Below are 50,983 nucleotides of genomic sequence, written 5' to 3' on the forward strand. Positions count from 1 at the left end.
ACCCATAAATTCTACTCTAACATCAAAAGAACTATATAAATCTAATAATTAAAGACATTTGTTCCTGATTGGAGGAATCAGATGCTTCATCAGCAATTATAGAAAAAAAAATGATTTTCCTTTATAACGGAAATTAAAATATTCTGGATATATTTATTAACAGTAGGATGATGTTAGGAATTGTCACGATGACCTCTAATAGCTATATTGAAATGGCCTAAGAAAATGATTGAGTCAACAATTGAACGCAATTTGTCCCGATTTAAAGCAACCTCCTTTTCATATTCTTTATTAATTAAAATATCAATATTTTGAATACTTTCAATTCATTGTATTTAAAACTGTTGAAAATGTCTGTAAACATAGTAATTATCTGTAAACATAGTAATTGTCAATTGTTTAGCACAATTACTAACTTTTTTACATAAAAATTTACGCTTCAAGCATTTCTTATCTGAAACGAAAACTAGAGATACATAATGATTGTGTTTATATGGAAGTGGATTTGATCCTTCAAAACAAAACAATAAATTCAGAACATCTGATGATGCAGATAAATTACGAGATTCAATTTTAAGATTAAACATAAGTTTATATTTTAGGAGAGAACCAATTGTTCTGTAGTAACACTGAACTTGTTTAAAACACACAGTTAAAAGAGCAAGAGCGCAAAGACAACCAGACCATACAAATTCTTAACATATATGTAATGCTTCTTTTTTAACAAGATCATCTTTTAATTTTCCTGAGTCTACAGAATGTGTGGACATAGACTCTGCTAACAAATTATCTATTGATGAAAATTCATTTGATACTTTAAGCGATGGATGATTACTGTAAAATGAGGGGTTTAAATATAAATCAATTGCTGTCAGAATTCTTAAATCCATTACCAAACTACTATCACCACTAAGGCAAATAGAAAACAAACTAAATAGACAATTACCTATAGATTCAGATCTGTAAAAAAAAAATGAATAAAGTTTTTTAATACACAATAAAAAAGATCCAACACCAAGCTTAATGTAAAATAAAATTTTATTCAAGTATTTATATGTTTGATAAAAAAAAAAGCAAATCAATTAGATCAAAGCAAAAGATAAAAAAATGGTTTGCTAACTTTCTTAAAGCAATTTTAAGTCAAATTTATTATTATTATTTCTTTAATGTTAATAACAATAATAACAATAATGATAATAATAATAATTATTATTATTAATACTGTTATTATTATTATTGTTATTGTTATTAATGTTATTGTTATTATTATTTTTACTACTGTTTTTATTACAATGGTTATTACTGTATTATTACACAGGTCAACGAAAAAAAATTTTTTTTTATGGTGCCGAGCAAACAGTTTGTTTTTTGTATAGCATTTCTCAATTTTGATTTCATGTAACTTATTTTTCACCATCACGTCAAGTTGTAAAGATAGTTGTAAATATTTATAACATTTGCACTTTCAATTAAAGTGCAAAAGCGAATTTAAAAAATCGCGAAAAAAACCATATAGCTGGGCCGGTAATGGTACCAACTGTTAGCCAACTGGTTTATTACTGTTGCGCCATTAATGGTACCAACAGTTTATAAAATAATTGGCTAAGTGTTGGTAAAAGCATTACGTTTTTTTCACGGTACCAACTAAATAGCCGACTGATGGCCCAACTGTAGCTAATAGTTGGTTACTAGGATCGGGCCAACTACTTATCAGCTGTTCAATGTTCACTGGGCAGTATTTTGGTCACTTTCCGAAGAAAATTTCAAACAAAAGTGTCAAGAAAGTTTCAACATATTCCTAAAATGACGGCCCGTACCGTGAAGGGGGAGGGGGGAGTTGTTGATTGCGATCGACCCCCCCCCCCTCTCTCTCTTTTATTGCAAAGTGCCTTTTCTAATTTGACGCCAAATATTATTTCTAGACTCTTTTCGATGTCAAAATATTTGATCAAAATTTTTATGATAATTATTTGATTTTTATGAATCATTCTAATGAAACAATTTTTACTTAATTGTTTCATAAACGTAAGGCGTCATTACAATTCATTACATAATGAAATTTTTTGTAAACGAAAAATCAAAAACAGTCTCTCCAGAGTTTATACTGTAATTACAATTCTCCACTAATACTAATTCACTTTTAAAAGCAAACGATAGTTAACATGCCTAACCAAATTAGGAAACAAGCAGCTGATAGAAAAGAGCTTCAAAATGCTGCAAAGAAATGCAAATCGTTAGCTGGATATTTGAAGTAAAAAAGTTATTTTGATCTTCTTTTTATAATAATTAGTTTGATTAGTTTAATATTAACTAGATATAGATATTACCTAGATATAGATATTATCTATACGTTAAATTTTTTTATGATAGTACTTTTGTTATTACTTATTTTTTATTGTAATGTTTACGCGAGTTTTTTTAATTTTGGTATAGTTTAAGATCTGAAAGTTTATTATTAATTAATTACGTTTCAAGTGGTTTTTATTATCGACAGTTCTCAAAATGTAACCGATAAAACATTACCCGAAGTAGAAGAAAAAGAGGAAGTCTTAAAGATGATAATAATGTTAACAAAAGCTTGTCATGCGAAGTAGACCAAACAAATTTAAAAGAATGTGATTTAAAAAAAGAAGAAAAACGATATGATATTGACGAACTCTTGCGCGGAAATAAAGAATTATTACCACATGAAATATACAAAATGTTTACGAATAACTTAAAACAGAAGATACATTTTCAATTCCCAAAACATTAAAACATGGTTGCAAACGCGCTTGTCAGGAAGAAATTTACAAAATGGATTTGTCTACAGTAAAAGTGAAGACGCATTCTACTGCATATACTGCACTTTATTTCTAAAGCAGGATAAAAAAAAATCTTTGGGAGCTTTTGTTAACCGTGAATATAAGGAATGGCACAATGTTTTAGAGAAACAAAAACTACATATAGGCAATAGATAACATAAAGAAGCTATCGAACAAGCTAATGGCATTTGTTGTCGTTTTGAAGATCCGAGACAAACTATTCCATTACAAAGCAATAGCACTTTAAAAAACCAACAACAAATGTACATTTGTTGTTGGTTTTTTAAATACATTGTTGAAACAGGTAGAATAGTGCATTTGATGGGGAAACAAGGACTTGCATTTCGTGGAACTTATGAAAAGCGCATAAAAAACTCAGACCAAAAAGGTAATCCTGAAAACTTTCTTGCAATTGTGCAAGAAATAGCTCGCCATAACGCTGAACTTTATGCACATATACAAACACCATTACGCAAAGATGTCACCATTACCCCAAGAGTCAAAATGAATTAATTGATATAATTGGAAAGAAATGTATACAAGAGCGGCTAGTTAATGAAATCAAAGCTGCAAATTACCATTCAATTTTAGCAGACAAAGTAACAACTGCAAACCAACAAATTCTATCAGTATGTATGAGATACATAAACGGAGAAAAAGAAGTATTTCTTGAATTTTTGAATCTTGACAGGATAACAGGCAAACATATTGGGGAAAGCTTGATGAAATTTTATAGCGAAAGTGGAATTGATCTTAGTTCTTGTAAAGGCCAGTGTTACGATGGCGCACCAAACATGCAGTTTGTAAAAAAAGGTGTTGCGAGCTATATTTTAAAAGGATCACCAAAAGCAATTGTAACACATTGTAGCTCACATAATTTGAATTTATCAATTGCTGCAACATCAAAAATACCAATCATTGATAACATTTTGGAGGTATACAGAAATATATATCCATTTATTTCAATACCTCTCCGAAAAAAGAGCGCTTGCTGGAGCATGTTGCAGAGATCCGTTGTAAATCAACTGAAAGAAAAAATATTTTGATAGGGATGTGCAAAACAAGATGGTCAGAAAGAGATGCCGCATATGAACACTTTTATTTAGCTATACCATTAATGGCAGAGGCATTAGAGATTATTTTAGGAATACACTCTAATATAGAACAGTTCAATATAGAGTTTAGTATGGATTGGGACGCACAAGGAAAAAGAGAGGCCAACTCACTCCTCAATGCACTCACTAAGTTCAAATTCATAATTGGTATTATAACGTACCGCTTACTTCACCCGTTGTTGTATATAACAGAGAGGTTACAAGGGCGCACAACTGATATTGTGTTTGCATACAGTAACATTCAAGAAACAATCGACGGTTTGAACCATCTACGGAAAAATGTTAAAAAAGAAACTTACGCAATTTACCAACAAGCTACTCGTATTGCAAGTAAATTATTTGTAAAACCAACGATTCCCAGAATCACTATGAGACAGGCCTACAGAAATAACGTACCTGCAGAGAGTCCCCATGAGTATTATAAACGGGCCTTGATTATACCTTTTCTCGACACCATCATTTCAGAAATCAAAATACGATTCCCTCCATAATTTGCAGTGAGTAGATAACTGCTTTCCATGAGTTAGCTGAAATGTATAAAAGTGATCTTCCAAACTCAGAAGCTGTAGATCAAGAATTCATGTTTTGGAAAAGAAAATGGTTTGTTATTAAACCTGAAGATAGGTCTAATACTCTAGCTAAAGCCATTAAAATCTGCAATAAAAATTAATATCCTAATCTCTTTGAGCTTCTATAGATCGGATGTACACTACCCGTAACGTCCGCAGAATGTAAACGCAGCTTTTCTGCAATGCGAAGATTAAGTACATGGTTGAGAGCCAGTATGACTACTTTTTTACTTTACATCCTAGAAAATTGTATGAAAAAAGTTTAGTTTTTGAATAAAAATTTAAACTATTTATCAAAGTATTATTAATCTTTGTATCGATACCCATATTCTGACAAGGAGCTTGTTTAAACGCCTATGCTGCATAAAAATAGAAAAAATATTCGGAGAACAATAAATTCGTTTATGTAAACATTATTTACACAAATATAGTTATGTTTCACGAAAACTTTATTAAGTAAATTTAGTTTATTAAGATATTTGTTTGATGTTTTAAAACTGCCTTTTTTTTTCAAAAACAACCCTTCCCTAAAAAATTTCACGGTACGGCCGTAAAATGTGTGAAAATTTATTGTAATTAAGACATTTATGACTTACTATAGTTTGATTTTTGGTATAAATTGAAGTCTTATTAATTTTCTCATTTATTTCTGATGAGTTTTTATGGAAAACACACACACACACACAAACACACACACACACACACACAGACACTCTCTCTCACACACACACACACACACACACACACATACACACCCACACACACACACACACACACACACATATATATATATATATATATATATATATATATATATATATATATATATATATATATATATAAACTAAATATATATATATATATATATATATATATATATATATATATATAATATATAATATATATATTTGAATCTATTAATACTTGAAATCTCTCCAATAGTACCCCCAACTGAGTATTTAAGTCTACAATTAACACAATGTTTAACTATAGCAGAAGAAACCTTTTCAGTAATTATTTTAAAACCGCCACTTTTGCAAACTAAACATTTCTTCAAATAATCTTCTGTCTTCCCATAAAGAATAAAGACATTCTAGTAAAGCATCAAATTATCCTTTAGCCGTAACGCTTTCAAGTTCCATTAAAACCAAAAATAAATTGATTGGTGAATTCATTACACTTCCTTTTACACAGCACCGAATGTACAATCAGAGTTGATTTTTAGCTAGAAGTGGTTGTTTGTTGGACTCATCATTGACTCATCAACTATTAACGAAGTCTTACTCTCTTTGACTTTATGACTTGTTCAATAATTGTTTTCCTCATTTCGTTCTCTATATGGTTGACAATGTTAACTCATACATTTGTATTTGAAAGTATTTATCCATTTCAACTCCGTTAAATTCTTGAACTTTTACATTACCTTTCCATTTCAAAGTTATTAAAGGACTGGTTTCCTTTTGCATATTTGTATACAGTTCAAAAATGTTTGCTGTTACAATTTTCTAACGCTTAAAGTCTTTAAAATATTATTTGAAAGCGTCTCTTTTTTAGCTTTTTTTGATTATTTTTCTAAATTAAGTGCCCCAAGAATACCTTACGGTCTTATCACAGAGCACCCCGGATGAGCATTTGAAAGGAAGTTCAACCCTCCTTCTTTACTCATGTTATAAAACTTGTCCAGAGATGGCGTTGAACCACGGATCTTTAGCTTCTGAGGCAAACATGCTAAGCACTGCGCGACGGCTGCTCAAAGGTTTCAGAAATAGGATTAGATTCACGGAGCTTTCCATCAGAAAATCTGCAAGCTAACCACACGGCCACACAGACATAAAAATAATCTAACAATATTAAAATCAACATTTCTTATTAGGTGCTTTTGCTTTACTTGTTGCATAGATTAAACATTACTTTTGTTAACCTCGTTGCAAAGATAATATTCTCTTTGTATAGATTAAAACTTCTTCTACCATCTTTAATGCAGCTTGATGTCCAGCAGATTCTTTGTAATCAAATACTTTATTACATAGCTAACTATATTGGTATTTTTATATCTCTTTTTAAATATATCAATTAAGTAAAAACTTTGAATTTAAAACGTTGCTAATATGAAATTCTATAACGGTATAATAAAAATTACTGTCGCAAATAGCGTAAATTTGATTTTCTAAAAATAGCTCTTTAATAAGTAGCGTATGCATTATAAGATTGGTATTTGGACCAGGGCCGTGCCTGACCGGCTTTATTGCGTGCACCGCACTCTGGCGGCCGAATTAATAGGCGGCCAAAAAACTATAAGAATACATCACATATACTCCACATTCAGTGCCGTAAAATGTAAAAATTTAGTATAAATAAAATAAAAATTCATATTATTATAAATTTTGTTGTATTTTTCTTCATATGCAGGAATGTTTTTTTATGCGTTACGTATAATATCAGTATCACTTTCTTGCTGATATTAATTTTTTTTCTTTGCTGATATAAATTTTTTTAAATTAAACTGTTTATTTTGTTTTTGCGCACATGCCACTAAGAATGCTGCCGGCGCGGCGCCGACTCCTATCTATGGAAGCCAGTAGCAGCGAATGTGTTACACACACTAATACCATTGAATTTATATGTGTAAATTCAATGCTAATATTATACTATTTCTTTAATTTTACTTAACATGCTCATTTCTGTATATTTTGTGTGTAGTGTGCATCATTAAAAAGTAAGTAATAATAATCAACGATATTTATTTGTTAAATTCTTTATGTTTTAGTAAAAACAATTATTTTTGATGTACAATTTATTTATATTTAATCTGAAATAAACCAAAAAATTAATAAAATATGTAAATTTTTTACTAATTATAAGTTTTTTGAAAAAATATTTTTATTTTTTTGTTTATATAATTATACAGTACAATCTTTCTAATTGGAATTTTATGGGCAAAAATAAAAGTTCGAATTAGAGAGATTTTCGAATTTCAGAAAGTTGACTTTTTTTCAAATATTCTTTTAAGGGTTTCTTAAGCACATTTCACGGTGACTTTGCATTTAATCAAATTATGGAGGTTTTCGAATTAAGGAGATTCGAATTAGAGAGATTGTACCGTATTATTATTTTTAAACATTTTAGTCAAAATCCTTAGAATATCTGAAAGAAAAACGAAAATATCCGGAGCACAGTATAAAAGAAAGCGAGAAGAAAAACAAAATGAAACTAAAAAAATCTTTGGTTCACTAACAAAATATTTGGAAAAAGATGATGAGAGACGAAAAATGATTGTAGTAGCCAAACAAATTTAAGTAGTGAAGTTTCTTCTGATAAAAATGAAAATGAATTATTAGCAGAAAATACAAATGACTATATTATTAGTAACGATAAAATAGGAGATAATACAGTTACAAATATCGACGATATCACGGGAAAAAAATCACTACTTGGATTTGCTTGCAGTAGCCTAGCAAATCCAAGCAGTGATTTTTTTTCCGAAAAAACAAATGCTAGTGACAATATTGCAGTTGCAAATATCGACGATGTCATTAAAATTAATGAAGCATATTCTGCTATGTGTATGGAACTAAATGATCTAGCTTGTTGGCCTTTAACGCTTACCAATAAAATGGTGGATATTTTAATCGAAAAAGATCCTATTCAAAATATACAATCTACATATCCAGAAAATAAATTGGGAAGATCTTTTTCAAAAGTTTATTTCTGAAAAAATGCCAAATGGTGAAAAATTTCAATGTAAGGGGTTAATCTATTCTCCGAAAAATAATGCCATATTTTGTTTCTGTTGTAAGTTATTTGACAAACAAGAAATAAAATTAGTTAATGAAGGCTTCAACGATTGGCACATCTGAAAACTTATCTCGTCACGAAAAATCATCGATGCACATCGAAAACTGCACTCATTTGAAAGAATTAGAATTAAATTTAAAAAGGAAAACCACATTCGATAATAATATGCAACGGTATTATGATGCCGAGAAAAAACTATGGTGTCAAATTGTCACACACATGATATCTGTGGTCCAATTTCTAGCAGGACAGTGTTTAGCTTTTAGAGGTTCTTCCAGCAAATTGTACAAAAAAAATACAGGAAATTTTTTAAAAGCAATTGAAATGATAGGAAAATTTGATGATATTATGGCAGAACACGTAAAACACGTACAAAAATCAATCGCTTTAAAGAACCACATGCCACATTACCTGGGAAATCGCTTTCAAAATGAAATAATCAATATCCTTGCAAATCAAATTCAAAAATATATATTAACATCAATAAAAGAAGCAAAACATTTTTCAGTCATTTTGGACTGTACGCCGGATGCTGGATATGTCGAGCAAATTACAATGATTTTCAGATATGTACATACTAAAAATAATAAAATTGAAGTAAGAGAAAATTTTATTGGTTTTTATCAAAATTAAAAAAGTAATGGAGAATCTTTTTACGATTTCTTAATTCAAAAATTAAACTAAATAATAACTACATAAGGGGCCAGGGATACGGCAATGGGTCTAATATGTCCAGAAAACATATTGGATTGCAAAAACGAATTTTGGACAATTATCCATGAGCTTTGTTTATGCCATGCAACGCGCATACATTAAATTTGGCGATTAATGGTGCAGCTAAAGTTTTGTTTCCAACGGTGGATTTTTTTAGTACTATATCAACAATATAAAATTTCTTCAGTGGTTCACCATTTAGATGGCAAGTTTTAATGAAAATTGTAATACCTTTAACATTGAAGCACGTTAGTAAAACTCGGTGGGAACCAAGAATTAAAGCAATTAGACCACTGCGATATGAGTTAGGTAAAATTTACGATAGCCTTATAGAAATAGCTGAAGAATGTTCAACGCCAACAGTTCGACATTAGACTGAATGTTTGGCAATAAAAATTAAACCTTATAAATTTATTTGTTCAATAATAATACGGTACGAAATCTTGAAAAAGGTAGATGTCATTAGTAAAATGATGCAGAAAGTTTCTTGGAATATCAGTTCATGTGCTGAATCAATTATGGAAGTTTCGAAGTTTTTCAAAAGTATTAGAAATGATAAATGTTTCAAAAATTATTTGAATATTTCTAATGAAATTTGTAAAGCATTTGAAACAGAATTGGATTTTCCTGCTGAAATTATTGTACGTCTTCGACGTCACCGAAAGCAATTTAGCTATGAAGGAGAAGAAGATATTCAATTTACTTCAAAAGAAAATTTTCAAATTAATTTTTATTATGTAATACAGCTTTTTAATATGTAACACAGCTATTTCATCTCTTAACACCCGTTTTGAAACTTTGTCAAATTTCGAACAATGATTTGGATTTCTCTACAAGTTTATTGATATGGAAGATGAAGAAAAAAAAAAAGTTGTTTCGATCTTTAGAATAAATTTAAAGATGGTGAATCCTGTGATATCAATGGCGCGGAATTGTATGAAGAAATAATTTCTTTGAAAATAATCGTAAAAGACAAAAAGCACCTCCTAAATTCCTAAATACAACTTGGAGACGTCTTTTCGAAATGTCGCCACAAGTTTAAAACTTTTTCTAACAATTCCAGTTTTTGTTGAAAACTAGAGCGAAGTTTCTCAAAACTGAAAATAATTAAAAATTACCTGAGGACATCCATGACACAAGAACGACTCAGTAATGTTTCAATTATTGCAATAGAAAGTGACATTGCCAAGCCAACATTGACATACGGGTACCGTACGGGGCCCATAGGGGTTGTCAACTGGGTCCCGCATGGGAAGACCAACGGTATCCCGCCGGATCTTGGCCGCGGTTTCCATATGGGTATTCCGTATGGGTCCCAGTCAAATCCCGTACTTTAAAACGGTAAGGAGCCCATTTGGGTATGCAACTGGAACCCATATGGGAAACCCATCGGGAACCCGCCGTATCTTGGCCGCGGTTTTTTTCTGGGCCCCATATGGGTATGCCCGCCGGGTATCCCGTAAGGGTCCCACGAGGTTTACCCATTGCAAATCTTGAAAAACTACGTTTAAATGTTTAAAATTAACAAAAAAAGCAAATTTATATATAACTTGGTTGGTTTATTTCAAAAAAAAGAATTAAAGTTACAGACGAAATTAGGCAAACTTTTAAACGATTCTTTAATCGTGTATCAAATGCTTTCACGGTTATCTCGCGAATTGGAAGCTTTTCCATTGTTGTTTAAATGACTTCTTTGAAAACCTCTTTACACAATATCTCGTTTCGATATGATCTGTAAGAAAATTAAAGTTAACTGTTAGTCTTAAATTTTATAGGCAACAAATTATTTTTAATATGTTATAAAACTCTTACGATTTCTCTTAAAACTCTTCAGATAAAAAATGCAATTTTCACCATCGAAGGTAGAAAAATATAATCTTAAATTTTATAATCGACATTTATTTGAACGTTTTAAAATGTACTTGTAATAAATAAGCACTGATAAATAAATTATATAAAATTATTACATAAATATAATTTTATATTTATATTAAATATAATTTGATATATACTGTTTATAACTTTATATATATATATACATATTGTATATAACTTTATATATATATATACAGTATTGGACAAAACATTTGCAACCAACATCGAACAATGCTAAAAAGTGTTCCTAATTTTACATGTCTTAAAAACGAAACGAACTATACTACCACAGCAAACAGTGCAGGAGTCTGGAGTCATAGCATACCATGACATGAGCAATCAGTTGACAGGTGACAGCACACAGGCAGAATTTCGTTGACAAGTGCCATTTTGCAGCGGACAAAACAAGTGCAACTTTTTTGGTTTGTTTCATTTTCTTAAGTCTAATCCGTGTCAACGTCACGGAAGTTTTTTAATAATTAAAGGAAGTATCCAGAAGTTTCCAGAAGCATGCAGAAGCTTACAGAAGTTTCCAGAAGAAGCATCTGGAAGCATCCAGTAGCATCCAGAAATATTCAGAAACGTTCAGAAGCATCCAGATGCATCCAGAAGCTTACAGAACCATCGAAAAGAAGCATCTAGAATCTTCCAGAACAGGTTTACACAGGTTCATTTTACTATATAAGAGACATGTAAATCGACATGTAATTCAGTCAGTATATGGAAGTCAATCAGTCAGTATTATCAAGACAGTTTATCGAAGTGAGTTTTATCAAAGTGTTTTATCGAAGAACATCAATACAAGAAGTGAAATACAACAAGTGTTTCATTACATCAATACAGTCCACATCCAACCAAGACGTTGTGTTCCACAGAGCATTATTGTATCATCACAAGGTAAATGTAACATGGTAAGCTTTGAGAAGTGTATTTATTTTTATGACTTCAAGTGCAAAAATGGCTCCCGACAGTCTTGGATTGGAACTAAGAAAGAAAATTATTGGCGATTACGTAAGTGGAATGTCACAAAAAAGTATTTGTGATAAATATCGTGTGAAAAAATGGACCTTATCAAAACTATGTTCCAAATATCGTTCTACGGGGAAGTTGGCAGCAAATAACAAAGTTGGAAGACCGCGTTCCACCACTTCTAGAGAGGATTCTATGATCGTCAGATCCGTCAAGAAGGATCCCTGGATATCATCAGTCGAGATACAAAAGCAATTAAAGCTGCCTGTATCGAACAATCAGACAACGTGCTGTTGAAGCCGGATTGTTTTCTCGACACCCTGCAAAGAAACCACTGATTTAACTATAAAACCAGAAAAAAAGACTCCTGTTTGCTACATCTCATATTGACTGGAATGTGCAGAAATGGCGAACTGTTCTGTTCAGTGATGAATCGAAGTTCAACATCATTGGGAGCGATGGCATTTGCCGTGTACATTTACCGGCCAGAAAACGCCTTGATTTACGTTACTGCCATAAGACCGTGAAGCATGGTGGAGGCAATGTAATGGTCTGGGGTGTTTTTCTGCTAACGGTCTAGGTCCAATACATCGAAACGATGGAATAATGGACCGTTTCATGTATAAAAATATCCCGAAAGATGTTATGTTATCTCATGCTGAATGGAATATGCCAATAAAATGGGTTTTTCAGCGAGAGAACGATCCGAAACACACTGCAAAAGTAGTCAAGCAGTGGTTTCAAGACAACCACCTATCGGTGATGGATTGGCCGCCTCAATCTCCGGATGTCAACCCTATCGAGAACCTGTTGGAGATCGTCAACTCCAGAATTAATCGTGAAGGTGTTCGTAATAAGGATCAACTGTTTGAACAAATCCAAAAGGCCTGGGCAGCGATTCCACAAAGTTTCATTTATCACCTGATCGAATTTAGGCCTCGAAGATGCAAGGCTGTGATCGACAACAAAGGATTCGCCACGAAATATTGATAGCGAAATACAGCTTGGTCAACATTTTGTCGAGTTGCACTTGTTTTGTCCAGAAAGAAATCAACTTTTTTAAATACTTTTGATTAATTTATTAATTTTCGTGTACAAATAATGAACTTTGTGATGAATAAAACTTGAAGAACTTTGTCTCTAAACAGTTACATAGTTATTTCTCTAAATTGAAAAAATGCAGCACTTTTATATAAAGAAACTAAATTAGCATTATTTGGTTGCACTCATTTTGTCCGATATATATATATATATATATATATATATATATATATATATATATATATATATATATATATATATATATACATATATATATATATCAGGCCTTGTTACGAGATTTCGCTGCGTAGCGAAAACGCGCAACGCATTCCTAAGTAACTCAACTCATCAAATATATTTTGCATTGTTAGAAGGTATATTGCGTCACTCGCGCCTTTTCAAGTACCGCATCGTAATTAAAGTTATTTTATTAACGCGTTAAAAATCATACAAACAGTTTGTTTTTTTCTCACTATAACAAAAGTTACAGTTAATAGAATCTAAGTTCTTATTTTAAAAATCATTTTTATTATTTTTTTCAAATATGAACTAAATTTTATTTTGAAAAAAATATTTTTTTCATGAAACGTAAAATAATGTTTGTTTATTTTCTTATAATTTTACAGTTGGTTTTTGGTTATTTTATTAACTGTTATTAAACTTTTTCTTATTTAATATGTGAACTCATTTTAATGTTTTTAAACAAGAAAGAGTTTTTTTTGTTGTTTATCAGTTACCGATAACATATTCGTGATCATAATTTATTTTCATAAATTAAACGAACGTCATTAAATCTTTACGTTATTGAATTAACAATAAACAAAATATCTTATTAATAAAATATTTACATCAAAATAAATCGTACATTTTTTAAACTATTATGACTAAAAATAAGTTTTATATTTAAAAGAAACTTATATATTTTATTCCTTAAGATAAAACTTAAAACACTTAATTTTTTTAAACTAATTTTTAACAACAACAAAAAAATTATTTAACAAACTGTTTCTTTAACAAAAAATCTATTAGTTCACAATTGCGGTTAAATGCTTTTACTTACGACTTTATTTCTTCTGAATAAACGTCAAGTTAACGACAATCAAAAGACAACTTAAATATTCTAAAAGATATAAGTTTTTGCGTAGCGCAAAACTGCTGAACGCGTAGGCAAATCGCCTTTTCGCAAGCAAAATGCGAGCTGCGTAACGCTTCTTAACAAGGCCTGATATATATACACATATATATCTTTTACTGCTGATTTAGGTGAGCAGTATATATATAGAACCCTCGGAATTAGGAAAAATGAGGTCGGCAATAATTTGCCGACCTCAATCTTTTTGAGGTCGGCAAAAATTATTTGATACAAAGGTTTAACCATAAAACATAGAAACGAGGTCGGCAAATTTTTGCCGACCTCAAATACTTTCAGGTCGGCAGTTTGGTCGACATTGTTGTATATATATATATATATATATATATATATATATATATATATATATATATATATATATATATATATATCAGGGTGTAAACTAGCCCTGTGAGTCCCATCAAATGTGGTATTCCCAAATGCTCATAAAATAAAATAAAAAGTCCTTTAGAAAAAAAGTGGTGGTGTTGTCGGCCCTGCTTATTAAATCTTACTGCAAAGTCTATTTCAAGTAGTTCATGTGCTTTGTCAAATAAGTTTTTTCAAAATATTGAGAAGCCCTTTGCGTCAGGATACTTACAAAATTTTGATCAATGTGAGTAATAGGGTAAGTCTATTAGTTATTGTTTTTCTTTTTTTGTTTGGTAGTTTATATCAACTGAATTAGGTGATCACATCAACTATTATCTTTTTTTACTTATCAGCATCGACTAAAATCTTTTTATACCTATCTACTATTTTTTTTAAAAAATGCTGCTGAAATATAAGTGAAATACAAAAAATGTCTTATGATTATAACAAACAGGTACTTGAAATTTATTTAACAAAGAAAATAGATTCTTTTACTTTACTGCTCACTTGTATTAAAAGAGATGCATGTACATGAATGCCCACCAATGAAAAAGAAATATATATTTATGAGAATACTCTTAAAATAAAAACGGCAATGATATATAAGAGTTAAAATAAAATCAAATATATAATTCTTAATGATAATTAATATATACTGATTAAAATAATATAAAAGTATATAATTCTTAATAATCAAAGTTTAATTTGCTGTGTCATTGTGAAGCCAATTTAATTTTGCGTTGATTTTATATTCATCTTAGATAAATATTACAGTATTTTTTATTCGGAGTAGAAAGGAAAGAAGAAAATAAAAAGACCCCACAAACACACTTTAATCATAGCTGGGGTTGGGAAAGGGTGGGGGAGGAGGGAGTGGTCTGTTGACCAGCTTCGCACCCCTATTTCATCTATTAGTAATCATTTAAGTTGTCCATCAATCGTTATCTTGCTCTACATCTTCATCTTTTCTCTTTCAGTAACTTCCAACTTTAATTAGTGGCTGTTGGAAGCGAAGATGTTTAAAAAAAAAAATCCCAATTTTGTCAAAGCGCTGAATCAAATTTATTCTTGGTTTACACCCTGTGTGTGTGTGTATATATATATATATATATATATATATATATATATATATATATATATATATATATATATATATATATATATATATATATATATATATATATATATATATATATATATATATATATAGGGGAGAGTGGTGTACCTTGGAGGTATTGTCAAACTTTTACAAATATAAAAAAAAATACTTACAATATGTTCTGTAACAATATAATTTCTTTAACTTTATGATATTACTCTTGGATTATTTATTAAACATCCAGACATATTTTTTCAACCCTTTTTTTAATTTAAAAAAATAGCTTACACTACAGCCAAGGTACACCACCAGTGGTGTACCTTAGAGTTGTGTATGTTGTACCTTGGAGGCATTATTGTTTTAACAAATTAAGTACTCAATATGGTAGAAATTTGATATAATCTTTACTTATATGGTAATTGGACTTCACATTAGAGATAATATTAATCTAACTAGTTAGGTTTATATAAACTATATATAAATTTATACTTATGTTGAAATTATATATTATTATAAATTTAAACTAATTTATACTTAGAAGTATTAAAAACTTACAAAAGAAACAAAGTTGATTAAGAAAAGAATTATAGAAAATATTGAAAGCATTGAAGTTAAGTAATAATAAGTATTTCACTTTGATTTAGCATTTGTCTACTCTACATTCAGGTAATCAAAGTTAATGCCAAATGAGTTTTTCCAGCTGTCAAGCTGAACCTCCTGTAATAGAGGGATGTGGCAACTGAAAGACCATGCCTGATTTGTCTAACTCATACACAGTTTTATAATTTCTTTTATAATTCAAGAAAATTATCAAAGAGAAGATAACAGTTTGAGAAAAATAGTTTCATGTAATAAAATCATGCAAGTGTATACCTTGATTGTACCACCAAGGTACACAACATTAGCTACCTCCAAGGTACACCGATACCACAGTTTTTACAAAATTGCTACCCTATTTTTATAGGATAGGAGTTAAGCAGTTTCAAGCATGCTTAAATGCAGCTGAAAACATGCTTTACAATTTTTGATAATCAGTTTTAAAATAAAGTTTATACCTGCAGTTGCAGAAAAAAAAAAATAGTCCTAAAAAAGTTACTTTTGGTACCGGAAAAAAACTTTTATTTTTATTGCAACAATAAATGTGTTAAGCTGTGGTAAAACAACTTTTTATAAGCCTTTAGTGGCCAATACATGCAATTAAAATTTCAGTTTGAATTCATCACTCAAGATGACAGCACAATTGGCGTGCCTCCAAGGTACACCACTCTCCCCTATATCTATATATCTATATATATCTATATCTATATCTATATCTATATCTATATATATATATATATATATATATATATATATATATATATATATATATATATATATATATATATAAAGACGACAACATATATAAATATATATATTTATGTTGTCGTCTTCCGTAAAAAGCTCTGGCCGATGGCAAAAGTTTACTTTCGAGGATCTCTTTGTAGTTGCACTAGTTAATTCTGCCATTATAAATGTTGCATGACCTTGTTCCTTTATGGGAGAAACATCCCCATATTCCAACTGATCCTCCTCCACCTTGTATTCTTGGTACACAAAAGCACTCTTTAAACTTTTCACCAGCCAGCCTCTTGATGATTAATCTTGACTTGCAATTTATTACCTTAAAATTGGATTCGCTGCTGAAAATAACTTTGGCCTAGTCTTCTACAGACCAGTGAAGTCTTTCTCTACACCACTTTAATCTTTTTAGGCAATCTGAGACACGCAAAAGTGGTTTTCGAGCAGCGACATAGCAATCTAAGCCTTACTTATTTAGGCATCTTCATACAGTCCATGTACTAACACTAACATTACCAGGCATATTTGTGAACCCTTTAGCAAGTTCGCGGTAAGAAATTTTAGGGTCTTGTCTAACTTTTCAATAGAGATAACTTTAAAGAATGGACATTGTAAACTAGTTGATCCTTACCGTAAAGTTCACCAAATAACTGCACAAAATAAGTTAGTAACTGACAAGCAAAATCAACATATTTTTTCAACAAAATAAAACATTCTAAAATTAGAACTAAAAGTACTAAAAAGTTTGAATAGATTTTTGGCTAAATAATCCCCTTTAAACAACTGGCCCAGTGTATACTAAAAAAAGTCTAAGTTCAGTTGCTTTTCATTTTTTAATACCTAATTAAGACCTTGGTTATCTAGAAATTTTCTTGGAATGTAACGACATATCTGGAACAATCCGCCAGATAAAGTATTGATTGTAATCTGAGACAATTTACAACATTTAGACCATTTAACCATAAGCTGATGAGTCTTTGCATACCCCTAAACATACTAGATGCATAAAGTCTAAAGAAAACTTTGTCACCATGTCAAAATTTAATTCCATTTAACACACCACTAAGATATTCAGAATGCTTTTAATGACAAAAATCTGAATCAGTGCTTAAAATTGATGAAATATGTGGGAGTGTTAACGCTTACATCAGTTATAACCATTGTGCCCCTAATATACTTAACAAATGCTCTAGCTGGTGCATCACATATGATAACAGCAAGATTAATTTCATACTCTTTTAAAAGATAGTTTTATCTGTTAAAATAGTATGAAATTAATCTCAGCAAGATTAATTTCATACTATTTTAACAGATAAAACTATCTTTTGGAAAAATTTTGAACTCTACCAAAAAATTATGTAGATAACCAAAAATGGAATTAGGTTTTTGGGCACCACTTTTTAAACAAATCTCTAAAAATCCAATTTGGGTTGCCCAAAATTGTGAATTGGCCTAGGCTCTGACAGCAACATTTATAAACAGCAAAAACTTTTTGCAAATTTTATTTTAAATTTTTTACATGTATGTTTAAATTTTGTTGCTATTTTAGATTTTCATTGAATAATTTCTTACATGTTTTTTAAATATAAAATATTTATGGAGTATTATTATCTTTTACTATCAGCTATCAAGCTGATTGAACTGACTTGATCAGCTTTAGCTTTAATTTGAAGCTAATGAGTTAAAAGCTGAAGCTGAAATAACGGGTGATGCGGAAGTTATCGGACAAAATAAAAACGTCAATAACTTATTTATAAATAAAAAAACAAACTACTATTATATTTTTTTTAAATAAAGCATTTATCTTTAAATAAAAATATACTATTTTTTATATGAAAAAACACCACCATCTGCAATTGATCTCAATTTTGCTCTGACGCCTTTCATATGCGACTGTTAAAAGTTTAAATCAATTTCTTGTAGTTTTAGTTTAATGCGATCAATCAAAACTTGCTCTGTTGAAGCTTGCCAATCTCCCTCGTAAACCTTCTGTGCCAAATGTCCCCAAAAATTTTCAATTGGTCGTGCTTGAGGCACATTTGGGGGATTGGATTTTTATCAACGTAATAGACATATTGGTCCATCCAATTTAGAGAATCTTTAGAATACTGAGAACTTGCTAAATCTGGCCAAAATAAATAGTTAAAGTATCCATGATACTTGTGAATAAATGAAAGAAGTCGTTTTTCTAAACATTCATTAATATAGATTGATGAATTGATCGCTACAGCCTTGGAAGTGCGAAACAATGGCTCGGACATACCACGGTCAGATATGGCTATCCACATTAATAGTTTTTTTGGAAATTTCTCTTTTCCTATAAAACGAACACTTTCTGGGCATGTCTTTTTGTTGTTTGTGTAGTACCCAGAATTTCCAGGCATGTTTTCCCCTGCAAAACAAAAGTATTTTTCGTCATCTATGACTAGAAGCGATTTTGTGTTATAGAGTTGGGTAACTAGTTTCCTGCTTCTTTTCTTTGCTTTTATTTGTTGTTCTATAGTGTATTTTGGAGTCTTTTCACGTTTTCTATATTTAATATTCATTTTTTTAAACTGATGACCAATTGTCGATTGATTTACACCGAATTTAATACCTATTTTTCTTTGACTGACCCCTTTTCGATTGTTGACAATAATTCGGTTTTCTTTTCTCAAGTCCAGGATGTCGGACGACCAGGGTGCTTTCTATCAGAAAACGATTGAACAGTTTCAAGTCTTTTTAGGTTATCATATATTGTACTTCGAGCAAATCCTTCCTTTTCAAAATGATTTACGATTTTTTTTTTTTATATTAGGTTTATTTACAAAAAACATTTTTACTCGCTTTCGAAAAGTTTCTCGTTCCGCTGCATTTAACCTCATTTTAAATAATTGTGTTTCAAATAATAAAGTTTATATTTTATAGAACGTTTATGCCTACGCATAAAACCACAAAAACTAATTATTATGCTCAAATAATGAAATTAGGATTTGTCCGATAACTTCCGCATCACCCGTTGTCAGCTGCAACCCCTAACTTACAGACAACATAGTTAATGTGATGTATATACTTTATCATAATGTATGTAACAACATGTATTTTTTTATACTTGAATACTTATTTTTTAATTTTAAAATACATGTTTTTTTATAATATTTAATACTTAAGAAAATATTGATTTTTGCGGAAAATTCTTTAGATAAAAATAACGTTTTCTTACATTACTCTAATCATGGTAATAAACAAAGTTAATATTTATTCTATTATATTTGTCCCCCAAAGTTTATCCTATTCTATAATACATAAGTCTTTCACTAATTTTAATAAACAAAAGTTATTACCATTATTATAATAATTATATTTACTAACCTGTCATTACTAACATTTATCAAAAATACGTCCTGGTTCTTGAAGTCACCTTTACTCATATCAGTATGCAAATAGTGTTAACAGTCAGAGTGCACATAGCAGAAATATTTTTAAACATGCTGCAAAATGCAAGATATACATAAGATACATATCATATAAGACCTATGACCTGGAACTTAATAGTTTTATCTCAACATTTTAAATTAAGTTATGGAAAACAAAAACAGTGTTCAACTTACTATAACTCAGTTATAATAAATAAGCATATGGTCAAGATCTATATAATAATTTTTTTTAGTTATCGTTGTATATGTTCAAGGTATCAAGTTAAATTAAAGTTTTATAATTAAAGTTTGAATGCAAAAGTTCATATCAATAAAAGCTTTATCAGTATTGTAAACATAAGTTAAGTATTATAAGTATTTACAAGTATAAGTATTGTAAGTATAAGTTATTACTAATAATAATAACTTATATATAAATTAATATATAATAATATATACTATTTTATATATAGTAATTATTTTATATATGATATATTACATATAATATATAAATGATATTATTTATAATAATATATAATAATATATAATTATATATAAATAACTTATATATAAATAATATAACTTATACATAATATTATGTATATTATGATATTATTGTTAATATTACAAACGTACAATTTTAAATTAAAGTCAAAAAATTACAATGATTAAAAAATGAGGTAGATACATAACAATAACGCCATTTTTTGCATTTATATGTAAACACTTAACATTTTTATCTCACGGAGGGTAAACTTTGTTAACATCAGTCATTTTGCTTGCATAAATATAGAAAAATCAATGGAAAAGAGTGGATCTGTAAAAACGATTTAAAAGCCTTAAATTCCCAAAATATAACCTATCCATCACAACATTCGCCTGTTTGCTTTTTTTAAATGTTTCTGACTAAACCAAAGTTTTGATTAAACTCAAAGCAGTTAATAACGTCACTAGCAGAAACAAAACTTTATATTTTGATCATTTAAAAAATGCAAAGTGTCTCAATGGAATAGTTACTTCATGTTTAATAGTTACTGGAACATATGTTAAACATATATGTTAAACTTTATAAATTTATTTAAAAAAAATATTTAAAAAATTCTTTTATAATGGTAATAAATGAAATTTTAAAACAACGTCTTTTCAATGGAGTCACAGTGAAAAAACACATCAAAAAAATTTTTTCTCTTTAATTACAATGTAAATATAACGTATACAAAAAATATAATGCATAAAATTTTTAAATTTAATACACGCACAATACGAAAATGGCAACCATAGAGTAAGTTTTGTTATGATTTTTTTAATAATCAGTGTAAACCTTATGGGAACTGTAATAAAATATCACATCCGCCTAAAATATCACATCCCCCATAGAAAAACCGAAATCGAGAATGCGTTTTCAAGTTATTGCACTTAGAAGTGTATCTAGTACGTCCGAAATATTTATTATGTACAAAAACAATAAAATTAAAAGCGCAACGATCAAGATTCATAAAGTGGTTTGTAAATAATATACTACAAATGAAGTTAGCATTAAATGGTAATATATTTTAAATTCATAGTTATGAAATTTTGATCTTAATATATTGCGTGACAATAATTATATAGATTACACATGGGGGATGTGATATTTTAGATACCAAATAGTAATACTTTTCATTATTTTAAATGTTACATAGGGGGATGTAATATTTTAGAAGCCTGAATAAGGGGGATAAGATGTTTTACGTAGGAATTTCAGCTTCTTATTGTGATATAAATACAGATTACACATGGGGGATGTGATATTTTAGATACCAAATAGTAATACTTTTCATTATTTCAAATGTTACATAGGGGGATGTAATATTTTAGAAGCCTGAATAAGGGGGATAAGATGTTTTACGTAGGAATTTCAGCTTCTTATTGTGATATAAATACAGATTACACATGGGGGATGTGATATTTTAGATACCAAATAGTAATACTTTTCATTATTTTAAATGTTACATAGGGGGATGTAATATTTTAGAAGCCTGAATAAGGGGGATAAGATGTTTTACGTAGGAATTTCAGCTTCTTATTGTGATATAAATACAGATTACACATGGGGGATGTGATATTTTAGATACCAAATAGTAATACTTTTCATTATTTTAAATGTTACATAGGGGGATGTAATATTTTAGAAGCCTGAATAAGGGGGATAAGATGTTTTACGTAGGAATTTCAGCTTCTTATTGTGATATAAATACAGATTACACATGGGGGATGTGATATTTTAGATACCAAATAGTAATACTTTTCATTATTTTAAATGTTACATAGGGGGATGTAATATTTTAGAAGCCTGAATAAGGGGGATAAGATGTTTTACGTAGGAATTTCAGCTTCTTATTGTGATATAAATACAGATTACACATGGGGGATGTGATATTTTAGATACCAAATAGTAATACTTTTCATTATTTTAAATGTTACATAGGGGGATGTAATATTTTAGAAGCCTGAATAAGGGGGATAAGATGTTTTACGTAGGAATTTCAGCTTCTTATTGTGATATAAATACAGATTACACATGGGGGATGTGATATTTTAGATACCAAATAGTAATACTTTTCATTATTTCAAATGTTACATAGGGGGATGTAATATTTTAGAAGCCTGAATAAGGGGGATAAGATGTTTTACGTAGGAATTTCAGCTTCTTATTGTGATATAAATACAGATTACACATGGGGGATGTGATATTTTAGATACCAAATAGTAATACTTTTCATTATTTTAAATGTTACATAGGGGGATGTAATATTTTAGAAGCCTGAATAAGGGGGATAAGATGTTTTACGTAGGAATTTCAGCTTCTTATTGTGATATAAATACAGATTACACATGGGGGATGTGATATTTTAGATACCAAATAGTAATACTTTTCATTATTTTAAATGTTACATAGGGGGATGTAATATTTTAGAAGCCTGAATAAGGGGGATAAGATGTTTTACGTAGGAATTTCAGCTTCTTATTGTGATATAAATACAGATTACACATGGGGGATGTGATATTTTAGATACCAAATAGTAATACTTTTCATTATTTTAAATGTTACATAGGGGGATGTAATATTTTAGAAGCCTGAATAAGGGGGATAAGATGTTTTACGTAGGAATTTCAGCTTCTTATTGTGATATAAATACAGATTACACATGGGGGATGTGATATTTTAGATACCAAATAGTAATACTTTTCATTATTTTAAATGTTACATAGGGGGATGTAATATTTTAGAAGCCTGAATAAGGGGGATAAGATGTTTTACGTAGGAATTTCAGCTTCTTATTGTGATATAAATACAGATTACACATGGGGGATGTGATATTTTAGATACCAAATAGTAATACTTTTCATTATTTTAAATGTTACATAGGGGGATGTAATATTTTAGAAGCCTGAATAAGGGGGATAAGATGTTTTACGTAGGAATTTCAGCTTCTTATTGTGATATAAATACAGATTACACATGGGGGATGTGATATTTTAGATACCAAATAGTAATACTTTTCATTATTTTAAATGTTACATAGGGGGATGTAATATTTTAGAAGCCTGAATAAGGGGGATAAGATGTTTTACGTAGGAATTTCAGCTTCTTATTGTGATATAAATACAGATTACACATGGGGGATGTGATATTTTAGATACCAAATAGTAATACTTTTCATTATTTTAAATGTTACATAGGGGGATGTAATATTTTAGAAGCCTGAATAAGGGGGATAAGATGTTTTACGTAGGAATTTCAGCTTCTTATTGTGATATAAATACAGATTACACATGGGGGATGTGATATTTTAGATACCAAATAGTAATACTTTTCATTATTTTAAATGTTACATAGGGGGATGTAATATTTTAGAAGCCTGAATAAGGGGGATAAGATGTTTTACGTAGGAATTTCAGCTTCTTATTGTGATATAAATACAGATTACACATGGGGGATGTGATATTTTAGATACCAAATAGTAATACTTTTCATTATTTTAAATGTTACATAGGGGGATGTAATATTTTAGAAGCCTGAATAAGGGGGATAAGATGTTTTACGTAGGAATTTCAGCTTCTTATTGTGATATAAATACAGATTACACATGGGGGATGTGATATTTTAGATACCAAATAGTAATACTTTTCATTATTTTAAATGTTACATAGGGGGATGTAATATTTTAGAAGCCTGAATAAGGGGGATAAGATGTTTTACGTAGGAATTTCAGCTTCTTATTGTGATATAAATACAGATTACACATGGGGGATGTGATATTTTAGATACCAAATAGTAATACTTTTCATTATTTTAAATGTTACATAGGGGGATGTAATATTTTAGAAGCCTGAATAAGGGGGATAAGATGTTTTACGTAGGAATTTCAGCTTCTTATTGTGATATAAATACAGATTACACATGGGGGATGTGATATTTTAGATACCAAATAGTAATACTTTTCATTATTTTAAATGTTACATAGGGGGATGTAATATTTTAGAAGCCTGAATAAGGGGGATAAGATGTTTTACGTAGGAATTTCAGCTTCTTATTGTGATATATATACAGATTACACATGGGGGATGTGATATTTTAGATACCAAATAGTAATACTTTTCATTATTTTAAATGTTACATAGGGGGATGTAATATTTTAGAAGCCTGAATAAGGGGGATAAGATGTTTTACGTAGGAATTTCAGCTTCTTATTGTGATATATATACAGATTACACATGGGGGATGTGATATTTTAGATACCAAATACTAATACTTTGCAGTATTTAAATAGTAACATAGGGGGATGTAATATTTTAGAAGCCTAAATAAGGGGGATGTAATATTTTACGTAGGAATTTCAGCTTCTTATTGTGATATATATACAGATTACACATGGGGGATGTGATATTTTAGATACCAAATACTAATCTTTGCAGTATTTAAATAGTAACATAGGGGTATGTAATATTTTAGAAGCCTAAATAAGGGGGATGTGATATTTTACGTAGGAATTTCAGCTTCTTATTGTGATATATATACAGATTACACATGGGGGATGTGATATTTTAGATACCAAATAGTAATACTTTTCATTATTTTAAATGTTACATAGGGGGATGTAATATTTTAGAAGCCTGAATAAGGGGGATAAGATATTTTATATAGGAATTTCAGCTTCTTATTGTGATATAAATACAGATTACACATGGGGGATGTGATATTTTAGATACCAAATAGTAATACTTTTCATTATTTTAAATGTTACATAGGGGGATGTAATATTTTAGAAGCCTGAATAAGGGGGATAAGATGTTTTACGTAGGAATTTCAGCTTCTTATTGTGATATAAATACAGATTACACATGGGGGATGTGATATTTTAGATACCAAATACTAATACTTTGCAGTATTTAAATAGTAACATAGGGGCATGTAATATTTTAGAAGCCTAAATAAGGGGGATGTGATATTTTACGTAGGAATTTCAGCTTCTTATTGTGATATATATACAGATTACACATGGGGGATGTGATATTTTAGATACCAAATACTAATACTTTGCAGTATTTTAAATGTTGCATAGGGGGATCTCTTTCGCACACTATTTTCTAAGCAAATTCTTTTTTTTAACTGATATTTAACTTTTTGAACTCTAATGTAATTTGTTATACAATTTTATTGAATGCAAATTTGTTTTTTATTTACTTCAATGTCTAAAGTCAATTACTATATTTTACTTATTTTGACTTTTGATAATTTTTGAAATTAAACTTAAACCAAAGTTTGTTTATGCCTTTAATAATATATTTCAAAATTTTTATGTGCTACAAATTTTTGCATAATAATTTATATATTTTTATATATTTATTTATATATATATATATAGAGAGAGATTTCTTCTTTTCTTTTTAAACTTCTAGCAGTGTTTTGCGGAAAACCTAAATAAATTGTATAAATTTATTTATTATGTTATAATATGTATTTATTAAAGTTATAAATATTGTATTAGTTAATTTTTTACACAAATTATTATGTAATAAATGTTATATTATTTATTATTAATTTTACTTTTTAGTAATAAATTTGATCACAACAAAATGAAGTTTCATTTTTAAAAACAATGCATCCTATATGGTACCATCGATTCGGGATGCAAAAGTCACATTTTATCTAAAAATAAATATTTAAGGTTAAATCATTTTTCTATTTGAAAATAATGTTTAAAAGTAATTGAAATATTTCTTAATACCCATTTATCTTTTTTTTGATTTTTTCTAGTTTTTGGACCAGTTTCACTTCCGCAAATACGACACAAACTATCCTGCCAACATTTTTGACCTATTGATTTAGCTTTATCATTTTTTTTTTGTTTCTTTTTAAATGTAATTTTATATAAAAGTAATATAAATATTTTTAACACCATAAACAACCTTACAAACCTCCTTCATCTAATAGTAGTTGCACCACTTTCTTCCTATATGCAATCACTTCTTCAATTGGAAAGGTGGTCACCAATTCTTCTCCATTTATATAATTTTCAGCAAACTAAAATAGGTCTGCATATATATATATATATATATATATATATATATATATATATATATATATATATATATATATATATATATATATATATATATATCACAAGTGAGAAAATTCACACACATTTTGAAACTCAACTGATGATGTTGTAAATGCCAAGGTTACTTGTTCACATAATGATAATAATAATATTAGAATAAAAACAATATTATATAAAATATATCATTTTTTCGTTTAGTTAAATAATGTTACCTTAAGGCAAAATACTCCGCATGATACTGTCAGCTTGTTTAGCATGTGGCGATGTTAATATTTTAAACTTTTCAATAATACCATATCTCTGTTGTAAGTAACGACTGAAGTATAGTAGTAGAAAAATTATAAAAGATGTAAAAACAAAATTTTGAGATACCAATCACTAGATTAAAAAGTCATCATACTTCCATTTTAATTCTTCTTTTTTTATGGAATTAATCGGCTCTCCCATAGGGTTTATATAATGAATGGTTTTATCATCTGGTTTAATTATCTAAAACAGAAGTAAGTTTCAATGTTAAGTTTTAACTTTGGTTCCCTGTAAAAAAGCTTACTGAAAATTAGGTTTCTTGAACTCAAAGAAGTTAACTATTTCAAAAAACTATTTTACATACAGCCAGCGTCCAATGGAATTTTGCCACCATGCAGCATATTAACATTTCTAATTTAAAGAGCTCTTTCTGTAAATAAATTTGTATTAATTAAATTATATATAGAAATATATATATATATATATATATATATATATATATATATATATATATATATATATATACATATATATATTTATATATAATTTAATTAATAACTATCATTAATTATTTGCATTATTTTTTAGCTAAAAGTTTGTGATTACCTCATGCCGTCTTTGTATTAAATCAGTATTAATTGGCAACTCGTCCAGTGAGAGCAACCCAGCTGGTGACAATACTTCGATTCGATTCTTCACAGCATTAATAAATGGAATGACATTCAATTTATTGTTTTATATTTAAATTAAAATTTTTTTAATTTAAATAAAGACAAATTATTAATACTGTTTGTTTTGTACAAAAATTCAATTTTGAAGTATATTCATTAATCATACTTTTTTTTTACTGTTTACTAGTAGTTTTAGATAAATATAAACAACTTCGTCACTGAGACATTCGTTTAAAGTGTCTTGTAATGAATAATCATATATCTTGCAGCCACCTAAATCTGGATATATACCCATAATGGCTTTTACAGGGTTTACAATACGGAGATATTGTATTATTGACCTATTAATAAAATGTAATAATAATTAATTATTCAAGCACAGATTCATCAAATAAAATAACGACAGTATTACATTTACAGAAGATAACATAATGTTATAAATTTTTAGACCTTCTATTTTTTCACCGGGTAGGGATAATGTTTAAAATTGATTTTATTTAGGTAAGTTTACATAGAAATCTTCAGTTTACTAGTGCGCCACTGAATAATATATACCTTTCACTATCTTCAACTATGCAGCTTTTTTTTGTATAAAACATCTCTAGAAAATTGCACATAAATTAAAATAAAAAGCCAACATGAAGGTATTTGAAGAAAATTTTTTAATACATACCTTCACTATCTTCAACGACAGAGCTTTTTATTGTCTCCTCTGCCTTATTTGTCTCGTATATAAAATTGAACATAAATATAAAATGATAGGATAACAAATATAAATGAAACTGTAATTATTTAATACATACCTTCACTGTCATTAACTACAAAGCTTTTTATTGAATCTACCTCCTCTACAAAACAAACCATACATTAAATAAAACGTTAACACTTATAAATAAAAAGGTAGTTTTTTATTACATACCTTCACTATCTTCAACTAGAAAGCTATTTATTGTCTCCTCTGCCTTATTTGCCTCTAAAAAATTGGATAGAAATTAAAATAAAAAGATAACAAATATAAAAGTAAAGGTAATTTTTTAAGACATACCTTCACTATCTTTAACTACAAAGCTTTTAACTATCTGCTCTGCCTTATTTGCTTCTAGAAAATTGAACAAAAAATAAAATATGGAAAAAAAATGCTTAAGCAGACCAAAAGTTGAAACATAAAAAGAAAATCTGTTGTTACTATTTACCCTTTATGCTTTCCACCAATGAATGTTTTTTTTTGATTTCTATTTCATTTTTTGTTGTTTCTAAAGTAGAAGGTACAAAAGTCTTTCAAATTAGAAAAAATTGGTTGTTTAGCAATAATATTCATGAAACTCTTTAGCTTTCTTTTTAAAAGTTAAAAAAAGTAGTTATTGGAAAACTTGTATATAAGTTGTGCGCATACCTTTATCACAAATGCCTTCGAGAAATTTCTTAACATGGGCTCTTTTGTGGGTTCCTTTTATAATAACTTTATTACTACTCAGTTTGTAATTTCCACATTTTGTAATATCGCTTACTTCATAAGGTCCTTTAAACCGTGGCTTGAAAGCTGCGCCTTTGCTTCTCCTCCCTCTAATATCAAGTAACAAAACTTTGTCCCCAATTTCAATGCATTCTTCATTAGATTTGATATTTTTTGAAACTCTTTTATCGTAATATTTTTTTTGTTTCTTTTGAGCTTCTGTAATGTTCTAAAATTTATAACTATTGTAATTAGAAAAAAAAAAAAAAAAAAGAGGGTATCTTAAAAATTAAATTAAAGTTAAGTGGTATAAGTGATTACTTTAGTGACCAAATTGGTTAAGTTTTCAATATGAATTTTATTTTTTTCGATTTCAGCTTTAACTTCATCTTCATTTGCGGGGAAAATACCGACCTCCTAAATAACAGTGCATACTGGAATTGGTATACTAAATTATGAGTGTAAAGTAAATATAATTGCTTAAAATGATATCCAAATATACTTACTTCTTTGAACTCACTTTTGCAAACAGGTGAACGACCACCAAACATCAACTCAAAAGGTGATACTTTTGTAGACGTTTGTCTTTCAATTCGTAATGGATATAAAACTATATCGAGAAACTCATCCCAGTTTGACTGGTTTTCGTCGACAAGTTTTCTGATTTTTCTAATTAACGTAATTTCAAAATAATGATGTTATTATCATTATTTTATTTTGAACTTAAACAATGATAAAATAATGCACACCTTTTTATATTTTTATTTGTATTTTCATCTTGTCCATTTGTTTGAGGGTGATAAACAGCAGTTCTTCGTCGTTCGATACCCAAGATCTTATATACCTCATCGTTTAACTAATTAAATAACGGAAAAAAATGAATTATTTTTATTACTTGCTATCGTAAATGCTGTATTATACAAAATCAAAAGGTTTTATTCTAATTCATCCTTAAAGGATTCGACCTAATGTTGTTCCTACGGGTCTGCATTATATAAAAAAATTAAAAAATACCTCATTGCAAAACTCAGTTCCATTGTCAGTAAGTATGACGGATGGAAAACCAAAGGTTGTAACTAAATTAATAATTGCTCTTGCTACCGTTATTGCTTCCTTATTTGGTAATGCGTAAGCAATAGGCCATTTGGAAAATAAATCGGTGCAACTCATGAAGTATCTGTTACCCATTGATGTTTTAGTAAATGGTCCGGCGAAGTCTAAACCAATAATTTCCCAAACTCTTGTGGTCTAAACACAAAATTTCAACATAATGCAACTTAACAAAGTAAACATAATACATTATACATTCGTATAATATACTAAATTAAAGATTCCGAATTCTAGAAAGATATTTAAAAACACTTTATTAAGTTACCTTTATGGAATGTAAAGGTTCGGATGCGGAAAGCAGTTGACCCGATGTTTGACATTGAATGCATTGTTTTATCTATTAAAAGAGTTATTTTTTTATTCCTTTTTTAACCTTTTATCTTATTTTCCCAAGGCCGATGGTAGTGGTTTTACAACTTACTATGATAATAAAATAAAAATAATGCAATTAAATAAATTTAAAAGCAAAATACTTTACCCATTTTTTAATATCTCCGGTAATATTGGGCCAATAATGTTTTTCCATTATTTTCATTATTGTTTTGTTTGTGCCACCATGACCCCCTAAAGGACTGTCATGTTCCGCAGCAAAAATTTTTTTTTGCTCTTCCGTATCCACAACAATATCCGCATAATATAAGTTTCCACATATCTTTACTCTACGCTTCAACTTGTTATCTAAGGATAGTAAATATTGAACAAGTATACTTTTAATTTCATTTATTTCAATGAAATATTTGAATTTTAGTTGTTTTTTTTATTACCAGTACCTAGCACACAATAACTTTTTGACACATTTCTCAAACTTCGTTTTTCACTTTTTCGAAAACCAGCTGGATAAGTGCTCTCTGTTAAATATGCTAAAATATTTTTAAAGTAATGTTCGTTTTTTTCCACCTTTTCCATTTTTAACTTTTAAGTTTTTCAAAATTGTAATTAGTATATCAAACCTGTTTACATATTTTGAGTTAGGGACTATTTATATACATACATAATCGTAAGAAAATCAATAAGTATGTCTTAATGGCTCATACGGAAAGCAGTTTGGCTACATATACAATATACGATAAATGTGCTGCACACGTTTGACTTTTATTATACTAAATTATGTCTTTCGTACGGAAAAAACACAACATTTAATATCATTTATTTTTTAGAGAAATTTATTGTTTCCTTTTAGTTTTGTCTTTTAAAATGAGCGTTCTGTCTCCTTTCTGTATGCCTATCTTTGTAACGCTTATATTTCTATTTTCTAATACTTATGTTTTTTTCCTCTAAAAACGTCTATTTCCACATGCAAGGGTTGCTAACGGCTTCGCCGAAAGATTGTGACTTATGTTGTAGTCTGGAGAGGCTTTTTGTTGACTAACCTGTACAACTAGCCTTGGTAGGTAAAGTGTGACTCGGTAAGGCAAGTAGTAGAAGGGGGATAAATTTCAATGCCTACTTTGTATTAAGATTACACGTAGAAAATTAAACTACTTAGATTAAATTAAGTTGAAGAAACATTACATTATCCCCCTTCTTTCTTAAGTAAATAAAGAAACCAAATATTATAAGTGTGTACAAATAGAAATTTTTTATTATTGCTCAATTGTTTCGTTGTCGAAATGATTAAAATATTCGCGAAAGCATTTCGATGTCGCAGTGGGCTTAAAACAACAATAATCAACATGCTGTTTTGATTTCAAATTAGTTAACAGTAAATAATCGCAATTCCCAAATTTTTTATGTTCGTCTTTTCCATAATATTATACAGTACTATAAATATACTACAATGCACATACAGTATTGGTACAGTATTCTTTATCATTACACATTGGTATTTAATGTTTCTTAATAAAAAAATTCACAATGATTTTACATTTATCATTATAAATATATATATAAATCGATTTCTAAACTGGACTTGAGAAGGTTCAAAAATGATTCAAGAATCAAAGGCACCTTCTCTCATACCACCCACAAAAAAATGTTAATTTAATCATATTCTAAAATTGTTACTGTATTGGGATAATAAAGAAGCTTCTTTTATTTAATAAAAGATTCCAAATATTTTCTAGCCCTCTCTCCTTAAATTTTTAAACATACAAAAAAAGAAACAACAATGACAAACAGTATTTATTTCTTTTCCTTAAATATTTATGCACTAACACATAAAAATACAAGCATAAAAATGTGTTAGCTGTGTTCTTTTTGAATCTTTAGAACTCATTAACTTGTTCAAAGCCTTATGCATTTTAAAAAGCTTTTTCAAAGTCTTGGTTGAACAATTTTGCATTTTTTTAGATGTTAGCTCAATCGCATCTAAATTTAATAGAAGATTTAATTAAAAATTAAAAAGCTAAAAAAAATAATGAAAATAAAGAATACAAAAAATTGTAAATTTATTAAAAGCTTTGTAAATAAACATAAATTGTATACATATATATTTCATATATTTTTAAACATATTCCAACAAAGCTGAAAGAAATAAAAAAGTGCTACCACTATTTCAGTATATGTGGTGACTAATTATCACAACAAAACGCTGAAATTCCTACGTAAAATATCACATCCCCCTTATTTAGGCTTCTAAAATATTACATACCCCTATGTTACTATTTCAATACTGCAAAGTATTAGTATTTGGTATCTAAAATATCACATCCCCCATGTGTAATCTGTATATATATCACAATAACAAGCTGAAATTCCTACGTAAAATATCTCATCCTCCTTATTTAGGCTTCTAAAATATTACATCCCCCTATGTAACATTTAAAATAATGAAAAGTATTACTATTTGGTATCTAAAATATCACATCCCCCATGTGTAATCTGTATATATATCACAATAAGAAGCTGAAATTCCTACGTAAAACATCTTATCCCCCTTATTCAGGCTTCTAAAATATTACATCCCCCTATGTAACATTTAAAATAATGAAAAGTATTACTATTTGGTATCTAAAATATCACATCCCCCATGTGTAATCTGTATATATACACAATAAGAAGCTGAAATTCCTACGTAAAACATCTTATCCCCCTTATTCAGGCTTCTAAAATATTACATCCCCCTATGTAACATTTAAAATAATGAAAAGTATTACTATTTGGTATCTAAAATATCACATCCCCCATGTGTAATCTGTATATATATCACAATAAGAAGCTGAAATTCCTACGTAAAATATCACATCCCCCTTATTTAGGCTTCTAAAATATTACATCCCCCTATGTTACTATTTAAATACTGCAAAGTATTAGTATTTGGTATCTAAAATATCACATCCCCCATGTGTAATCTGTATATATATCACAATAAGAAGCTGAAATTCCTACGTAAAATATTACATCCCCCTTATTTAGGCTTCTAAAATATTACATCCCCCTATGTTACTATTTAAATACTGCAAAGTATTAGTATTTGGTATCTAAAATATCACATCCCCCATGTGTAATCTGTATATATATCACAATAAGAAGCTGAAATTCCTACGTAAAACATCTTATCCCCCTTATTCAGGCTTCTAAAATATTACATCCCCCTATGTAACATTTAAAATAATGAAAAGTATTACTATTTGGTATCTAAAATATCACATCCCCCATGTGTAATCTGTATTTATATCACAATAAGAAGCTGAAATTCCTACGTAAAACATCTTATCCCCCTTATTCAGGCTTCTAAAATATTACATCCCCCTATGTAACATTTAAAATAATGAAAAGTATTACTATTTGGTATCTAAAATATCACATCCCCCATGTGTAATCTGTATTTATATCACAATAAGAAGCTGAAATTCCTACGTAAAACATCTTATCCCCCTTATTCAGGCTTCTAAAATATTACATCCCCCTATGTAACATTTAAAATAATGAAAAGTATTACTATTTGGTATCTAAAATATCACATCCCCCATGTGTAATCTATATAATTATTGTCACGCAATATATTAAGATCAAAATTTCATAACTATGAATTTAAAATATATTACCATTTAATGCTAACTTCATTTGTAGTATATTATTTACAAACCACTTTATGAATCTTGATCGTTGCGCTTTTAATTTTATTGTTTTTGTACATAATAAATATTTCGGACGTACTAGATACACTTCTAAGTGCAATAACTTGAAAACGCATTCTCGATTTCGGTTTTTCTATGGGGGATGTGATATTTTAGGCGGATGTGATATTTTATTACAGAACCTTTTGGAAAACCCGTCAAATCCCCAGATCCTTCGGCCCTGATAAAAACCAGATAAAACCCAATCAAGCAAATTAGCTTATGGGGCCCATATATTATGGTTACCATATAGGGCCCGTTAAATTTTCAAGAAGCTATTGAACAATTTGTTTCCATAAAATCGCGTCGGGTTAAATTTTAATTTCATTTTAATATGTAAATGTTAATGTTACATGTAATTTTGTAAATATTGATTAAAAATTAAATTTTTATTTTTTTTAATTTGATATTTGTTACCTCGAAGGGCGGCCATACATACTAGCACGCAGCCGACCAAATGCCCAGGCACGGCCCTGATTTGGACAAACATTGCACAGAAACAATAGATTTAAAAAAAAATTTAAACTTGATCTCCTCCGACCCCTCGTCACAATGTCATAACTCTTTAGTAACAAGTTCCGTAAGAGTCATCACAAAGCCACTTGCCTCTCTCCTTCCCCCAAACCCCTCAAGAGTGGCGTATTTTATGGATGACCCCTTGCGGAATTGATATTTGAACAAACAAACATTTTAGCGTCATAAAGACAAACATTGATAAGAAAATAAGTTAGAGTAAATTCTTCTTAAGCAATTTTAATTTATACTAACGGCTAAGAAACAATAGATACTGAAATTGCGTTTCAGTATCTATTGTTTCTTAATAAACAATAATAGTTTCAAAACTGCAAAAAAAGTTTTACTTAATCTTTACGATCCTTATTTGCATTTTCAATTTAAAGAAATTTAAATACAACTTTTTTTAAGTTAAAAATATACTTGATAACGAGGGTATCTATATTCCCTCGAAATATTGTAAAAATAAATATATTTTTAACAAATGGAAGTTAATCCATAAAAAGAAGTTTTTTAAAAAGTTATTGTTAAAAATAGTAATAGTTTAAAAACTAAGTTCCTTATATCGTCAGTGAAACTGCAAAACCTCGTAATTGACTTTTTGAAAAATGTTCAGGAGAGAGTTAAAACTAAATAGATAAAAAAGTTTATTCTTACATATAATAATCTTTTGCTATTAATTGTTATATCGTGTCTCTAACTGATATCGAATATTTTGAAAAAAATATAATCAATAGGGGTTGGGGGTAAGCAGTTACGTGTTTTTGTAATTCATGTTTTGACAGCTTTTGGTAGATACAAGGTTTTCCCACTAAAAGGTAACTAAGTTGTATAGACTATATTTTTTTGAACACTGCGATCTTATCTGGATGTGCAATGGAGTCAGCTTTATCTGCGGCTTTTTGACTTCGAGCTTCTTCTTTACGTTGCTGATGAACATTGTGTACTTCATCTGAAATATGACCTAATTTATGTGACGTGCATGTGTCACATTAAAAAAGTTCACATTTTTTATACTATAAAAAATGAAGGAGGATAGGGGGGGGGGGGAATGCTCATATATATATGTAAAAAAAAAGGTTCCGAACTCCAATCCGGTACGTTCTTCGAAAAAAAAAACACTGTATATATATATAGGTTAGCGTTCCATTGGATGACTCAAAATGCGAAATGCGAAAAGCAAAAAAACACAGACCTAGAAAATTTTTGTATGCTAATACGCATGCGTTTAAAATGGAAACTTTATTTTGGAATCATCTCGCCAAGTATTTTTTAAAACGAGTTTCGTTGGCATTTTTAACAGTTTACCAAAATTCGTTTTTTATAAGTTTTTGAATCATTTTTCAAATCAAAATGAGTGAAGATAGTTCTTCTCAAGAGTTGGAAGATTCATTGGGTAATTTTTTCATATAGTTACATCTTTTTATTTAAAGTTTAAATCAAGAAAATTTGAATGTGGATATATGTACCAGACTGTTCACCATTACATGTGAACAGACTGGTACATATATCCACATTCAAATTTTCTTGATTTAAACTTTAAGGATTCAGTAATGCTGTTTGTTATAAAATTTTATAGCAAACAGCATTATTGAATCCTTAATTGTTTTTTAGTGATGGAATATTATAAGAAGATAATGCAAGATTATTTTATGTTTTATACAATTAAGTAATTATTGCTTTGGCTATTTCTAAATAGATTCACATCCAATCCCTGCTGCAGTTTTAAACCAGGCTTCAGATTTAGAAATTAAGCACATTTTATCTACATATGCAGATGTTTGCGCAAAAATTAAAGAACATGAAATTTTACACACAGTGCATTATGTTGTAGCTTTCAAAAAAGTAATGGAAAAAAATATTGAAGGTTTGAATGACTTTTAATGCCTATTTTATTACTAGAATTAGTTTTTTATTTATTTATAAGATAAATAATTATATTTTAAATCTGTTTTGTTTTTTAAATTATTTTGAATTTTAAAAAATCATTAAACAATATCCTTTTATTAGTTTAATTAATTGCTTAAACAATTAGCATATTAACTTACTGGTTACAAGGTTAATATGTTAATAGTATAGCTAAGTAGAGCAAGTTTTCATTTTCACTGATGTATTTATATTAAAAACCTTAAAGGTAAACAATTATGATTTAAGTTTTATGTTTCAATTTGATTTTTTTAATGAAGATGTAATGAAGAAAAATCACAAGGTGTATTTTGAGCATAAAGATTATCCCTACTCAGGAATACCCTTCATTTTTTCATCATCCAGTATTCTTGACTGCCAACATGGAAAAGACAAAGGTTGTGTAGCAAAGTCTAAGTACAGAGAGAAAAAAAATCAAGAAGCTGTAAGTGTAATTTCTTAGGCAATAAAATTGTAGTTGTTACAGTGATACTGCTCTAATTTTTTTGCAGTTAGTAATATTAATACACACATTTTTATATACTCATATTTTAAAACTATTTGGTCATTGTTATATATATATATATATATACACTTTTTTTTTATAATAAGAAAGCAAGCAAACGTGTTATAAAAAGTGTAATAAAAAGTTCTTATTCTTATTTTAAAGGTTTTTTTAAAATCTGTTAGTAAAAGATTCTTAAATTTCTGAAGTTTTTATTTGCAATCAAATTGAATTTTATTAGATTGTACGTGCAAATTAAATACTCATTTAAACTGTTGTTCTCCATTGTAGATAATACTAACTTGAGGAAATTGAGTAACTATTCAAGGAACTCTTAAATAAGTTTCTTATTGTAAAGTAACTCAGTACTAAAACTTCCTTAAGATTTTGAGGCTCCTAGTACTAGTTTCTTATAAACTGGTTTCTTATTTAAAAAAAATGTGTGTATATATATATATATATATATATATATATATATATATATATATATATATATATATATATATATATATATATATATATAAATTATTAGAAATCACTTATCAATTTTCAAAAAATTGAAATTGATAAGTGATTTCTAATAATTTCTTCTTGCTCTGTTCTTTTAAGAACATTGAGCACTCTATTTTATAGAATACATTTGTAATTGTTGTTATAAATATATAAATTTATATATATATATATATATATATATATATATATATATATATATATATATATATATATATATATATATATGTTATGTTCCATAAATTGATATAATATTATGTTCCATAAATTTATTTCTAACGCACAGACAACAGATCATTCTTGCTTCAAAAAGCGAGTTGCTTTGCAAGATACCAAAAAATTTGATTGTCCGGCCAAAGTTTCCATAAAAGAAATAGTTGAATTCCCTGAATTTAAGGTAATATAGTCTTTATATATATATATGTGTGTGTGTGTGTATATATAGCAGTATTCTTTGTTTAGTGAGCCTCTTTGCGCTTATGCAGTTTAACGCTCGTCCACACGCTTGCGAATTCTTCCGTCTGTGCTTATTTAAGTGTTTGCCAAAAAATTATGCTCATGTTTTTAAATTGCAACAAATCTTTTTTACATATTTTAAATAGTCATTAAAAAACTCTGAAAACATTCTTACATTTATTAAAAACTAAGTTTATCAATTACAGGGTTTAATTTAGTGGTCGGATATCAGCACATGAGGGGACAACCAACCACTGTTTATTATTTTTGAAAAAATAAACAGTGGTTGGTTGCACTCTTTGGTAGGTCTTGGGAATGGTCAAGAAGGCCGCCAATGTCCAGCCACTAAATTAAGCCCTGCAATTACAATTGTTAACGCAATTTCATTTAATCTTAGTGCTATAAAATTTTTGTTTCGAATGTTTTTATATTAGTTAAAATTAAAATGAAATTTAAAAAATTTTGAACGCCAAACAAATAATGACTGTCTGGCCAGCGTCTTTTCGTGCGATGGCGTTAAATTTCAAACGGAGAAGACTGATATATATAGATATATAGATATATCTATTCAATATATAGATAGTCAATCTATTATAAAATATGAGTTTGTGTTCACTGTAGCTGGAGAGAGATACTTCATATTTAAGAAGGGAAACGTCAAAAAAACTCCATTCAGCTTTGGCTACTCAAAATAAGTTTATAACGATTAAAAAATATATCCTATTGTTACCTGGCATTTCCGTTCATAAAAACCACCTTATTAATGATGTAAGTAAAACTTTTATACCTATCGTTTCAATGCTTTTATACCTATCGTTTCAATGTAACAATTTTGAACTTGTTATTTTTGTTTAAAATATGTTTTAACCTAATTTTGGCTACTTTTTTTATCTCGTTTATTGACATTATTATAATATATATATATATATATATATATATATATATATATATATATATATATATATATATATATATATATATATATATATATATATTTATATATTTATATATTTATATATATATTATTCATATCTATGTATATATATATAGGCAGCAGGTCTTAATCAGCCTTTATCTAAAGATATTGTTAAAAAAATTGTTGAACTTGTTAAAAACGGAGTCAATTCAGTTCCAGAAATGAAACGACATCTGAGTGACTTTGTTAACGTGGAATTTAACTCAAAAATCATTCCAGAGAAATCAAACAAACGGTTTTTCCCACGGGATGAAACAATTGCTAATCATATAAAGAAAGCTAGACTAAATCTCCGTAGATCCATGATAGATCAAGAGTGTCTGCGCGACAAGATTAATGAATGGAAGCTTTACTTTCCAGATGCAAAGATAATGTTTAGGCCTAAAGGAGAATGCAATTCAGAAAGCAATGTTCTATATCTTAAAGATTCTTTTTTGTTTGTGTATCAAGATGCATGGCAACAAAGGTTATTGTCTCGATATGGGAACGAGCTTGCCTTTCTGGATGCAACATATCGTACAACTCGATATGCTCTTCCTCTTTTTTTTATTGTTGTTAAAACGAACGTTGATTATCAAATTGTTGCTATTTTTGTTTGTGAAAATGAAACAACTGATGCAATTACAGAAGCGTTGATGTGCATTAAAGAATGGAATCCCTCATTTCAACCAACTTATTTTTTTACGGATTACAGCAACGAAGAAATAAATTCACTTGAATCTGTTTTCCCAGGTATAATTTTTTCTAATCTTTTTTTTTATATGTACCAGCAGTGATTATTATAATGACTTAAATTCTAATAAAGATCCAATGTCCAATTTTATTTCATATTTGATGGAAATAATAATGTTAAAATTTTGAAGATTAATAAATGATTCATTTTCCTAGGATGTCAGGTACACATTTGTGATTTTCATCGTGAACAAGCTTGGGAACGGTGGCTTTCTAAATCTGTGAATGGATGTTGCTTGGTGAAAGATAGAGTTAAGGAAAAACTTCATGCTATAGCATATGCAAAAACCAAAGAAATTTGCCAAAAAGAGGTTCATGAGTTAGAAGAGTCACACGAGTGGAAAAGTAACCCAAAATTATCAGAATATTTGAAAAACACTTGGTTGTGTATTCAAAAGGTTAGTTTTAATTTGATTGAGAATTTTAAAATTATTTTGTCTGCATTATAGAGATTACTTAATGCATCTTACTAACTATGTAATAATCACTAAGATACATTTATTTTCTTTTAATTATTGAAAAAAAAACAATTTAATAGCTAGTAACCAATTTTTTATTTCAGAGATGGGTGTTTGCCTACCGGCAAGATCGTCTCTTGTTGAATGTCAATACCAACAATGGCATTGAAAGACAGAACCAATCTTTCAAGTACAGTTTCCTAGAAAAAAGAAAAAATTCTTCAATAACATCTATGCTAACCATTTGCATTGAAGAATTCCTCTCTCACAAATATGACAGGTTAGTTTGCTATATGATACAGGTTAGTTTGTTGTTGCTATATGACAGGTTAGTTTGCTATATGATATATACAAATATGACAGGTTAGCTGATGCTAATAAATAATATATTTAGTGACAAAGCAGCTAAGAAAGTTAGAATTTAAGTTACATTTTACATACAGGGCTACGAATGCAACGAATTAGATGCTACAAATAAAATGGCTACAAATTAGATGCTACGAATAAAATGAAGGGTTTATCCATAAAAATTGCCGACTGCCTTACAAAAAAAAAACTTAAAACTCCAAATCTACCGTTTCGCAGACTATATTCCTAAAAATTATTTCTAAAAAATTTGTAAATATTTCTACCTTAGCTATTGTGTAATTTTTAAGCTCTACTACAACTCAAGCATATGCATAGAATTTGTTATTTTTATTTTGTAAAAATGGTTTATAGTGCATTAACTATAAACTATTTTAATTAATTATACTATTAATTATTATGCATTAATAATATAAATTATTATGCATTATACTATAAATATTATGCATTAATTATATACTATAGTTTATAGTGCATTAATTATAAACTAAACTATATGAATTATAGTGCAGGGTTCATACAGACTGAAAAATGATTGAATAAAAGTGCAATAGCAGGCCTTATTTTACAAGGTTAAGCGCATAGAGATTTGCCTACATGTCAATTAACAGTTTAATTTTAAACAAAGTGGAATAAAGAAAAGTGTAAATTTTTGTATGTTAATAAAAGTTCTAAAAAGGTAACTGGGTAAATTTAAAAAATATGTATATTGGATAAAATAAATTTGAATATATCATATCCCTGCTAGATAATAAGTAATATCGCTAAAAACTGCAACAGTTACAAATAGCAAAATTTGAACTAAATGTCTAAAAAATGTTTATTCTTACCTACAATATATAACAGTTTATTTATTTTGGAAAAAGTATTTTTTTATATGACATTGTAATAATTAATGTTACATTTAGCTATTGTGATAAAAACAGAATGGCGCATACATCATACAAAAAATACAATAAAAACATACCTGAATATTTAATTGATCGTCCTAAGCCTTTAGTCAAACATTGCATTAGATTAATAGATAAGTTACAAGGTGTTAACCTGCAAGGTATTACTTCTTTAACAGAAAGACTTTACAATGTTGCTTCATTTAATTCAAATAGTAGAGAAATATACCAATGCTACCTTGGTGATGCTGTAAATTTGCCAACTTGTTCTTGTCCTAGTTGGTTCAATTCTGTATATCCATGCAAACATTTCTTTGGGATTTTTCTTAAAGAAAATCTCTCTTGGTCTGCATTTGGTACATCGTACGCTAACTCACCCTATTTCACATTAGATTTGTTTACTGAGGAAAATGCACTGGCTGCTTCAGCTCAAGAATTTACTCATTCCAGTAACATTTTGTTGCAAAATAATCTTTTAACTCATGCAACACCACTGCAAGATCTGGCAATGGAGTCTAGTGTGCAAATAGATAGTAGTGTTCAGTTCATGAAAGATAATAATGCCCTTGGTTATACTGAGCTAAATTCTGAAGTACAAATTAATCATCACACATCTGAAAAATGTCGCGAGCTTTTAAATGAAATCAGACAGTTAACTTATTTATGCAGCTGTCAAAAAGCTGTTGATAATTTATTTGATGGACTTTACCAACTTAAAACAAACTTAGTAAATAGTCTGCCAGCGGAACAAGGGATTTTGTTACGTCCAGAAAATATGCCTGATATTTGGCACAAGTCTCAATCAAATTTGCCAAGACTTTGTGAGCTACCATTAAGACGCAAAAGAAAAATGCCTAAACGAGTTGGCAAAAAGTATGACTTGCATAAAGCAGCCTCACGTTTAAGTTTTATCGATAAAAATGAATTTTGCATTTCTGAAGTAATTACAAGCCACTCCATAGGTGAAGATTGTGAAATCTTTACAGTTCTAAATGACTTGACAGTTTCAAGTCCCATTCAAATTGAAGAAATTGCAATCAATCATACCAATGAAATGTTAAAAGAGGAATGTGATGCCACTAACGACCATCATAGCGCTTTTCAGCACATTAAATACCTGAAATCTTCTTTGATTGGGAATAAAGAACAACATGACATATCGAAAGAGCAGATGCTTAATGATAAGGTGATTCATTTTTGTCAGCAACTAATGTCAATTCAGTTAAATATTGATGTTGGTCTGCAAGATCCTATTAAAGGACAAGTTTTATCTTTTCATATATATCCAAGCACTCCATTTGTCCAAATTCTTCATGATGGAAATCTTCACTGGCTATGTGTGACCACATATGATTGTAAACCAGGGGAAATATATATATTTGACAGCCTTTTCCATGGTTCAATCAGCTTGCACACGAAAAGGCAAATATGCTACCTTTTACATTGTCAAGAAAAAAATCTTACTTTTAAAGTTTTGCCAATTCAGCAACAAACAAATGGTGTGGATTGTGGAATTTATGCTATTGCCTGGGCTCGTCAGATTCTTGAAACTAAAAGTATACCATCAACATATCTGACATTTGAGCAAAGTGAAATGAGAAGTCATCTCCTAAAATGTATTTTAAACAATCGGTTGGAGATATTCCCAGTGACTAAAAATCCTAGTTCTTTCAGAAAATGTGCTGCTAAGACTATTCGTATTCCTTTGCATTGCTCATGTCGCATGTTTTGGGTACCTGGAGATGAAGACATATTTAACAGGTATATTTTCACAATTATTAATGAGTTAAGTTGCTAACATTTTTATATACATAAAAATAAATATATTATATATATATAATATTTAATATGTTAAATCACAATTCACAATTTAAATGTTGTCAGAAGTTTATTGAATTTATTACTTAATCATATATTTTATTATTTTATTATAAGGCAAATGGCACAATGTTATGCTTGTAGAAAATGGTTTCATCGTGATTGTGAAAAAATCCCACTAAGTGCCTATGAAAAGGAAGATGAAATTTGGATTTGTTGTGATTGCCAGAGCCAATTGAAAGAATAATATTGAAAATAATTCTGAATGGTTTTAATACCATTTTAAAGGTAAATAACTTTACTAGTACTAACCACAACCGCAAGTAAAACTTAACTGCCAAATTAGATTTTACTTGCGTATCATGCAATATTTCAATATATCCGTCAGGTCATTTCAATATATCAGGTCATTTGAATAGATTCGTCAGGTCAGGTTATCCTTTCGTCAAGTTAGGTTATCTTGCTACTGGTAACATGTAATCCAGTGCAACCTGCTTCATATTAACGTCAGGAAGGGCATCCGGTTGTAAAACATTGCTTCAACTCTTTCATAGTGGCATTTATATGTCACTATGAAGAACCATCCAAACCACACCAGTGTGGAAAAATGGATGTAAAAATTCAAAAAAAAAATCAAAACTGGCATGTATTTTTGATTGATTATAATTAATTGACACTGCCTATATCGAATTTAATGCAGAGTTAAAAAATAAATACAAGATCAATTTTCCAAATTGTTAATGCTAAATATAATTGATTACAACTTTATCATACAGTTACAACTTTGTTTATTTTTTAAATAAGAATTTTATCTAAGTGTTTTTAATATTTAGTTAAACAATTAGAAAAAATTTTTTTTTTAAGTTTTAGTTTCATTCTAAAAATATTTACAGTATATTTAAATGCAATAAGGATACAAAAAAACGTTTGACAAACAAGTATTAACAATCATAAATACTATCATCTCGCTGTCCTTTTTTTCCTTTTGAATGTATAAAGTTTGTATAAATTTTTATAAAGTTGTGAAAGAGACTTAATACATAATAGATAAAAATATATTTTTTAAATTTATGCATCAGTATTAATTTATTTTTTAGGATTTGTATTTCTACATTCAAAATGGTATCTGACTGTAATTGGTTTTTTTCTAAATGCGATTTCCGAAAACTTTCAAAAGAAATTCTGCAGTAACACAATGCTAATAAGTTAAGTTATATCTCACTAATAAGTTAGCAATAATTATAATTATAATACACCAAAAGTAATTGTTGTTTAAAAAAATTAATAAAATCCGTCGTTAAGTAATACTTGATTATAAAACTTCAGGAACAGATTTTTCAGATTGTTATAGTTTTAGTTTAGTCATCATTGTTGCCTTCATAGTTGCCATTATTGGCAACTCTTATTGCTTTTTCATAATTACAGGTTATTTGCAATTGTATTTATTTGCAAAATAATACTTCATTTTTAGTTTATGCCATGAAATTGGTATTGGCATGAATTTTTATACCTTTCTGATATTAGCATATACATTGGCACAATAATATATTGCTTTTTGTGACACTGGTATAAATTGCCCTAATTGTGCTGTTTGTGTCATGGTGTTAAATTGTTTTTGACACAACATGCTTATACCTCTATGACATTGGTAATTTAGTATTCTATAGCCAGGCTTGGACAGGACGGGAATGGCGTGCGATTTGGCGTGTTGTTTGACCACGCAAATAATAAAAATATTTTGACAATTTAACCACGGTTGCTTTGATGTTTTGACAAATAAAACGTTTCAGAAATGCGTTGAGAAAAACTGTTTAAAAAGACGTTAGAAATAACTTTTGATCGTTGATCTTTTGTAAAGCTTTTTATATTATGCGAAGACTTTTTTTATAATTATTAGTTTTAATGGTTGCTTAAAATAAGATTGTTGGCTGTCAAGCGCAAAGATTTTTAAAGTAATTTGTTTAATGTTTTTAACGGCTGATGTTAAATGAAAATCTCCACGGGAGAGAGCCAATGTTCTTTATGTATATGATAAATGTAAAGCTTTAGAAGTATTTTTGAATATTTTTATCTTACAATGTTTATAAATCTCATAAACAAATATTTTCATGAAAATGATTTTTTATTAATTTTGTTTTTAATTTATTGTATGAAGCACTTATAAATAAAGTGACGAATTGATTGTAACGCAACATTAAAATTAGGATAAAAATTATCAAAGAATTATTATTTCAATGCATAGCAAAATTTATTGGATTCAAAAAAACGAAGAAGTATAAATATATAACGTAATATAATATATAATGCATATATATTATTTTATAAATATATATGTTACAGTAAAATAAACCAACAAACTTCATTAAAAATATATATAAGGTTACAGCCTAGATTCTGACGCTTTTAGATCGTTTATTCAGCTGTCTAGCTGACTGAACTGTTTACACTGGGAAATCAAAACTAAATCTCGTTGCGATGAAACGCTTCAATAGCTTAATTTGTAACAAAAGATAAAAGTTATTTATTTGTAAACGTAACTTGAAATAATTGTTGCTTCAAGTTTTTTGAGTCGAGATTTTTCTTTCGTTAGGAATTCTTTATTTTTAATTATTGCTCTTTCTAATTTAGTTTAGTTTAGTTTTAGTAAAGTATTTCCCAAGCGTTAAAAAAAAAATATTTAAATTGTTGAAGCATCAAAGCAACCATGGTTAAATTGTCAAAGATTATTATTACTTGCGTGGTCAAACAATGGACCAAATCGCACGCCATTCCCGTCCAAGCTTGTATAGCCATTAGTGAAATTGGTATAAGTCATTAGGGTTATCTTAAATGTTTATATATTTTTTTGCTTGGATCGTGTATGTTGACTTTCAATGATAGTATGTGTGTGTGTGGATATTTATATGTATATAAATATATGTATGTATATATATATTTATATAAAGAGATAGAGAGAGATGAGAGAGCTTCGTGCTAGACTGGTAGAACGACGTGTATTTGTGTATGTAGTATTGTGTGTATGTACTATTAACTGTTTGCGGGTTTGTCTATTATTTTGTTTGTAGCATCATGTACATATGCAAAAAGTATATAGATTAAAGATATAGTTAAACACTTGAGTAAATAAGTACTCATATGTGTTGATAAATGAAGTACTTGAATGTTTAATGTTTCAACTAAAAACAATTGCAAATCAGTTTCTTTACATGGCATTATAAAAATTTCAATATTGTTATAATAGGAGAAATTACTATATTACTAAAATTATTATGGTAATAAATATAGTACTTTATAATATATAGTAATAATAATATAAACTTTATAATATATATATAGTAATAGTTGTATTACATTATAAATTAGACAAATGTTATGAATTAGTTATATTTTGGTGTGCTGAATTTTGGCTCAGTAGTTGGTAGATTTATAAATTTATAGAAATTATAGACAAAAACAAAACAAAATGATTGCAAAAGTTATCACATTATAGTAATTTAGTAATATAATAATTTATCCTATTGTAGTTAGTATCATTGTAAATTTTGCCACAATTAAGCACACATATAATTAATTCATAACATTTGTCTAATTTATAAAGTTATGCAAATAAATTCATAGACTAATAAAATTGATTATGTCTCTTGCTTAATAAGTATTTTAGGTTTATGCATTTCTGCATCAGGGATCAACCCATCAGACCCAGGCCTGTTTTGGTACCTGTTTTTCACCTGTGTGGTAAAAATTATTTCTTTCTTGCTATTTATCTTTTTCCAAGTGTTTCTGCTTCTAATCCTAGTTTTCTGTTAATTTTAGCTCGTTTATTTAGCCAGTGATAATTAAAAACAGGTTGCGTCAGTTTTTAAAATCACAGTGTAAAAAGAGATCCTAAAATAAACTCTCAGTTCATCACTATGAATGTCAATGTGTTTAAAGTTGAATGAACGCATGTAATGCTTTGTACCTGCAACTTCAAAGGTATCCAATTTAAAACTTTTGCCATTGAAATTTAAATAATAATAATAATATAAACTATATATATTTATTTCTGTGTGTATTTGTGCATGCATATATATTTGTGTTTATATATATATATATATATATATATATATATACTATATATATATATATATATATATATATATATATATATTTATATTTATATTTATTTATATATATATTTATATACATTAAACATTGGATTAGTTATTAATACAAAAAATCTATTTTAGTTAAGAAAAAGACTGAAGAAAAATTAGTTTAAAAAAGATTTATTACAAAAGATGTAGTTCCAACTTCAGTACAAGATAAATTAGCATTTAGTTGAAGTGCAAGTTATATTTTTGGAGTTAAGATCTTCGGAGATCTTTGGAGTTAAGAGTTAAGTTTATGCAGCACATGGATTTAATTTAGATAAACAGTTTGCTTTTATAAAAGTCAAATTCAGAATAGTTCATTTTGGTAAAATAAAATTTAGAAAAAGATATATTGCAATCAGTACTGTCAGTACTAGTTTTGTTTACTTAAATGTTTCATTAGTTGAAATGTAATATTTTCCGAATTGTTATATGTTTTTGGTGTTTGAGTAATGTTTTAGTAATATATTTTTTATTATATACAGAAATAATGACAAATACAAGAAAGTCTCCCTGTTTGGGATTGTAATTGGATTTAAAAAAATTAAGTAATTACTCATAGTCGGAAATAAAAAAATGTTGTTTTTCATTTTAAAAGAATAAGTTTATCTAATGGTTATTATATTATATGCACTTGTAAGAATAAAAACTTAATTCACTCCTTCAATAACATGTAATAGTTATTGAAGGAGTGAATTAAGTTTTTATTCCAAGACACCTTTTAATAGCCATAAGGCCGTAGCCTTATGGCTATTAAAAGGTGTCTTGGAAAAATGTTGTTTTGTCTTGATGTGAGTTCGAATGAGCTAGGTAGACAAATACTTTTAAAGTTATAGTTTTTGTAAAGTTTATGCGTTTTTAATTATAAATTACTGGTTATTTCCAGGTTTATGGATTTAAAAAAAATCCAACTAAAACATGGATACTTTATTTAGCCGCTCGTAAATAAAAATTTTGTTCCATTCTTACAACACTTTAAAAATATTTAAATGATAGAACTTTTGCAATGCATAAGTTTTAAAATGTATTAGTTAAAAAAATGTTTTTATTAATATCAATGATTAATTGTACATAACGCTTTGAATATTACTAACAATTTATATATTTAACTATTGTAATATAATAAATTATATACTTTTTGTTAAATATCTTAGTTATAATAATGCCAACTGAAACTGGAGAATCATGTAAGTTAGCTTTTTTATAATCGATTTTATTATTTTCGAATTTGTCTCACTTCAATGCATAATTATTTTATCTTTATAACTTTTAATGTTAAAATCTATTAATGTAAAATATTAACAGATTAGTTTTGTTTACTTAAAGGTGCAAGCAATTATTTGGATCATTATTCCTGTGGTATGCAAATTGCTTTATTTTTTTTTTTATTATTAAAAACACTTAATAAATAAATTTATAAATTAAATAATAATAAGATAATAAATTTGTTGTTAATACCATAATTAAAAATATACTAATTTTTATCTACCCTAGATTTTGTAACAAGAAAAAAAGATACTGGTAAAAGATTTCTTTACGTATATTCTTTTTCTATTTACATTGCTTTTTCATAGAACACATTTTGGGGTGAATTCCCAATAAAAAAATATACGAAATATTTTTTGACCACCGCTATTTTTAACATATTTACTTGTTTATATTTTATAATATATAAAGGTTTTTTCCTTTTTATTTGATTCCAAAGTAAATTTTGGATTAAAACAAATATATTATATATTTTTTTTTCTTTTTCGTTTTTAGATTTGGATATAATAAAAAAAGAAGTTGGTAAATGATGATAAATGTTTATAATTATAAAATTAATAATTTTATTTATAACATATTTTATTTGTTGTAAAATATCTGTTAAATTATTAATTGTTTTTAGAAAACAAAGAACTGAAACTGGGTAAAAATTAAATATTTGTAATTGTTCTTTTTTTTATTTTTGCAAATGGGTCTTCAATCAAATTTTAATTATATCTTTTAGTGGAACTGGAAGAAAGAATTAAACTATGTAATGTTATATTTTTTAAATTTTATTTATTAATACATGAACAATGTTGTCTAAGAAATTCAATTACCAGACAAACGTAACAATTATTTTTTATTTTATGATATATATTTATTATATATATGTGTGTGTGTGTGTGTGTGTGTGTGTGTGTGTGTGTGTGTGTGTGTGTGTGTGTGTGTGTGTGTGTGTGTGTGTGTGTGTGTGTGTGTGTGTGTGTGTATAGAGAAAGCTCCTCATTTATGTTTGTTTTTTATTGATTTAGTGAAAGAAAGACAAGATTTAGGTATTTGTTGTTATAACACGGTTGCCACTCAATCTTGAATAATAATAATTTTTAATAATAATAAAAAATTTTTAATAATAGTAATAATAATAAATTAATTAATAATAATTTTTTTATAAATTTTTAGAGGATAAGATTTTGGAATTGGGTAATTATTTTTTATTGAATTTTTAATTACTTTTTATTGAATTTTATCTTTGATTTTATATATTTATAAAGCCCTTTAAAAGTGACATGTTTTAGATTATTTATTTAATTGTTTACAACTTTTTTTTAGAGAAACAAGCCTCCCTCTTGGGTATTGTATTATGTAGAAGTTTACCAATTGAGTTTACATTGTGTATCTTTATTAAAATTTGCTAAATGAAGTTTCCTCATTTTTCAAAGACATTACATTGTAATTATTGGTATAATGTACTTTTAAAAAAAATATGTAACATTACTTACTTTTTCTTTGATTGTTATAGTTAATCGAAAAGATATTAAAGATGTTCAAGGTAAGTATAATACAATTTTGATTGACTTTAACAGTTTAAGGTCAATTATAGATAAGGTCAGAGCTTAATTTATTTTTATCTGAATTATTCAGGTGACAAAGAACCATGCCCCTCCTCCTCCTGTAAAACAACTGAAAAAGCTAATGAAGTCGTCAAAGGTAAACTTTTCAGTTTTTTGTGTTTAAGTTTTGTTAAGTATTTAATGTTCTGACTATAAATCAAAGTACCGTATCAGACTTAAAATTATTTTTTCATTCATTCATTCTGAAATTATTATTTTACTTAAAGTATTGACTCTTTATCTAAAAAATAGATAAGTTTTCAAAACCGGTGAAATTTAGAAATGGTTGTAGTGTCGACTTTTTATGATAGATCATCTAATATCCTCTATTTTCATTTAAAATTTTTGATTTTTGTGAAATAAATCCACTATATTTTATGCAAAATCTGCTTTAAAATCCTCCAATGTCCTCTTTTTTAATGAAAATTTTTGTGTGGCAACCCTGGGTTAACCCTGGCATATTTTAAAAGTGCTTATAATTCGATTAACCTTTTTTCAACTGCTA

General features: G+C 28.2%; 2 protein-coding genes and 3 long non-coding RNA genes across 6 annotated transcripts; 1 reads left to right on the top strand and 4 right to left on the bottom strand.

Moving 5' to 3' along the window:
* Positions 1–10,597: 10,597 nt before the first annotated feature.
* LOC136077695 (uncharacterized) lies at positions 10,598–20,334 on the bottom strand. The gene is made up of 2 exons (XR_010637194.1): positions 20,172–20,334; positions 10,598–10,729 (listed from the first exon to the last, which is right to left on the bottom strand). It is a non-coding gene; the product is annotated as an uncharacterized LOC136077695 (long non-coding RNA).
* A 5,793-nt stretch (positions 20,335–26,127) lies between these two features.
* On the bottom strand, positions 26,128–26,782 carry LOC136078058 (uncharacterized). 2 transcript variants are annotated; one of them, XR_010637489.1, is made up of 4 exons: positions 26,678–26,782; positions 26,488–26,576; positions 26,307–26,408; positions 26,128–26,176 (listed from the first exon to the last, which is right to left on the bottom strand). It is a non-coding gene; the product is annotated as an uncharacterized LOC136078058 (long non-coding RNA). The 2 variants fall into 2 exon arrangements; XR_010637488.1 differs by having other exon boundaries at positions 26,488–26,782.
* Positions 26,783–27,033: 251 nt separating this feature from the next.
* Positions 27,034–28,483, bottom strand: LOC136078592 (uncharacterized). The gene is made up of 7 exons (XM_065794373.1): positions 28,411–28,483; positions 28,293–28,338; positions 27,904–28,078; positions 27,673–27,759; positions 27,431–27,496; positions 27,221–27,309; positions 27,034–27,136 (listed from the first exon to the last, which is right to left on the bottom strand). The coding sequence occupies exons 1-7, from the start codon at positions 28,481–28,483 to the stop codon at positions 27,034–27,036; spliced, it is 639 nt and encodes a 212-aa protein (XP_065650445.1).
* Positions 28,484–32,408: 3,925 nt separating this feature from the next.
* Positions 32,409–34,495, bottom strand: LOC136077696 (uncharacterized). The gene is made up of 2 exons (XR_010637195.1): positions 34,287–34,495; positions 32,409–32,607 (listed from the first exon to the last, which is right to left on the bottom strand). It is a non-coding gene; the product is annotated as an uncharacterized LOC136077696 (long non-coding RNA).
* Positions 34,496–36,096: 1,601 nt separating this feature from the next.
* LOC136078055 (uncharacterized) lies at positions 36,097–47,465 on the top strand. Its single transcript, XM_065792809.1, has 12 exons — positions 36,097–36,267; positions 36,571–36,738; positions 37,058–37,221; positions 38,078–38,188; positions 38,869–39,015; positions 39,298–39,955; positions 40,112–40,353; positions 40,518–40,693; positions 41,688–43,430; positions 43,605–43,775; positions 44,585–47,222; positions 47,301–47,465. Exons 1-10 carry the CDS (start codon positions 36,225–36,227, stop codon positions 43,732–43,734), a joined length of 3,582 nt encoding a protein of 1,193 aa, XP_065648881.1. The 5' UTR covers positions 36,097–36,224; the 3' UTR covers positions 43,735–43,775; positions 44,585–47,222; positions 47,301–47,465.
* The last annotated feature ends 3,518 nt before the right edge of the window (positions 47,466–50,983 follow it).

This window comes from Hydra vulgaris, chromosome 03 (assembly GCF_038396675.1).
Source record: "Hydra vulgaris chromosome 03, alternate assembly HydraT2T_AEP".
Lineage (NCBI taxonomy): Eukaryota > Metazoa > Cnidaria > Hydrozoa > Anthoathecata > Hydridae > Hydra > Hydra vulgaris.

Coding starts and splice junctions, on each gene's coding strand:
- LOC136078592 (XM_065794373.1), bottom strand. CDS start 28,483: ATGTTCAATTTTATATACGAGACAAATAAGGCAGAGGAGACAATAAAA. Junction 28,339..28,410: donor TGTCGTTGAAGATAGTGAAG/GTATGTATTAAA, acceptor GCAATTTTCTAG/AGATGTTTTATACAAAAAAA. Junction 28,079..28,292: donor ATAGTTGAAGATAGTGAAAG/GTATATATTATT, acceptor TTTTATTAATAG/GTCAATAATACAATATCTCC.
- LOC136078055 (XM_065792809.1), top strand. CDS start 36,225: ATGAGTGAAGATAGTTCTTCTCAAGAGTTGGAAGATTCATTGG. Junction 37,222..38,077: donor AGAAAAAAAATCAAGAAGCT/GTAAGTGTAATT, acceptor TCTAACGCACAG/ACAACAGATCATTCTTGCTT. Junction 40,354..40,517: donor CTTGGTTGTGTATTCAAAAG/GTTAGTTTTAAT, acceptor TTTTTATTTCAG/AGATGGGTGTTTGCCTACCG.